The sequence below is a fragment of the Mizuhopecten yessoensis genome, unplaced genomic scaffold (assembly GCF_002113885.1).
Source record: "Mizuhopecten yessoensis strain PY_sf001 unplaced genomic scaffold, ASM211388v2 scaffold9193, whole genome shotgun sequence".
Taxonomy (NCBI): domain Eukaryota; kingdom Metazoa; phylum Mollusca; class Bivalvia; order Pectinida; family Pectinidae; genus Mizuhopecten; species Mizuhopecten yessoensis.
Window position 1 is genome coordinate 16852 of NW_018407925.1, and position 72089 is coordinate 88940.

At 37.5% G+C, this 72089-nt stretch overlaps 1 protein-coding gene across 1 annotated transcript; it reads right to left on the reverse strand.

The window, feature by feature from the left end:
• Positions 1-3688: 3688 nt before the first annotated feature.
• On the reverse strand, positions 3689-22693 carry LOC110457529 (extensin-like). Its single transcript, XM_021508853.1, has 3 exons — positions 22646-22693; positions 22346-22406; positions 3689-5370 (listed from the first exon to the last, which is right to left on the reverse strand). Exons 1-3 carry the CDS (start codon positions 22691-22693, stop codon positions 3689-3691), a joined length of 1791 nt encoding a protein of 596 aa, XP_021364528.1.
• Positions 22694-72089: the final 49396 nt, after the last annotated feature.

Sequence of the window (72089 nt, forward strand, 5' to 3'; positions counted from 1 at the left end):
TACATTGTGGACATATACAACGTAGCTGAATCATAGACTGTTACATTTTGGACATATACAACGTAGCTGAATCATAGACTGTTGCATTGTGGACATATACAACGTAGCTGAATCATAGACTGTTACATTGTGGACATGTATAATGTAGCTGAATCATAGACTGTTACATTTTGGACATATACAACGTAGCTGAATCAAAGACTGTTACATTGTGGACATATACAACGTAGCTGAATCATAGACTGTTACATTGTGGAGATATACAATGTAGCTGAATCATAGACTGTTGCATTGTGGACATATACAATGTAGCTGAATCATAGACTGTTGCATTGTGAACATATACAACGTAGCTGAATCATAGACTGTTACATTGTGGACATATACAATGTAGCTGAATCATAGACTGTTACATTGTGGACATATACAACGTAGCTGAATCATAGACTATTACATAGTAGACATATACAATGTATCTATATTTTGAACTGTTAGATTGTAGGCATACTCAGAAAGTTTTGTTTTATTTTTTTAAGTGTAAAACAACAACAACAACAACAACAACAACAGTAACAAAAAAAACATACAATGAAATCAGGACATAACACATGACCACTTACATAAATGAGCGCGAAGAAAAATATCAGTTGACTCGTTGTTTTTTATAAACTTTTGAAATTGTAATATATATATGGAATATAATATAACAAACAAGATTCATACACTTTCGTGTTCAGCCCTATATTCAACATAGTTTATTTTAAAGAAACAAAGAGACTGGACTATCTTCAACTCGCAATAGTCCTCCGCCAACGTATTCAGTGTAATCCTATCTAGTATATACCACAGTGAATGTTTGTAGTACACACAACTATACTTTGTAGCAAATTGAAATATACTGTGTAGCACACTTAAGCATAATTTAAAGCAGATCGAGGTATAATGTGTTGCACACTAAAGTTATGTTTGTTATTTGATGTTGTCATAGTTGAATACATCGTCACCGACTTACTACTGAACTCTCCTCGTTACAGCTCTATCACGCTGTTGTAAAGATCCCGGGAGAAAGCTAGATATTTAAGTTATATTTATTACAAGGGAATTAACCAGAAACCCAAATCAATGGGAAGCACGTCCATTATGCACGTGACTGACTGTGTCTGGCATGGCGGCGTCTTGGATCTGATGTCTCTCATTATCTTCATCACACAAACAAGATCGAAGGTTACACTCAAATTAAGAAAAATCTTATTCAAACAGACGGTGACACCATTGAAAGTGTAGCCTTGACTTTCGTTTGGAACCTCACTGCCAGGTCTATTATTCCCTAATGTAGTCCAAGTCGCAGTGTCTGGCTGGCGCAGAATATTATGCAGTAACTGAACATTTGTAACAGTATATATTCAGTATAAATTGATATAACACCCTATCTGGCTAGAAAACGCCACTCTTAGGCGCATTATATTATATATATATATAATATTCAAATAATAGATTAATGAAATCAACAAAATTGCAGATATCACTGGGTAATCTACATCACGCCCAGGCTCCAAGTCCTATGCCACATGCCTACATACCTCCGCATAGATGCGTGTGTGCATGTGTGCTAGAGGTATACTATGTTTTGCTTCTTAGGGTACAGTATCTTTTTCAAGAGTGCTGACTCACGAGAATGTTACATCACAGACACAGTGGGACCCACTGGTTTTACCAGTGTAGCCGATGTGACTTGGATTAGCGATGTGACTTGTATTAGCGATGTGACTTGTATTAGCGATGTGACTTTGTGACTTGTATTAGCGATGTGACTTGTATTAGCGATGTGAATTGTTTGACCGATGAAATTTAATCGGCAGGTGTAACTGGTGTGACTTGTGTGACCCGTGTGACCCGTGTGACTTGTGTAACCGATGTGACTCGTTTGACCCGTGTGACTGTCGTGACTTGTGTGACCCGTGTGACCCGTGTGACTTGTCTAACCGATGTGACTCGTTTGACCCGTGTGACTGGCGTGATTCGTTTGACCCGTGTGACTGGTGTGACTTGTGTGACCCGTGTGACTTGTGTAACCGATGTGACTCGTTTGACCCGTGTGACTGGCGTGATTCGTTTGACCCGTGTGACTGGTGTGACCCGTGTGACCGGTGTGACCCGTGTGACTGGTTTGACTTTGATTTGACTTAATTTTAATTATTTATCTTGAATTATTTTCTTCAAAACTGCAGCAGCTGGAGTTACGGTCACTGTGACGTCACCATACGCTCACGGTACATCGAACGAATGAGATATAACTCTCCAGCGACATGACTAAATTCAAAAGTGATAAATTATTAAAATTTTATTGAATATTTCGAAGACACAATTACGAGTTTTAATGATAAAATTTTAGTCGGAAATTGAGTGGGAAAGTAGGATACTATGTTATCGTATGTTAACAAGGATGTATCACTGCAGGGACCGTATAACTCACACGGTAACCGATACAGCAGAAACGGAAGAAACCATTAGGAAATGGCTGCTGTTGGGGATGAAGATCTACGGCTTATACAAGCAAGTATGGGCTAATTTATCATAGAACTTCAAATTAAGGCAGGTGAATTTTAAATGTCAAGAATTCGTTCTGATGATATCAATATCACTCCGAAAGTGGACTTTTCCGTATTGAACCAAACAGTTTTCGTTATCTTCACAAGATGATCATGTTATTAGCTGTTAATATGCTATCTCCTTTTTACGGTCCAATTTAGACGACACTGGGTTCATAGGAAGGTGCGCAACTCTAAATCTGTACAATTGACCAGACACGACACTGGGGTCCATAGGAAGGTGCGCAACTCTAAATCTGTACAATTGACCAGATACGACACTCGAGATGTGAATTACGATACCCAATGCAAATACAAAAGTCAACATACCAGAACAATGTCATATTTAGTGTCGACATGATCAGTAAGAAACAAAAGGAATCGAGGCCACACTAAACTCTGGGTCGACATTTCCCCTGATGGTACACATCCATTTGGATTCGCAGAATTAAAACAAAAAAACACCCAATGCGGATTGCGTGAATCGGGATAAATATTTCTAATCGTGGTGTTTGTGTTTTTTACGTCTGTTTTGTGCACCACATCCTAGTTACGTAATATAACAGGACCTGGTCTGCCGCCGCGTGCATCACATTATCGCTAACAGAAGGCTGTTCACGACAGAGACAGCGGATTAGAGCAGATCAGCAGCGAAAGGATTAATTCATTTTAAAATTTCCATTTAATTGTCCAAAATCATCTAAGCGAAAATCAAATTCTTGCGTTCGCAAATCTTAATCAATTGTTGAGAACTTGGGGATGAAAGTTTTCAGAGTATAATTAGATGTAATTAATAACATAGTGAACCCTTTGGGAGAACTCGAGTTAACAAATGAAATCGGTACGGTTCAAGTTTCATATTAGCCAGTGTGCAGTACGCGATGGGAATTAGACAAACACATCATGAGTAAGCTGATTTCATATTTTTGTAGTAATTATGGCTAGGTAACCTAATTGAGCCTCCCATAACAACTCATTGTTGACAGGAATAGAAAACTGACGCCAAAATTCTTCAGTGTGTGAGGAAGTGCATACTGAATCGCCAAAAAATATCTCGTTTTATTCATACTCGTGGACACAGTAAGATAACACGGGACGGGTCACTCTAAAGACAAAGGCACCTTAGCATTTAATATAAAGTCCGAAGAAATAATACGAGATTGTGGCAGTAGTAGTGGTGAGGTGTAGGGTGGGTGGTAGTGGCAGTAGTAGTGGTGAGGTGTAGGGTGGGTGGTAGTGGTGGAAGTGGTGGGATGAGGGTAGGGTGGGTGGTAGTGGTTGGAAGTGGTGGGGAGGTGTAGGGTGGGTGGTAGTGGTGGAAGTGGTGGGATGAGGGTAGGGTGGGTGGTAGTGGTTGGAAGTGGTGGGAATAGGGTAGGGTTGATTGTAATGGTGGAAAAGGTGGGATGAGGGTAGGGTGGGTTGTAATGGTGGAATTGGTGGGATGAGGGTAGGGTGGGTGGTAATGGTGGAATTGGTGGGATGAGGGTAGGGTGGGTGGTAGTGGGTGGAAGTGGTGGGAATAGGGTAGGGTGGGTTGTAATGGTGGACGTGGTGGGATGAGGGTGGGTGGGTGGTAGTGGTTGAAGTGGTGGGATGAGGGTAGGGTGGGTGGTAGTTGTGGGATGAGGGTGGGGAGTATGGTAGTGATAATATTGGTGGGATGAGGGTAGGGTCGGTGGTAGTGGGTGGTAGTTGTGGGATAAGGGTGGGGAGGATGGTAGTGGTGGAAGTGGTGGGATGAGGTTAGGGTGGATGGTAGCGGTGGAAGTGGTGGTAATAGAATAGGGTGGGTTGTAATGGTGGAAGTGGTGGACTGAGGGTGGGTGGATGGTAGTGATGGAAGTGGTGGGATAAGGGTATGGTGGATGGTAGTTGTGGGATGAGGATGGGGAGTATGGTAGTGATGGAAGTGGTGGGATGAGGGTGGGGAGGATGGTAGTGGTGGAAGTGATGGGATTAGGGTAGGAAGGGTGGTAGTGGGTGGAAGTGGTGGGAATAGGGTAGGGTGGATTGTAATGGTGGAAATGGTGGGATGAGGGTTGGGTGGGTTGTAATGGTGGAAGTGGTGGGATGAGGGTAGGGTGGGTTGTAGTGGGTGGAACTGGTGGGAATAGGGTAGGGTGGGTTGTGATGGTGGAAGTGGTGGGATGAGGGTGGGGAGGATGGTAGTGGTGGAAGGGGGGGGATGAGGGTGGGTGGGTTGTGATGGTGGAAGTGGTGGGATGAGGGTGGGGGGGATGGTAGTGGGTGGAAGGGGAGGGATGAGGGTGGGGAGGATGGTCGTGGTGGAAGTGGTGCGATGAGGGTAGGGTGGGTGGTAGTGGGTGGAAGTGGAGGGATGAGGGTGGGTGGGTTGTGATGGTGGAAGTGGAGGGATGAGGGCNTGGGTGGTAGTGCCTGGAAGTGGTGGGATGAGGGTAGGGTGGATGAGGGCAGGGTGGGTGGTAGTGATGGAAGTGGTGGGATGAGGGTAGGGTGTCTGGTAGTGGTGGAAGTGGTGGGATTAGGGTAGGGTGGGTGGTAGTGGGTGGAAGTGGTGGGATGAGGGTGGGGAGGATGGAAGTGGGTGGAAGTGAAGGGATGATGGTAGGGACTTTGGAAATGGTGGGATGAGGGTAGGGTGGATAAGGGTAGGGTGGGTGGAAGTGGTGTGATGAGGGTGGGGTGGGTGGAAGTGGTGGTATGAGGGTAAGGAGGGTGGAAAATGTTGGATGAGGATAGGGTGGGTGGTTTTTGATTGCTGACTTAGAGTCGACACAACACTCATTTGACCTCTTTGCTTGACAAAGGAAACAGACGTTTTCAGAAGCTCTCAAAATAACTTTCGATTCATGTTTTAAGTTAAAACACGAATTAATCAGGTTGTAGTTATCGTACTTATAATTGTCGCATCAAGCTAAAACAAGAATTAATCAAGGTATATTGCCGAGTTAAAACAACTTATTGGGTTGTCGTCGCCGAGTTCAGTTAAAACAACTTATTGGGTTGTCGTCGCCGAGTTCAGTTAAAACAACTTATTGGATTGTCGTCGCCGAGTTCAGTTAAAACAACTTATTGGGTTGTCATCGCCGAGTCCAGTTAAAACAACTTACTGGGTTGTCGTCGCCGAGTCCAGTTAAAACAATTTATCGGGTTGTCATCGCAGAGTCCAGTTAAAACAACTTATTGGGTTGTCGTCGCCGATTCCAGTTAAAACAACTTATCGGGTTGTCATCGCCGAGTCCAGTTAAAACAACTTATTGGGTTGTCGTCGCCGAGTCCAGTTAAAACAACTTATCGGGTTGTCGTCGCCGAGTCCAGTTAAAACAACTTATTGGGTTTGTCGTCGCCGATTCCAGTTAAAACAACTTATTGGGTTGTCATCGCCGAGTCCAGTTAAAACAACTTATTGTGTTGTCATCGCTGAGTCCAGTTAAAAGTTAAGGGCATGCTATTTTCATTAACTTAATTAGATATTACACAAAGCAACATCCACTTGGTATCTATTTATCCAGTGACTCTTACTCTTTGATTACACGACCTTAAGATGAAGAAATTTTGGTTACTTAAGTTTTCCCCTAATTACCACGTGGGAATCTTTATATAACCATTCAGTGTTTAGGGGCCCGATAGTGACCAAATATAGGCTCGCAGTCACGACTGTAACGCTTCATTTAGGAATTGTGTTTTTACTGGTAGATTTCCTCTCAAAACATTCAAAAGTGATATTATTTACATTTACAGGTCGGCAGGTGTCGGAATTATAAGGGGTACGCTATTTTAATTGATCGTGAGCTTTTGAAAAAGCATGCAGGATTTGCGAAGACATTCCGACATGGAAATCGCAAACAATATAGGCATTGCCTTATTTTACAGCCAGGCCATTGTTAGTCTGTTAAGTACAGTGATACACACATGCCTGCGCACGCACATCTTGGTAACGTTAAAGTGAACCAGATGTACATTCATATCTGCTCCTGATGCTGAATATAGCACAGGGAGCAAGCGCCCGGATAAATCATCAAATGAAAATAACAACAATAATGATAGGGCTTATTAGACACACCAGTTGATCCCTGGTTACCCCGACCATCTATTATAGACACCGGTCTGAGTCAGGTGGCTGTGAGTCGTAATAGACCTCCCGGAAGGATCACAGAAGGACAAGAATGTCGACTTCGTCAGATCGACCCCCGCGCCAGGTCATTTGAAGGCCACGAAGACTGCCCTTGGATGTTGTGGTATGGTATGCCGGCAAAAAGGACGTCACAACATGATTGGTCCCCGATTACTCGGAGTATGACGGAGTATGACGGAAAGACAGTTACCAATAAGAAATATTAACGTAGTTCTTAATATAATATGAAAAAGCAAAGCCTTAAAAGAGCGAAGCTTTTGTTGATCTCTGATATTTACTGATTCAGAATGAGATAATACTGCTTTCAGAATGAGGTAAGATAAAATTTATTTAAAGTCGGCTAGTTGAGGGATAACAATAAAACATAAACTCTAATGATATAACAATAGGGGGAACGGGGCAAATTCGACCCTGTTTTTAAAGTCCGTTTTGGGAAGTATGGCAGCACGTCGGTTTTTGAACATTATGTAATTTTCCCTGTCGGATGATCTGATGGCCGAACGAGCCCCGCCATTGGATAAGTTCGGACAGGCATTCGGGTAAATTCGGCCCCATTGGAATCAGCTTAATTATGACGTTATAAAGCATGCAACGTCAGATTTTACCGCCAATTTTACGACTTTTTATGTGTTACATGGGCTGAACAAGGCACGGTATCATTGGCCGAAACTGTCCGGGCCCATATTTATATTTCAATAAATTCTTATCGTACAACAATATGGTAGTGAGCGTTTGACCGTAAAAAAAATAGCAATTCCGTTTACAGAAAGTTCGCATAACTAGAAGCGAGATCATGATTTTCTTTCTACCCTGTCAAAAGTAATTTTCTCCTGTTTAGTAACTTTAAATTAGAGTTTTCCTCGCTATTTTTTTTGTGTGAATGCCCAGCTAACTAAACTGCTAAGATCTTTAAAGTTGTAAATAATAGCTCAAATAAATATTTCAGGGGTGGCCGAACTTGCCCCGGTCTCCCGTATGTAGATTTTTTGTATCGTTGATGATTGTTAAAAATGTATTCGCAATATATTTTTTGCATCAATGACGCCATTTTCAAAGCTAAAGTAGATATTTGTTCTTGTGCGTAACGTATATGATGGGTCGGTGGCGCAATGGATAGCGCGCTCGTCTTCACCAAGATGGCCGGATTCAATCCCGGTTACCTGCCCGACCATGCGTTGTGAAAATGTGATACGTTGCTGAAAAATGGCGTTAAACTCGGGTTCGTTGTCTGGACAAGTATTGTTGATTTCGACATAAATGAATTATCCAATATTTCTTTTATGCGTGGTGATGCATACATGAATTATGTAAAGACTATAACCAGACTTTCAAAAATGTTAACTATTTCGTTCATATACACAACAAATCGAATCAGAAGCTGATGAAATTTAAGACTGTACACGTTGACCTATTGGTTTAATGCGGCTCTTTTTGAAAATATCTCCCGGTAGAAATTTTAACAGAACATGGTTGATGACAAAATGGATCTTCAGAAAACAAAAAAAACTGAAATTAAAAAGTCATGAAGAACCGACAAAGAGATAAATGCAACGGCTAGCAGTTCCAAGATTTTACGGTTATTTTTCATCCTTCCGGAAATAACCGATGAAGGCCAATGGAGTGTGACGTGCTTGTGACGTCATAGTATGATAATCTCTGAACGACGTTTCATGCCTGCTACATATGTAGTATCAAAATTTATTTTTTATTTAATTTATTTTCACTCAGAATGTATATAAGATTTTACCTAAATAAATAAGTAATAAAACATGGGTATTGTTTTCACTATACAAAGATGTTCATGTATGGGTTGAAACACATTTGTCTTTGCTTCAAGGATACACTTCCTGTTTCCCCACTGGACGTCTACTTCCGGACGAAAATTGTTAAAGGCAAGGTGAAGAAAGGGGAAGCAACTCTGTTTACGCACGCATGTGTTACCATTAAAGAGCTTCGCTCGGGCGCCCGAGAGCTACGCTCTTAATATGACTCAGGCATGGCCTGGAGAGAGCGAAGCTCGTACATTTGTTTCGATAGTATAGTATAATTTTTGAATCATGACATTACCCATTTTAATACATTCAAAATTTACCTGTAATTGTTTTTTTTTATAATATACTTGAATTTGTTGCTGGGCAAAATCATTCATTTTGAAAACAAGCATTACCTGAAACGAGAGAAGCGTCTAAATGCTGTTGTTTTTTAATCTTATTTTCTAAATAACACTATTTAAAATAATATCTATATATTCGTTTTATAGCGATAAAGTAATAAATGTAAAATTAATAATAAGTAAAGAAAAACATTCGAATGAATTATACAGTTCAAGAGAAAACACAAATGCATTTGGTACTGTTGCATTTAATTGCCCCGTCTATGGCCTCAGCGTAATGTTGCGGAAAGAGTGAGGCCCAGTAGAGGGACTTCATATTTGAAGATGTCTTGTTTATCAAATATAACTGTTATTATCTGTTATTATAAAAGTTAAGTATGTCGGTGATTAAATTCCAATTTTATTTTCCGACATGAAATACTTTGCCTGATCCCTCTAAATCGTGTAAAAAGAGAATCACAATAGCCCAAACATATACTTCCGGTTTGGGTGGAGAGAAGAAAAGACTAAAAATTTGAAAAAAGCTTCAGTTTCTATAATTTTTAATGTCATGAATTTACATAACCATAGAAAAAAATTATCAAATAAAGAGATATTTTTGAGAATGTGTAGTAAAGCCAAACAGCATTGTAAAAATAGGACCGCGGTAGCTCTATACTAGCTACTTCCGTGACGAAGGACGTTACAATGACTTCAATTGTTCGTACATGTTACCGGAAAAGAGCTTCGCTTCTTGCGACTTCGGCGCAGGAAGAGCTGCGCTCTTATTACAGATATTTGTGTTGGTAGCTTGATTAAGAAGCCAAACAACGGGAAATGTGTAAATATTGAAACATACATAATTCCTAATAAATTATGGTTTAGTAAGAACAGGAATTACTAGTATTCAATCTAGCCAAAAAATCCTTATGTGGAAGATCTCGAAATTTATGAAGCTGTTTAGAGAGTATGTATATAGGAGTTCACTTCCTATTTAACATCAGACAGAAATTATTAATAAAATCGAGGCCCAAATATATGAACAGCTTATGTTTCCCCGTGTTGTTCAGTATCTAGCATACACTTGTATATTTATGCGCCATAAAATTGTACGTAGTGACCGCAGAATATGGCTGTATATTAAACAGACATACCAACATATCAAATACATCCTTATATATAACTTACAAAACATATACAGTTGCCTTTTTTGTCAATCGCATGAAAAGTGTGAAAGGTTATCGATATAAATGATCTAAGCGGCAGAATCAGAGGTTATCATTATGCATGATCGAAACGGCTGTATAAATATGTTGGTACGTCTGAGGATGTAGTGAAATATAGCCCATTGGGTTACTCAGTACACAGCTGTTCTCTAGCCTGACACACATATATATTGTAAGCTCGGAAGCAAATCAAACATATATAAGCCAATTCAATTACGTCAAACAAATCGGAGTCCCTCACGCCACGTGGCGTAACCTGATCTAACTACAGGCGTGTAATGCAGTGGTTTTCTCAAACCATCATATGGTTTAAAGCATATTCAATCAATTGGTAGCGATTTATTTTCAGTAATTTTTTTTTTTTATGAAAAGTGAAATGTGTAATCAGTGTTATTGTTTTTTTCATCCCATTTTTTTACCAGTAAAAATGTATTGAGCATGAAATGCATGTTTCAAAAAGTTATCGTGTATGTACAACATGTACAAGTGCAATTCATCTAAAAAGGGGCCCAAACAGATGTCTTTGGTAGTCTGCTATAAAAACCAGCCCGTGTAAGTAATCACAGTTTCGAAAATCAGCATCAGCAGTTACATTTACATATTATTTAATATTCGGCGACTTCATCAGTGATAATCATCAGAATCACCACTTTCAGCTGACGACTATTGTTATTCATTTGTGTTAAGATAATGATGCAATACTAAAAATTAGCAGTTATTCGAAAGCGCAAAATTTGGATAACAACCACAAAATATTAAGACACTATATTCCTGCATGTTATAGAAAGTTGAAGAGCTAAACCTGTTGAGCTGAGAAATCGTCGTCGTTGAGCTGATATATAAGATTGGCTAATACCAGTTTACAGTATATAATTGAAGCTTACAAAAAAAACCCCCAGCTTTCTAGTCTTTCGAATATTATTTTTTGTCAGGAGAAGACGATTGCATACAGTTACGATTTTTCTTTGCATGAATGAGTACATACGCATGCATGTCTGTCTCAATTGTCATACAGCCTCACTTTCAGTCTAAATTGTCATACAGCCTCACTTTCAGTCTAAATTGTCATAAGCCTCACTTTCACACCTCAACGAATAGATATATATGTGATAAGGTGTAAGACACCTTCGGCAGCCCCTATATTGTTTTATTGACTGATTTAACCACATTTTATTGCATAAATGAAGCAAACGGATTAGGCACAAGTTATATCAACATTACAAAGGCCTTCTCCACAATAAAGTTTACATACATTGAGAAATAGCATAATTTGATCACAATGAATACATTTTTTTGTTATACAATATATGAAATAATACAACAGATACAAATATGATGAGTAAATATCCTATCACATTAACTAACCCTTTGGTTAGATTTTATGTACTTTTGCACATTTCTAAGAATTGAAGTGTTTACTTCTACCGACAGATTTTCATTTCCTATGAGCAGTAAATTTATATCAATGACAACATCCAGATTTAATTCATCTATATTTGAAAGAAGAGTACGTCTTTGTATATTTTAACGAGGACATATGAAAAAGAAGTGGTAGGCATTCTCAAGGATATCCACAAATTCATTCAGAGTTCTCAGTCAGATTTACTCTAAAAAGGTCATAATTTAACGGACTACATTTGTATCTCAACTTTGTTTTCAATACATTGAGTTTTCTTTCTTCAAAACTTTAAAAAGATGGTGCTTTTTGATTAATTGGATGTGAAATAGCGGATTTAAAAGTAAAAAGCGAAGGAGAAGATCTTGTTTCCACGTCTAACCCGTTCCAAGAAAGTAATGTTGACGGTAAAAAAGAAGAGCGTGTACAAGAAAGTCTATGATTTGGAACGACAAAATCATCTCTGTTTCTAAGTGGATAGAGATTGTTAAAAGCAACCGTAGATGGTAAGAGATCGTTAAGAAAATAAGGAGTAGTACTGTTTTTCGTCTTAAAAAACAACTGCAGTTTTCTCCATTTTCTTCGGTCTGATAACTATTCCAACCCTGTTTCAATGTATAAAGCAGTGTTGTTTACATATGACAGAAGACCAGTAATGATACGTGATGCTCCTCTTTGAGTAATTCCTTAAGCGCGGATTATGATTTGTTTGCTTGCAAAGCTGTGTCATTCAAATAGATCATAAATCCCATTCAAAAACAGTTCAATACTTATATTTACGTTTTCTCTGCCTCTTATGTTCTTTTTTAACTTATAATTTATATTTAAAATTAAAAATGCCCGCCTTATCGACAGTCCACACAATTTCGTTCAATAGTTTGAACAACGTATTGTCGCGTGCTGATTGGCAAACAAAGTAGTACTTTGAAATTTTAATAAACACTTAATTTTATTCCACAATTCAGTATCAATACAATTGCGTATGATATGTCTATAGGGTGATTTATGTTTATCAATAGAACTCTGAGCTAAAAGTAATATTTGAAATTGTTTCGATTTTCCCCCGGAACAAATTTCGCGCATGGACAAATACAGTGAACACCGTAAATCCGACCTTGCCCTCCACGAGGGAATTATTTTTGTAAGTTAATTCGAACTTTTCTCTTTGCTCATTTTTTGAAGAATCCATGCGTGAATGTATTTGTTGATTGTATGGGAACCTGACAACAGTCGGTAGATTCTCTAACAACTTCGTTATTTGACATGTCGTCAGAAACTGAGGAATGGTGGATGCGAGACGCGTGAAAGATAGCGTTTGAAGTGAGTGATCTTGCGACGGAGCACAGGTTCATTACAAATGTCTGAAATGTTTATGTGTGCTGTGACTCATATCAGTAGGTCTGTAACATATGTGTCAGTAGGTCTATATAATATGTGTTTTTCAGACATTTGTAACGAACCCCTGTTGATCAGTGCAGTGTAACAGATGATATTTCTGATAAATTGCATGAGCGTTAAAATTGTTTCCATTGCCGGCATTGGTGATTTCAACCGATGTGCATTTTGTACGATATTGCAGACATTGGTCTTGTTTTCGTTGTAACAAAAATGTTTTTTTTATTTTATTTTTTATTTTGCACATAAATTTACAATGGCATTGTCAAATCTCACAATGCCCAGCGATATTTCAGCAGCTGTCATGTTTATTTATATTGGATATTGTAGTTCCGGTCAGTGTTGTATTAATACGCTAAGAATTGTGTCTCGTGATGCATGGTAATTAAAGTCCTATCAACGACACAGCTTTCAAAGAGGCTATATAGTGACAATGCCATGCAAATGTAAATATAATTCGTTAAGAGTTCACCCTTCACACAATTCACAGGCGTGCTCACACACAGGTAAAATAAAAGTGGTATACATTTTCAACAAAGTATTCCTATTAAGAATATATTTTAACTTCCTGAGTACATTTATCTTTTTCATTACAGAATTATAAACATAATTGACATGATCAGACCCTCTTAAATTGACCCAAGTGTTTATGCGTTTCAGTAAAATTTAAAATTTCACCACCAAAGATAAGATCAAGTTGACCACTTAGATTTACGGACTAGTTATAAACAAAACCTCGGTTTTACCAGGGTTAAAACTTACTAGCCACTGCTTTGCCCATGAATCGAGCGACAGTAAGTCTTGATTTAACTCGGTTTCAATATCAACACAAAGTGTGGAGGATTTAAAAATAGTGGTATCGTCGGCAAAAAAGACGAGATGTAGAACGTAAAACTTCAGCAATATCATTCATATATATTAAAAAAGTAAAGGGCCAAGAATGAAACCCTGCGGTACTCCTGCATTGATAAAACCAATGGAAGCGAGTCAGCAATAAAAAAATCTCTGGTTTCTATGACGAAGATAATCTTTAAACCATCCTAAAAGGTTTCCAGTAATTCCATAAGATTTCAATTTTGCCAATAGCCCCAAGTGCCAAACCCTATCAAAAGCTTTTGATATGTCACATAAATATTAAACATGTATGTTCTTTTTTCTCAAGTACCATGCACATATTGTGATAAATTTCAATTAATTGATAAACATTAGAATGGTCTGGCATAAAGCCAGACTGGTGTTCATAGAAGAGAGAATTCCTCATAAAATAAGTATGAACATGTTTAAAAAAAAAACTCTCAAATACTTTGCCTACAGAAGATAATAATGATATCGGTCGGTAATTTGATGGAGAATGCCTATCACCCTTTTTGAAAAGGGGCATAACGTTTGCTGATTTCCACTTAGCTGGATAAGTACAAGTATATAGCGACATATTAAACGATAATGTTAATGGTTTACAATCAGTAGGAGATGTGTATTGTAACAAATGGTGACTGTTGTCGTCGCAACCAGAAGCTTTTCCTAGTTTCAAAATCTGGAGGATGTCACTGACCTCTGTGACGTCTATTCTATCACACACACACTCTCAGTCCTGTTCGGAATAATGGGAACTTCGGTATTGTTATTGTCAACTTCAGTAATTGAACAGAAATATTGATAAACCGTTTTTGGTTGTTTGAACAATTACTTGTGTTGCTTCAATAAAAATGTGAAACCTCAATTGTTTAAACATGCGAATAGTTATCTCCCTTCGCAAAATCATACGCAAATGCAATGCTAATCTTGTCAAATTACTGCAGCTTCACATTCCATAAATATGGTTTTGTGTTTTGTTTCTACATAATTTGACTGTATTGAACTATCATCGCACCTCATCATGTTGTATGATGGTCCTTCAATGACAGACTTCAGTATGTAGACTTGCACAAGCTCCAGAACCTGGGGCAAACTATCAGAATGGACTTCACAAGTTCAAATTATTGAAAAAACACACGTTGATTGAATTATAAGGTTTGAATCTTGCTTTGGTCGATTTTATGGGATGATGAATTGAGTTAGTCTTTAAACAAATTCAACATGAACTGCTTAGTTCATTAAATTTGTTTCAAGACCAACTCAATCGACCAAAGCAAGATTCAATCCTTAAATAAATGTAGTATTTATATAATGACACTCCGTCAAATAAAGTCACTAAATAATGACGCCAAATTGTAAAATGCCGCAAACTAATGAAACAAAAAACGTCACAGAACATCACCAAAAGTCTAATATCCCATAGCAATTTATTGTACCCAATAGCCTATGGCAATTTATTGTACCCGATAGCCTATGGCAAATTATTGTACCCAATAGCCTATGGCAATTTATTGTATCCGATAGCCTATGGCAATTTATTGTACCCAATAGCCTATGGCGATTTATTGTACCCGATAGCCTATGGCAATTTATTGTACCCAATAGCCTATGGCAATTTATTGTACCCAATAGCCTATGGCAATTTATTGTACCCGATAGCCTATGGCAAATTTGTGTACCCAATAGCCTATGGCAATTTATTGAACCCAATAGCCTATGGCAATTTATTGTACCCAATAGCCTATGGCAATTTATTGTACCCAATAGCCAATGGCAATTTATTGTACCCGATAGCCTATGGCAATTTATTGTACCCAATAGCCAATGGCAATTTATTGTACCCGATAGCCTATGGCAAATTATTGTACCAATAGCCTATGGCAATTTATTGTACCCAATAGCCTATGGCAATTTATTGTACCCAATAGCCTATGGCAATTTATTGTACCCGATAGCCTATGGCAATTTATTGTACCCAATAGCCTATGGCAATTTATTGTACCCAATAGCCTATGGCAATTTATTGTACCCAATAGCCTATGGCAATTTATTGTACCCAATAGCCTATGGCAATTTATTGTACCCAATAGCCTATGGCAATTTATTGTACCCAATAGCCTATGGCAATTTATTGTACCCAATAGCCTATGGCAATTTATTGTACCCAATAGCCTATGGCAATTTATTGTACCCAATAGCCTATGGCAATTTATTGTACCCAATAGCCTATGGCAATTTATTGTACCCGATAGCCTATGGCAATTTACTGTACCCAATAGTCTATTGCAGTTTATTGTACCCAATAGCCTATGGCAATTTAATGTACCCAATATCCAATGCTAACGTCACGGATCCAGTGCCGGAGAGAAAGAGGGGATACCGACCCTTTACAATATGTATTTTAAAATGCAAGTTGTCTAAATCAACGAATTTGTGACAGTAAATTTTAGTGCTTCTCATGTATGGTGATTTTATCTTTATTATGTCTACGCCGCTAACGATGTAGCTGCGATAGCGCTCCTGAATCATCTCCCACATATCTTACACAGTGAACATAATCAGGGGTCTAGTATAGCATCATGTGTCCCCTTACTCAGTGAACATAATCAGGGGTATAGTATAGCATCATGTGTCCCCTTAGTCAGTGAACATAATCAGGGGTCTAGTATATCAACATATGTCCCCTTACTCAGGAAACATAATCAGGGGTCTAGTATAGCATCATATGCCCCCTTACTCAGTGAACATAATCATGGGTCTAGTATAGCATCATGTGTCCTCTTACTCAGTGAACATAATCAGGGGTCTGGTATAGCATCATGTGTCCCCTTACTCAGTGAACATAATCAGGGGTCTAGTATATCAACATGTGTCCCCTTACTCAGGAAACATAATCAGGGGTCTAGTATAGCATCATGTGCCCCCTTACTCAGTGAACATAATCATGGGTCTAGTATAGCATCATGTGTCCCCTTACTCAGTGAACATAATCAGGGGTCTAGTATAGCATCATGTGTCCCCTTACTCAGTGAACACAATCAGGGGTCTAGTATAGCATCATGTGTCCCCTTACTCAGTGAACACAATCAGGGGTCTAGTATAGCATCATGTGTCCCCTTACTCAGTGAACACAATCAGGGGTCTAGTATAGCATCATGTGTCCCCTTACTCAGTGAACACAATCAGGGGTCTAGTATAGCATCATGTGTCCCCTTACTCAGTGAACACAATCAGGGGTCTAGTATAGCATCATGTGTCCCCTTACTCAGTGAACACAATCAGGGGTCTAGTATAGCATCATGTGTCCCCTTACTCAGTGAACACAATCAGGGGTCTAGTATAGCATCATGTGTCCCCTTACTCAGTGAACACAATCAGGGGTCTAGTATAGCATCATGTGTCCCCTTACTCAGTGAACACAATCAGGGGTCTAGTATAGCATCATGTGTCCCCTTACTCAGTGAACACAATCAGGGGTCTAGTATAGCATCATGTGTCCCCTTACTCAGTGAACACAATCAGGGGTCTAGTATAGCATCATGTGTCCCCTTACTCAGTGAACACAATCAGGGGTCTAGTATAGCATCATGTGTCCCCTTACTCAGTGAACACAATCAGGGGTCTAGTATAGCATCATGTGTCCCCTTACTCAGTGAACACAATCAGGGGTCTAGTATAGCATCATGTGTCCCCTTACTCAGTGAACACAATCAGGGGTCTAGTATAGCATCATGTGTCCCCTTACTCAGTGAACACAATCAGGGGTCTAGTATAGCATCATGTGTCCCCTTACTCAGTGAACACAATCAGGGGTCTAGTATAGCATCATGTGTCCCCTTACTCAGTGAACACAATCAGGGGTCTAGTATAGCATCATGTGTCCCCTTACTCAGTGAACACAATCAGGGGTCTAGTATAGCATCATGTGTCCCCTTACTCAGTGAACACAATCAGGGGTCTAGTATAGCATCATGTGTCCCCTTACTCAGTGAACACAATCAGGGGTCTAGTATAGCATCATGTGTCCCCTTACTCAGTGAACACAATCAGGGGTCTAGTATAGCATCATGTGTCCCCTTACTCAGTGAACACAATCAGGGGTCTAGTATAGCATCATGTGTCCCCTTACTCAGTGAACACAATCAGGGGTCTAGTATAGCATCATGTGTCCCCTTACTCAGTGAACACAATCAGGGGTCTAGTATAGCATCATGTGTCCCCTTACTCAGTGAACACAATCAGGGGTCTAGTATAGCATCATGTGTCCCCTTACTCAGTGAACACAATCAGGGGTCTAGTATAGCATCATGTGTCCCCTTACTCAGTGAACACAATCAGGGGTCTAGTATAGCATCATGTGTCCCCTTACTCAGTGAACACAATCAGGGGTCTAGTATAGCATCATGTGTCCCCTTACTCAGTGAACACAATCAGGGGTCTAGTATAGCATCATGTGTCCCCTTACTCAGTGAACACAATCAGGGGTCTAGTATAGCATCATGTGTCCCCTTACTCAGTGAACACAATCAGGGGTCTAGTATAGCATCATGTGTCCCCTTACTCAGTGAACACAATCAGGGGTCTAGTATAGCATCATGTGTCCCCTTACTCAGTGAACACAATCAGGGGTCTAGTATAGCATCATGTGTCCCCTTACTCAGTGAACACAATCAGGGGTCTAGTATAGCATCATGTGTCCCCTTACTCAGTGAACACAATCAGGGGTCTAGTATAGCATCATGTGTCCCCTTACTCAGTGAACACAATCAGGGGTCTAGTATAGCATCATGTGTCCCCTTACTCAGTGAACACAATCAGGGGTCTAGTATAGCATCATGTGTCCCCTTACTCAGTGAACACAATCAGGGGTCTAGTATAGCATCATGTGTCCCCTTACTCAGTGAACACAATCAGGGGTCTAGTATAGCATCATGTGTCCCCTTACTCAGTGAACACAATCAGGGGTCTAGTATAGCATCATGTGTCCCCTTACTCAGTGAACACAATCAGGGGTCTAGTATAGCATCATGTGTCCCCTTACTCAGTGAACACAATCAGGGGTCTAGTATAGCATCATGTGTCCCCTTACTCAGTGAACACAATCAGGGGTCTAGTATAGCATCATGTGTCCCCTTACTCAGTGAACACAATCAGGGGTCTAGTATAGCATCATGTGTCCCCTTACTCAGTGAACACAATCAGGGGTCTAGTATAGCATCATGTGTCCCCTTACTCAGTGAACACAATCAGGGGTCTAGTATAGCATCATGTGTCCCCTTACTCAGTGAACACAATCAGGGGTCTAGTATAGCATCATGTGTCCCCTTACTCAGTGAACACAATCAGGGGTCTAGTATAGCATCATGTGTCCCTTACTCAGTGAACATAATCAGGGTTCTAGTATAGCATCATGTGTCCCTTACTCAGTGAACACAATCAGGGGTCTAGTATAGCATCATGTGTCCTTTACTCAGTGAACACAATCAGGGGTCTAGTCTAGTATCATACTGCGACACTTCTTTAGTCGGAACCTGTTATATTCTACTGGTCGTCTGGCAGTAAATTTACAAGAGAGAAATATATCATTCGGTAATCATAGCTGCCAAGATGTCGACTTCCGAACAATGTCGATCTAGAATTGTTGCTAAATTACACAGTATTCAACAATATGTATAAATACATAGTAGATAATAAATAAACAAGTCCTTGCGAAGGAAAATATAGAATAAAATAATAAAAATGTAAGATCTTCTGCTTGGCCTTTCTGCCCCCAAGGGCTTCTTCAGGCGGACATATATATATATATATATAGGGTTCGAGCGGGGCGGTTACCATGCGATCACTTCGTTTCCATAGCGACATTTCAACACATTTCAACACAGTTCTGATTATTTCCTACCAAACTCCAATATGCATTGTTATACGAGCTGTTGCTTTTGGAGGCAGATATTATCTGTCATACATTACTCTCTCTCTCTCTCTCTCTCTCTCTCTCTCTCTTTCTCTCTCTTACTATTGTACATATATGCTTGTTATTTTCTGGGAAAGGGCTTAATATAAGCTTAATAACTTGTGCCCAATCCATTATCTTGGCAATAAAATATGTTTAAACTAAGGTTACAACGAACGTTAATTTGTATGTCAGCATGTACAGAGACATAGACAAAACAGACACATGCCAATGGTAGCAACTCGAAAACAAGCTGAAATCTTTAACAAATGCCACCCTCTCGACACACACACAGTTATATATATCATAAAGATGAGCCATGTATTGTTTGACTGTTAAAGCTGACGCTGGTATTAATGACTTGTACATTAGATATGTCCTGGTCCGTGTAGGTAACCACAAGATCGGAAGTCCCATTAGAGCTGTTATACTCGGTAAGTGTCAGTTGATGTGACGACGAGATTGGAAGCATTTGATACGGCGAAAGAGACGGTAGATGTGGCTCCCAGTAGCCTCATTACTGCGTATGTATAGTGTTACCCGAGGCGTTACGCGGTTACCTTCGATATTTCTAATCGAAAGGTTAATTAAACGACGCTATGTGATATTTTTCCCTCTGAAAAATGACCTCTTCCCGACAGTCGTAAGATGTGAGTGTGGTATATAAATAATGTAAATTATTAGACGATATTTACAAAAGAAAATAGGCGAAAACAGTTACTAAGATTCTGGGCATTGTAATACAAGTAGAACAGTTGCGTAACAAATAAAATGTCTCTAAGGCATTTCCATGATCAATTGTAACTAAACTAGTTTAAAGGTAAAATCAACACTTTATAAATTCTCGTTTGATATAAAATTATTCCAACTACATTAAATGGATTTTTTTCGTGTTTCCTCGCTTAAGATAAGATACCGAATCTTCACGGCGAAGGGCTCCCATTTGATGTATTCGTTCTTTGTTGCGCTATGATGAAATCAGTTATCGGTAAAGCCGTATTGTATACACCTTTGTAGTGTAATATCTTTAATGTATAATTTGAGTAGTCAATATTCTGTAATACTTTCCGATAGGCATTTAAATAGATCTCGTGAATTTCCAGACGTTCAGTTTGATAACAGATGATAACTTGACGGTCAATTAGTGTCACATGTATATAACAGTAACAGAATGTTATGCGTGGTTTTGCGCACACGTGTACAGTTTCGGACGTAAGCAGCCACTGTCTTCATTATTCCACACATAAGTAGGTGTGGAGGTGCGCATTAAAGCTTATCTATCCAATCGATAATTCGGTGTCCTGATTAATTTCTGAACGTCGTCTAGTCCAAGTGTCGTGTGACCGCTGTTGATGAAATCCCTAACATACGTCCACTTGTTCATTTTGTAGTGTGTTATACGGCCGTTGAGCTATGTAAAGCACCAAATCGCATATAAAACATTATTATCCACTATATAGAGAGAAACGCCGGAAGGAACTATCCTTCCTTCAATCTCTTTGATACTCGAAATGTCAGTATTGATCGGCAAGAAATATACGTGTATAGACTGGCACTGTGTCACCGCCTGCTAGCGCTTAGACGTAAGAACATCTATTGGAGACACACTTGTTCTGAGACGTAAGAACATCTATTGGAGACACACTAGTTCTGAGACGTAAGAACTGCTATTGGAGACACACTAGTTCTACGACGTAAGAACAACTATTGGAGACACACCAGCTCTAAGACGTAAGAACAGCTATTGGAGACACACTAGCTATGAGACGTAATAACAGCTATTGGAGACACACCAGCTCTGAGACGTAATAACATCTATTGGAGACATACTGGCTCTGAGACGAAATAACAGCTATTGGAGACACACAAGTTTTGAGACGTAATAACAGCTATAGGAGATACACAAGTTCTGAGACGTAATAACAGCTATTGGAGACACACCAGCTCTGAGACGTAATAACAGCTATTGGAGACATACCGGCTCTGAGACGTAATAACAGCTATTGGATACACACCAGCTCTGAGACGTAATAACAGCTATAGGAGATACACCAGCTCTGAGACGTAAGAACAGCTATTGGATACACACTAGTTCTGAGACGAAATAACAGCTATTGGAGACACACAAGTTTTGAGACGTAATAACAGCTATAGGAGATACACAAGTTCTGAGACGTAATAACAGCTATTGGAGACACACCAGCTCTGAGACGTAATAACAGCTATTGGAGACACACTAGCTCTGAGACGTAAGAACAGCTATTGGATACACACTAGTTCTGAGACGTAAGAACAGCTATTGGAGACACACTTGTGTATAAAAAGGTACGAGTGTCCCAAATTCTTAAACAGATCTTCATATCTACCAATTATAGTTTTCTTATAACTTTTCTTATCAACAGAGATGCGAGTATCTAGTGAACGCTCAATTTCATCACATCAGATTTGATTAACTGAGTTAGTTAGTTTGTTCTATTTGATAATGTTGAAAATGGGCCTTATAGAGATAATTAAGTGAAAGGTTCAAAGTCCTTCTAAACTTGTCATTGCTTTAACAGTTCATTTGAATGTAGATATTGTTTCTACTGTCAAAGCTATGAAGAGGTGACGGGAGTCAAGCCAAAGGGTAAAAACACAGGCAATGATGCTATTCTGTTGTCTGATTAAATAACAATAACTTCTAAAATGTTTTCCTTTTGTTTTATCCATAACCAAATATTTACCTGTGCCATTAGCAAGCTGCATATACACAAACAGACGATACCAGAGGACAACATTGAGAACCTGTTAAGAAACAGTTTGAAAGTCCATCCGAAATGTGTGGAACGTGATATATCGGACACCTACCAGTACCAAACGGTACCAAGTGCTTTAGACCTTGACCGACTAACACTGACAGGCAAATCCCGACAACAACATGTTAGACTGTCTTGTGACCTGAATGAAATATCAATTTAATAACATTCCTATACAAGGCGGAATACGATGAAAAAAAGGGGAGAAAACAACAAGAAACGCATTACCATCCACAGAAACATGGGCACGATGTTTTGTTCTTCCTCATCGGCCATCCTCCTCCTTTAATATAAAATGTTGAAGCATGAAAATCAAAACAATTGCCGACGAACGTCACAAAATGTCCGAAACAGTTTTGGATTTGCAATGCCACTCGAGGAAATACAATCTGGTGTTCACAGAGAAAACTGAAAGGCATTGGCAGAGAAAAGTATGCGTAAAGCTGTCATATCAGGATAGTAAAATCGAGTTTGGCAATGGACACAGAAACAGATATATAGTGGACAGATTTATCTGTTCCATTTGTGATGTGCAGAAGAACGATGAAGAAAGTTTTACACAATTTTTAAAAGACTTAAAAAACCTGATGACAAACCCACCACGAAGGTTGTGCGACATAAATTAATGACAGGCTGAGCTGTATGACGACAGTTACCTTAACGACAGGCTGTATGACAACGGTTACCTTAACGACAGGCTGTATGACGACGGTTACCTTAACTACAGTCTGTATGACGACGGTTACCTTAACGATAGTCTGTATGACGACGGTTATCTTAACGATAGTCTGTATGACGACGGTTACCTTAACGACAGGCTGTATGACGACGGTTACCTTAACGATAGTCTGTATGACGACGGTTACCTAAACGACAGGCTGTATGACGACGGTTACCTTGTCAATGAGAAACATCGACGACAACAGCTGGACATTCGGTAACTGTGCATAGGGACGCGAGGTAAGAGACAACCAGTTCCTTGCAATGAACTTTTCCTTGTATCAAACATTGTAGTCAAGGGTCGACAAATTTTAGAGAAACGAATTTATGACTGTCTTTGAAAAACAAAACAATTTTGGATAACTGAAAATGATGATATGGGTGAACTTGATGGTTATCGTAAATATATTTTCCCTCGCAGAAGATGCAGAGGAGTTGGAAATTGGTATTTTTTACAAGAAATATTTTAAGAACAGGTTATCTGTAATTACAAAATACTCACGCATAATATCGATGGAATTACGCCTGACTGATAAAAATATTTACATTGCTTTTTGTTGTTAGTGTTTTAAAGGATGATGAGAAAGGAAAGCTTTATTTATTTCATAGATTGCATGACTCCTCCACTTCCTAAAGGACGTTTGGTAAAGTATTTTATCATGTGATATTGAAGTGAGAACGGGCATAAGGGCTGACAATATTATTCACGACAAAAAAGATCATGATACAACTATATATATATATATATATACGGTGTCGTCTCACCTAGCATACATTTCGTATTTTCCTATATACCGGTAAGGTGTTGAGTGTATGCTAGGTGAGAATTTGTGTCAGTTAGAGAACAATAGGGTTTGATTACAGGTAAACTATAGTCTATACTTTAAAAAATCTGACCTGAGATACATGAGAATCAAATAACTTAAGTTGCAAATCAACAGGNCATATTGTTGTCTACGTTTTCTTTTTTCAAAGATGACGACTTTCGTTTTCTGTACATTAATAGTTAACTTCCAACTTCTACAATAGTTTTGAAACACACTCAGGGCATGTTGTAACCCCTCCGGTGTCTCAGCCATTAACACAGTATCATCCGCATACAGTATTACAAATAGTTTAAGATACATTCCAATGTTAATTTGACAAAGTCTTTCTACATCATTAAGATATTCAACATCATTTTGGTTTAAAAAATCGTCAAGATCATTCAGGTATAGGGAAAACAAAAAAGGGGATACATTTTCCCCCTGTTTTAATCCGACATTGCAAACGAAAAATTCCGAAATTTCATTTCCGATTTTAACACATGACTTGGTGTTAAAATATAAGTTTCGGATAACCTTAAATACTTTTCCATTTATGTTACTGTTTAACATCTTTTGCCATAATCCCGCTCGCCAAACTGTGTCGAACGCTCTTCGAAAATCAACAAATGTACAGTACAGCCTTTTTCCCTTGTGCAAAATATGTGTTTATTAAAGAGTGTAACATAAAATATTTTCAGTCTTTTAGTTAATCTATTATTGATGATATGATTAAACACTTTCCCCAAGCAAGACACTAGAGTTATAGCTCCATAATTGTCCGGGTCGCAAGTTTCTCCTTTATTTATATAAATAGGCTTAATTATTCCAACTGTCCAAGAGTCTGGGACTAATCCGGTGTTTAGTATACTATTAAATAACATTGTATATAACGGCATAAAGTTAGTTAATGTACGCTTGATATGCTCATTTAAAAAGTCATCATTTCCACATGCTTTTTTATGTTTTAAATTATTTACCGCATGTTTAATCTCTTCCTCTGAAATATCTTCGTCTAGCATTTGGTAAAAAGTATTATTTTCTTGTTCGGGAATATATATGTTATCATCATCCCGGTTATCATTTGAATTGTTCAGCTTTTTGAAAAACTCAAAAAGTTCATTTATTGGTATATGTCAGCTTTATTAGATTTAGCTTTACCAGATAATTTATTTAATAAATTCCATAATGTTTTGGGATTACTATTTGCAGATTCCCTGATATCCCTTTCCATTTGATGCTGATATTCCTTAAAACACCTATTCATTTCTTTTCTATATTATTTACTCTTCTTTCTCTTTTTTGTTTATTTGATTTTTCACTAATTTATACTTACTCTTGGCCAAGTGAAACTCATTTCTCAGTTTTCTACATTTCCCAGTATACCATGGTTTATTAGTTGTACATTTATTACTCTTGCACATGTCTGGATATCTTTTACCGAACGCCTTATTAGCTGACCTTGTGAAGAGGTTACCTATTGACTTACAATGTCGTTAAGTTCGGTTTTATTAATTTGGTCCACGGGTGTATCATGGAGTTGTTTTAATGTATCACGAATTTTGTTTACACCATCTTCATTATTGGTTTGTATTACGTCTACAAATATATTAATTTTCTCACAGTTCTATTTGACATAAGACATGCTATTAGAGCTGGGGTTACCGTGGCTGTTATTTTCATTATTAATTCCATGTAAGACGAGTTCAATACTACAATGGACATCTGATATTAATGGGTTGAAATCAAAAATCATTGCAAGTAACCTTACCAACATTTTTATCATCACCTACTCTTCCATTTGCTATATAAAAATTGTTTAATTTACAAAAATCAAGGAGCTTGTATCCAAAATTATTGATCTTAGATTTACATTCACTAAACCTTTGTAGTGGTACATTATTCAACCTTAATGATTCAAAATCATACATAAACGAATAAAGATCATCATTTCTATTGATTTTAAATATTTCTGCAAGACTATTGTCAGGTTCCACAAAATCTTGCCGTAGCTCTGTTTTAGCATTAAAATTGCCTATTAGTGAAACTTTGGTATCATCTTGACAAAAAAGTAACATTTCTTTTTCAATATCAGAACATGCGTCTGGAGAAGAGTAGAGTTTTCTGGGGGTATATATACACACCCCATAAGTACATCATGACTATCTAAATCTCGAGTTCTGGGGGTATATATACACACCCCATAGGTACATCATGACTATCTAAATCTCGAGTTTTCTGGGGGTATATATACACCCCCCATCAGTACATCATGACTATCTAAATCTCGAGTTTTCTGGGGGTATATATACACACCCCATAAGTACATCATGACTATCTAAATCTCGAGTTTTCTGGGGGTATATATACACACCCCATAAGTACATCATGACTATCTAAATCTCGAGTTTTCTGGGGGTATATATACACACCCCATAAGTACATCATGACTATCTAAATCTCGAGTTTTCTGGGGGTTTATATACACACCCCATAAGTACATCATGACTATCTAAATCTCGAGTTTTCTGGGGGTTTATATACACACCCCATAAGTACATCATGACTATCTAAATCTCGAGTTTTCTGGGGGTTTATATACACACCCCATAAGTACATCATGACTATCTAAATCTCGAGTTTTCTGGGGGTTTATATACACACCCCATAAGTACATCATGACTATCTAAATCTCGAGTTTTCTGGGGGTTTATATACACACCCCATAAGTACATCATGACTATCTAAATCTCGAGTTTTCTGGGGGTTTATATACACACCCCATAAGTACATCATGACTATCTAAATCTCGAGTTTTCTGGGGGTTTATATACACACCCCATAAGTACATCATGACTATCTAAATCTCGAGTTTTCTGGGGGTTTATATACACACCCCATAAGTACATCATGACTATCTAAATCTCGAGTTTTCTGGGGGTTTATATACACACCCCATAAGTACATCATGACTATCTAAATCTCGAGTTTTCTGGGGGTTTATATACACACCCCATAAGTACATCATGACTATCTAAATCTCGAGTTTTCTGGGGGTTTATATACACACCCCATAAGTACATCATGACTATCTAAATCTCGAGTTTTCTGGGGGTTTATATACACACCCCATAAGTACATCATGACTATCTAAATCTCGAGTTTTCTGGGGGTTTATATACACACCCCATAAGTACATCATGACTATCTAAATCTCGAGTTTTCTGGGGGTTTATATACACACCCCATAAGTACATCATGACTATCTAAATCTCGAGTTTTCTGGGGGTATATATACACACCCCATAAGTACATCATGACTATCTAAATCTCGAGTTTTCTGGGGGTATATATACACACCCCATAAGTACATCATGACTATCTAAATCTCGAGTTTTCTGGGGGTATATATACACACCCCATAGGTACATCATGATCAAGTCGTAATACATGTTTCTGTATAATTACCCATTGTACCCACTCCGAATCACTTTTGCAAAATTTTAAGTGGTGATGTAATGTTTTTTTTTTTTTTATAAATAATGACAATCCCACCCGATTTTATTTTCATATTTTTTCTATGTTTCGCTTCATACATGTACCCATCAGGTAGGTCTAATATATCAAATTCATTCGTTTTACTTTCAACGCATATCAAGATATCATTGGTCTGTATTAATTGTTCGAATTCTGGTAGAATTAGTTTGGATTTAATTCCACATACATTAATGTACGAAAGCTTTAGTTCCGGTGCAGTACAAGTCGGGTGACCTCCTGTGGTGTACCCCTAGCGGCGCTGGTGTCCGTTAGAGTCCGGTCCCCTATCGTGTCTGTGTTGAGTACTCGGGGGCGCGGGCGCACCGTTCCACTCTCCGTGGGGCGGAGGACGGCTGGTGTGGAGGAAAAGACTGCGGTCGCTGGATATGACCGTCAATTTATCAACTTCGCCTCTTTGAAAATGGGAAACTGGGCACGGCGTCGTTCATTTATTTCAGCTGGAAACTGTTCATTTACATGAAGCGTCGAGAACCTTTTCACGATCCTTTCGGTGGGTGAATACGGCCACGATTGAACGCGGTTTCCCGGCTCATACCGGTACATAGAGAATTAGCACAGTACTTATCTTTGCTGTTAAATTCTATTTATTCATGATATTTCAATTCATATATTAAACTCTTCATCATAACAAAGTATCCATTTTTGTTAAACTTCATGAAAATATTAATATTCATTTTTCACTTTAAATAACAGACTTCATCATTTTCCGAGTCATTTGAAGGGTTTCAAGAAATACTTATTAACTTTGAATATGATTGTAAACAGTGAAATTTAGATGTTAATTTAGACAAAACAAGAATCATATTTTCATAAAGGAGGAAGAATGTTTAACTATGAAATATGGTATATGTATAAAGGTAGCATAGTAGAATGTGAAGACAGATTCCCTTATGTGGGTGTAATATTAAGCTTAAGTATTAAATTCAATAACATACACATCTACTTTTGTATCTTTGTATTATTCTAAAAGTGCTCAATTTTTTAAATTATTTATGTAACGCATGCTCCATCTTTTTGATACCCTACTGGTTATGGAAGTAAAATCTGGAGTCCATGTAGTGCACTGTATGTAGAAAAAGGTTCATCTGAACTCTTGCAAGAAATTACTAAATGTGAATACTAAATAAACGGTATGCTTGTGGGATAATAACCGCCATCGTAGAATTTACGAAATTTAGTTCCGGTATTTTATCTACCATGTCAGATCATTCTCCCTTGACTTTTAATTTATAAATCATTTTTATTAATGAGAGGGGTTTACCTGGAAATCATAACCATACTAGCTTGGTGTGTCTGTTTGTTAACGCAATTCAACATACCCTTTACTAATCGTTTATCAGAAATACTAGAGTGGCAGGTGCTCAATACGCATGATGTTGGACATTGTGTTGACAGATTTTGTTCTCTTTTTAATAAAATAACTTTACTAATATGTGATGTGCATTATTTTAAATCTTTTCAAAGTGACACGGACAACTGTGGAAAAACAGGGTAATACAATAAAACGGAAAAAATCCAAAACATTTTACATGTATCAATATTTAAGTAAGTGAAAATCAAAGTGATCAAAGTTTCCACCGACAGATTTTTCAAACGTTTAAGGACAGAAGTAGTCAAGGAAACATCTATCAATACGAATGTAATTGATACGAAAAAACCCAAAGTAACCGGAGGCAATCCACGTGGTCGAGCTCCACCCCGTTTCAAATCGATCGAGAAATAGAACCCCGGCTGTCTTGGTGAAAGGTGTGTGCACTATCCGCTGCCCCACCCGACCATATTCGTTGAATTGAATATGATTTTAATAAAGAGGTCAGGCCATACGTATTCAAATTTTTAAAAGCTGTGAGGAAAATAAATACTTATTAATCACTCGTTGACTGTAAAGATACTCTATTACCATATTCCTATTAAAATTGATTCATACAAAAAGAAATATAACACAGAAAAAAATAAAGTTGATCAAATAACTGATAACCAAACTGAGGATAAGAAACCATATCCTAGAGACTGAAAGTGGCAACGCTTAAACAATCCTCGGCAACTTAGTCTGTGTAAGAATTGTTACTTTTACACTAGCTTTTCGAAAGAATATAAACTACATCATTAAGCGACATGCAAACTTCAAAACTATGTAATCATCTAATGCACCGAAACTTGGTGCGATTGGGTCTTTTCATTAAAAGGTGTTTAGTATTGAGGATGGTGGGCGTTCTCCATGCCTAAGTATCAATGGGGTCTTCCCTGAACACAAACTCTGCTTAAAACCACATGTGTACGTAGGTGGTCAGTTGTGATGATAGTGAGTTATAGTCTATTGCAGAAATGGTGTACAGGTAAATTGCAAATGTAAATCAACTTCTGATAACAGAATCAGGTAATCAATAACTGCTAATAATTGCAAAACAATAATTAATATTTAGAGGTCCGATCCCAAGCTGTTAAATGGGTAATGTATAAAACAGCAGCACATTTTGGAGAATTTTCATATTTCGCTCTGTACTTGGAAACATGAACTTCTTTACTCAGCGAAATTTGTGTGAATTCTCTTATAGTTATTGTCATATAAACCTTGTACTTATTTTCAGATTTGTGTGAACAGTGTTTAACTTGTGTGACTTCAGTTTGATATTATTATCTGTTATTGCGTGCTTTTAAACATCAACTACAAGATGGCAAACGCTCAGATCAACGTTAAGTTCATCACGAACAGAAGAGGCGGACAGAACGTTTCCCATGATGGATTCATCTACAGACAAACACGTAGAAACGGCGACAGAACATTCTGGAGATGTTCAACCTCAGGTTGTTCATAACAGCCTTTGTCGATTTTGAGGTAGCCGCAAACAACGCCATCCGCAGTGTTGTCCCTGGTATCAACATAAAAGGCTGTTTTTTTCCATTACACTCAATGCATTTGGCGAAAGGCCCAGTCAACTGGACTCCAGACACTGTACCATGAGAACGACGACGTCAAACTACTTGTCCGCCGAGCTGCTGTTCTTCCACTCATCCCCTTAGACCGCATAGAAGACGTCTGGTTCCAAACCCTTGAAGATGCTGATGATGCTGACATACCACATCCCGTGCTGCTTTTTACAGACTACGTCACAGAGCATTGGGTAGAAGGAGACCGACCTTCTCAACAGAAGGACCTAGGACTACCAACCATCTGGGAGCTTGGCATGGAAAACTGAAGAAAAGAGTACTGCATGCCAACCCCAACATCTACATCATCATCAAGATGTTTAAATACATACAGAACGTGAATGACATCAACCGGATCCAGAGAGATGCAGGAGGCACAACTCAACCCCGAAAGAAGAGATACGCCAACATCGACAGACGCCTGGCCACCCTGAAAGACCGTTATCAGACTGGAACTATCGACCTGATGACCTACGCCGATTCAGCATCACAGCTTCTGCATCTTGGATAGAATGTTTTGTGCTAGAGACTGTAGTGATATACATGTATATAGAGAATGTGATTTGTGCTAGAAACTTCAGCTTCATTTAGTGGTTTAGTTTATATTTATATTTAATAATTAACTTTAAGTGCTGTATTAAATGTGTATTACTGTTATATGTATGAATAGAAACCTTATTTTATTGCTGACATTAGTATCAATGTGGCTTAAATTAAGGAATTTTATTTTTCAAATAATGTAATGTTATTTTTATATTTTATATAATGTAAATATTAATATTTAATGATTATTTTCTATTACTTAGTGTTGTATTAAATGTGTATTACAGTTATATGTATGAATAAAAACTTTTTATCCATTTTATTATTGACTTAAGTATCATGTCAACAAAATGAGTTGACATTCTTAGTTGAAACGGGCTATAACTAAACTTCAAAGGATTTCCTATATAAAAACGTTCCTTTCAATTCTCTCCAGAGTTGGTGTTCGGCGAATGAGCCTTATCAATATAATCGTTATGTATAGATTTTTTTAGTGTTGTGTTTATTTGCAGTTTAATCCATGTCATAATGTTGAATTTAAATGAATTAATAGATTTTTAAGTACAAAAAAGACGGGAGACTTTATTGTTATTTTGAATATTACCTTAAAAGCGTTTGATAACTTTCGTAGAGCAGTCAACTGGTCTTTGGTGTAACGTTATAATCCAGGGAGTGCTGGGTAAAATGTTAAATATTATTCAGTAGATATATTGTACCGTAAAACCACGTGTAACACATAATAGATCGTATTATGAGGATTTCGATCTCCCGGGGGGAAGTGTTATCGTCAATCTTATATCCAATGTATGGTATATAATTAAATTTATTCTTAAAAATAAGGGTAATTATTCCGTTTAATAAATATCTTCCTTCTGATGTATGCAACAGACGATATGGTCCTAACTGCAGAATGGTCAGTTAAGTAACAACTAATAAGCCATGGGGGTTGTCCGTTGCAGCTATCCCCATCTTCTCGAAAACGGCTACGAAGAATCATAAGAATTTGACTAATTTATCAATAAATTGAACAAGATATTGATGTTTTGATAGATGCAAAGAGTGTGAAGAGGCTTGTTCTCAGACAAATGATACCAGATCAGACCCAACGTTTGGGCCAGATAAATGAGACCATCTCAATAAAGGACCACATTAAGTACACATAGGATTTACAACAAGCCGTAATACATAGTACTAATTTTCCCTTTTAGACACAAATCTGCGAGCGGCACTAACCTATAAAACTGTCTACAGGTAACAAAGGTGGGGTCGACATTTGGCCCCCACTTTGATTTCTTTTATACTTTTGCCATATGTAGATACATAAAACGATCAATAACTGCATAAATTATTATTCATAATTACTACTGAAAACCGTAGTGGACCTCCTCGCATAACACCAGGTTGAGTGATGGGGTACCCTAACAAAATGATAGATAAATGTCACAGGCGAATGCTATTTTGAACATGAATTATGATAGTGTACAGTGTATAGTGTATAGTGTATAGTGTATAGTGTATAGTGTACAGTGTAAACAATTACTGTTATTTTGATAATATGTCATATTGGTATATATGAAGTAAGCTTAGTGATACTTTTATTTTGAAAAACAAAATTTAAAATATAATCAACATTGTGAACTTGCCTATATACAGTGGTAGTCTATATTTCAAACTTCTTTAAAAACTTTCAATATATGTATTTTGTCTATTGAATCATTTTTATGCAATATAAAAACCGATAAAGTACTTTATAAGCATGCCAAACATGATCAATGCCCAATTTCACATAATCTTGAAGATTTTATTATCAATGTTTATTATGGCAAAAACCGATACATTTTCTGTTTTTGTATCATACCAAAACACTTATTATATTACGCATGTTTAAAAGTTATGTACAGCAGTTATAACACATTAAAATGTATTCTGCCAAAGTAATCTTTCTTCTGGAGAACTACTTAAGGTTGAGATTGTGTTATAGACAACGATATGAAATTATATAAAAGTAATCAAATAATCTTAATAGTAAAACTATTATACACTTTAGTATACCCCCTGCAACAAAATTAGGGGGTATACTGGAATCAGCTTGTCTGTCTGTCTGTCTGTCTGTCTGTCAGTAGAAAAAAGATTGTATTGTAATGCTTTGCCTTATTTAGCCTTTAGCTTACATTCTGGGTTATATAGGGGTGGGGGTATTAGTTAGTCTTTGGCTTAAAGCTCTAGTTATTATTTTATTTGGCCTACTGCCCATTCATTAAACAAAATATGGAGGAATATTACATTATTTTATATCGTTAACTCTAAACAAATTAAGCAAGGAAAGGTATCCTTGTCCGACTCCCCATACAAAAAATGTTTTCAGCACATTTTATTTTTGTGAACATGAGCGAAGATCAAGGTCATCAACGTTTACAAAATTTAAATCAATTCACATGAACAACCTACTCGCCAAATATCAAGACCAAAGGACTTTTGGTCATGAAGAAACACAAGTTAAAGGAAAAATGGAAAGAAAGTTATGTATTTTGTTTTTGAATCAAAAGTGTTATATGACAAATTTAACGGTTGTCAGTTTTCTTGAATTTCCTGATGTTGAAAGATATTATTGGTAGCCAACTTTTAAGCAATTATGAAATATAGACTGGTTTTAGAACTATGCAAATTAACGTGTCGAAAATGGAAATGTTCTCATTAGTAATGAAATTTCACACTCTTTTCTGCTTAAATCTTCAATAAAAAGAACAATTCTTTCTTGAAATAGTTTAATATTCAGTATCAAAATGAAAGTATGAATATGTTGCACACGATGATGATATAATTTTATAGTTATTATTTTATCTAAATGCTCTAGGAAGAATGGTGTTACCGCACCTTTAACACCCACACAGGTGTCAATGAGGTCCCATTTATCCTCAAAATGAATTCTGAAACTAACTGTTCCTTAATTAAGCTTCCTATACCCATACCTTTTTGTAGTTATCTTTTTTTAAAATTCAAAGCGGGGGCCGACGCTAATGTTAAATCTATATAGGCGTTGACCCCACCTTTACATAAGTGTCACTACACTTGTTTTTGTTTCCTTTTCTGTTCTATTAAACATGTACTTCGATGTATTGTCAAACAAAATTTGTATAAAACAAAGTTTAAACCAACCTATATAATGTGCCAATTTGACAAATATAAATAGTGTTTAGCTTGTAATAAGAGCGTTCGGCGCTCGAGCGAAGCTCTTTAATGGTAACACATACGTGCGTAAACAGAGTTGCTTCCCCTTTCTACACCTTGCCTTTATTTTTTTTCGTCCGGAAGTAGACGTCCAGTGGGGAAACAGGAAGTGTATCTTTGAATTAAAGACAACTGTGTTTCAACCCATACATGAACATCTTCATATAGTGAAAACAATCTTCATGTTTTATTACTTGTTTATTGAGATAAAAACTAATATACATTCTGAATCAAAAAGTCTATCACATAAAGTCTGATACCAACAGGCATGAAACTTCGTTCGGAGATTATCATACTATGACGTCACAAAAACGTCACAATCCATCGGCCTTCATCGGTTATTTCCGAAAGGATGAAAAATAACCGGAAAATTTGATGTCCGTTGCATTTATCTCTTTGTCGGCGCTTCAAGATTTTTTTACTTTGTCACTGGCACAAAATGTAAAAATGGGGATATTTTCTGGAGATCCTATTGTCATCAACCAGGTTCAGTTAATATTTCTATCGGGAGAGATCTTCAAAAAGAGCCGGCATTAAACCAATAGGTCAACGTGTACATTTATGTAAATAGACTTAACATAATTTGTTTATGCATCACCACTGAAGAAACAATGGTGACGAAATTAACAAAACATTCCAGACAACCAACCCGAGTTCAATGCCCTTTTTCAGCAACGTATTACTTTTTCGCAACGAGTATCGATTTATAACTAGTTACAGCTGGCATCATTACCTGTCAAACCTCGGTGACAATTACAAAATTTGATATTCAATACGGTGTTTCAGGATGGAACAGTGATTGAGACTACATGTCGATATAACGACGATCTCTCAGTTACATTAAAGTATTACAGTGTTTTCTTTTTAAAATTTTAGTTTTTAACTAACTTCTCTATACATTCACTTAGACACATTGTCAAATATGTAATATGCACCTTTTTCTATAGCAATTACCAAACAGTTTTTTCCCAAACTTATCTCAATCATTCCTTCTGTGCCCTGACGGAAGCACGCAGAGAATTTAATTCTTAATGTGGGAGGAAGCTGGAGTACCCGCGTAGTCGGGAAGGTGACCGGGTTTGAATCCGGTCATTTTGGTGAAGACGAGCGCGCTATCCACTGCGCCATCCGACCCATCATATACGTTACGCACAAGAAGAAATATCTATTTATGCTTTGACTGGAAGGATAATGGCGTCATTGATGTTAAAAATATATTGTTAATACATTTTTATCAATCATCAATGATACAAGAATCTACATACGGTAAACCGGGACAGGTTCGGCCACCCCTGGTATTTATTTATTTTTAGCTAATATTTACATCTTTAAGGATCTTAACAGTTTAGTTGGCTGAGCATTGAACGAAAAAATGGCGAGGAAAACTCTAATAAAAAAAATGCTTAACAGGAGAAAAAAAAATTTGAGGGGGTAGAAAAAAAATCATGATCTCGCTTCTAGTTATGCGAACTTTTTGAAACGGAATTGCTACTTTTTTTACAGTCAAACGTGTGACATACTGACAGCTTCAAATGATATACATAAACGTCAATCACTCACTACCATATTGCTGTACGATAAGGATTCGTTGAAATATCAAGGCCCGGACAGGTTCGACCAATAATACCGTGGCAAGGTCGGTCCATGTACTTAACTCATAAAACGTCATAATGAGGCTGATTCCAATGGGGGCCGAACTTACCCGAATGCTTGTCTGAACTTACCCCATGGCGCGGCTCGTTCGGCCATCCGATCTTCCGACAGGATAGTTATCATAAATACGAGCGACGTTCAGTTTCTACTAATGGACACGCAATACGCAATAATGTGTCGCTGTGTATGCAAACGAGGATATTCAGTATATTTTGTCAGTGCACAGCTCCCATACGAACAGGCAATAACATACACACATACTGTAGTAAAGGGGACTGCAAAAGCAATTAAAGAACAATGCACATGTCGACACCCTCCGACAGGAGTTGAACAAGTTATTCGTTTTGAATAGATTCATTGCTAAAATAATGGTAGAGACACACATTGAAATACGCTCCTATAATAAAGCACCGTGTGCATCAACAGTAACTGTCAAAACAGATACATGCAGAGATGTGCAGCATAAAAGGCACATCTACCGTCACATTGAGAACTGTTCAAGGTGAATGAACAAATTTAAGGACGGTAAAGTCGACATCAAAGAGGACACAAGGTCAGGCCGGCCAGTTGTTGTAGCATCTAAGAAGAACATTGCTGCTGTGAAAGCAATAAGTAAGGATGGCGGTCGTTATACTGTTTCAGTGATAGCTCATATGGTTGGCATTTCAGAAAGCAGTAAACATCACATTCTGACCAGTATACATCACATTCTGACCAGTATACATCACATTCTAACCAGTGTACATCACATTCTGACCAGCGTACATCACATTCTGACCAGTGTACATCCCATCACATCCTGACCAGTATACATCACATTCTTACCAGTATACATCACATTCTGACCCGTATACATCACATTCTGACCAGTTTACATCACATTCTGACCAGTATAGATCACATTCTGACCAGTATACATCGGTCAGGCCGGCCAGTTGTTGTAGCATCTAAGAAGAACATTGCTGCTGTGAAAGCAATCCGCAAGGATGGCGGTCGTGATACTGTTTCAGTGATAGCTCATATGGTCGGCATTTCAGAAAGCAGTAAACATCACATTCTGACCAGTATACTTCACACTCTGACCAGTGTACATCACATTGTGACCAAATTCTGACCAGTATACATCACATTATGACCAGTGTACATCACATTCTGTCCAGTGTACATCACATTCTGACCAGCGTACATCACATTCTGACCAGTGTACACCACATCCTGACCAGTATGCATCACATTCTGACCCGTATACATCACATTCTGGCCAGTGTACATCTCATTCTGACCAGTATAGATCACATTCTGACCAGTATACATCGGTCAGGCCGGCCAGTTGTTGTAGCATCTAAGAAGAACATTGCTGCTGTGAAAGCAATCCGCAAGGATGGCGGTCGTGATACTGTTTCAGTGATAGCTCATATGGTTGGCATTTCAGAAAGCAGTAAACATCCCATTCTGACCAGTATACATCACAGTCTGACCAGTATACATCACATTCCGACCAGTGAACATCACATTCTGACCTGTATACATCACATTCTGACCAGTATATATCACATTCTGACCAGTGTACATCTCATTCTGACCAGTATAGATCACATTCTGACCAGTATACATCACAGTCTGACCAGTATACATCACATTCCGACCAGTGAACATCACATTCTGACCTGTATACATCACATTCTGACCAGTGTCCATCACATTCTGACCAGTGTACAACACATTCTGACCAGTGTACATCACATACTGACCAGTATACATCACATTATGACCAGTGTACATCACATTCTGTCCCGTATACATCACATTCTGACCAGTGTACATCACATTCTGACCAAATTCTGACCAGTATACATCACATTCTGACCAAGTGCTTAACATTAAAGAAGCTGTGTGCCCGATGGACTCCTGTTTTGCTGATGTCTGAACGAAAAGGCCAAACGTTTGAAATGTACTTAAATATATTAAAAAAGTACGGTAATTGCGACTCCAGGAGGATTACATGTACAATAGAAATATCAAACTATATACATCATACATGTTATTCCTGACATTAGAGATATAATTCATTGAATGGCCCTGGTATTAAAGTAGTAAGCTAAGCCTGAGAAATAATTATATATTTGAATGCAAAAAAAGTAAACATTAAAACGTTTAGCCTAAACATTGCTCATCTGTGGTCTGAGACGTTATCATGGCCTTAGTTCGTAAAGTTTGGGTACATCGCACAAAATGTACAAGTTCAATTGAGATTGCACAAAATATACAAGTTCAACTGAGATTGCGCAAAATATACAAGTTCAACTGAGATTGCACAAAATATACAAGTTAACTGAGATTGCGCAAAATATGCAAGTTCAACTGAGATTGCTCAAAATATACAAGTTAACTGAGATTGCGCAAAAGCAAGATTAATAACCTTCGCCGAAAACCTGGTTACAATGACGCCATATGCACAGCACAATCACATCACTTTCTTTGATAACAAACACAATGACATTATGTGTTACAGCTGCAATGCTGACTGTAAAGAAAAAATAAATATTTATTACAATTAGTGTAACAAGTCGCAAAGCTCGAGTTAATAAATGATTTTATACCCCGTGGTATGAAAGATTCCTATATTATTACACTACACGCGTCGTAACAATGCATGTATGGACACCTGGTACCGAGGTTAGTTAACACCTTGCACAGAAGTAATACTGCGGGTAGCCGTTTATGTAACAAATACCAGTTTTGCAAAGCATATCTAAACGTAACAAATGGGCGTTTTATATTATCTTGCATGTTTTGATATGGGATTCTAGTTGTATATTACAATAACAAATGACCTTGTCGTGTCACGGTGGATGCGCACATTTGTTCTAAATATGTTACATGACTTTATGGAAATCCGTTTCCATTTCAGGCCCGTTAAGCTAACGGATCGTTACATCCCAGCCTAGGATTCTACATTCTCATCACCAAGGACACACTGCATTCTGATTACGAAGGGCAGGACACAGTATAGGGGTCTATTTCCTGTCGGAAGAAAGGTTACATCCGTAAAGCCATCAATCCAAAACACAGCGAAAGACCAACTGCCCACGTCTTACACAGCTAGCGGGGGGATACTTTACACGACTTTGCCGCAGTTGATGTACGATTTAGCGAAAATGTGGCAAAGTGGAAACGATCACAGAAAGGAAATGAAGACAGAAAAGGAATACGATAGAATAGCAGAAACGAAAACTGAAATTAAGCGATGATTATCGAAATCAAACGATCACATATAGGAAACGATGAAGGAACATTGAAATGATTTAAACTCAGTATAGTTACAAAAGGGGTGACAGAAAGAAAACTATACAATGTGGAAAGGAAAGACGACAGAAGGGAATCGATGAATGAATTGAAATTAAACTGCGATACAAAAGAGATAAAGGAAAGTGTAACAAAGAAACGGATGAATGAAAGTAAACGATTATAGGACGAAAAGGTATTGCAGAAATAAAAGAGTACTGAAAGGAAAAGATACCTGAAATGAGACTTTGACAGAAACGACATGTAGTGGTCACCCACTGACCTAAATACGACGTCCGGTATAGTATTTAACTTGGAGATGGAGACTAACAGACATATATATAACATTCGTTAACATCATGTTACACCACAAGTCTGCTGGAGGTGACATGATATCTATACACGAACTCTTTATATTAGACCGGAAATTTATCACAGATGACACACTGACCTCTTTACGAGGTCGATATATTATTATAAGAACGAAATTTTACTGAAGATAACACTCAGACGTCTAAATGAGGTAGGGAATTTTTGTAATACCAGAAGATCATTGAAGGTGACACACTGACCTCAAAAGAGACGTGTTATTTTTGTTACACCGGAAGTTTACTGAGTAGTATGACATGCTAGCGTCAGTAGGAGGTCGGCTATTTTTATTGTACCCGAAGCTTACTGATGGCGACACTTCAGTCTGAGGTCTAATACCATCAGGGGCCATACCATTGCACCACCGTGCATATCTCCAAGTGAATCTGATTCTATCAATGTGTGATTTTTCCGTGATAATTAGCGGAAGCGGATGTGACAAGCTGGTCCCCACCTCTGTCTGCTATGGGTGTACTAACGCCGATAGGTCTATATTTAGTGTCCGTAGCACAGTTACCTAAACTAATTGTTTGATTCAAACTAATTGGTATTTTATATATTGGCCTCTACAATGTTTATTAAGGTTTCATACTTCGGTAACTGCACGTAGTCTCATTCCTCTTCCCCCCTATACAAACGTCTCCTTGTCACCTTGCCCCCTATCTCTTTCAAGACTGCTCGTCAACCTTCTCTTCCCCCTATGCAAGGTGCTCATTTCCTCCTTACCAATCCCCATATACAACCCTTTCTTTAGCAAATACATTTTTCCCTCTGTAGGACACATTTCTCTGCTATACCTCGCTGCATCATCCTAATAAAACGTCTCGTGTAACGTTAGTCTTTCCTAATAAACAAACGTCACGTTATTTTCTTAGTCCCGCCCCCTCATACACATCACAGTCACCTTGATCATCCCCTATGCACAGTTGCCATCGCCTCCTTACTCCTTCATACCGTTTACCTTTTGTGTCGCTCGTGTAAGTTAAAACAGTGATCAATTATTTCCAAATGACAATGAGAAGATTAAAAAAAGCTTCCTATGTAAATCACTTTGTATGTGTCGTCCTTGACCTCATGTCATTCCTAATTAGCACGGGTGACCTTCAGTCATGATTGTAACTGACGTCATTGGCCTTGTGTAATACCCTGGTCAATCATTGTCCTATATCATCTCTAACTTTAATTTTTCATTTGCTCTCACTCCCTTTCAGAGGAATTATGTCTGATTTGACATTTGCTTCAAAACTATCAATTCCCCACTTACATTTGTTTCACATATAATCCCGTTTCACCCTTACCCATTTCACATTTGCCCAGGCTTTCACTATGATCTCTGTTTTCCTTTTGTTCCTGTTTCCCAGTTGTTCCTGTTTCACGTTTGTTCCTTTTTCACATTTATATAGGTTGTCCTTATTGTATTGTAAGTAGAATATTTGTTTCACATTGTGTTATTCATATAGGCTTTTTAATTTGATGTCCAAATCAGTTTTTTCGATGATAGATTTTACTGACAAAGCATCATGAAGACATGTGCTGCTTCTGAGATATCTTTGTTCTGAGACTACGTACACTGTAAACACACCAGCTATAGCTGACTGTCTGGAACTAAAGGAGGGCCTGATAATTTATATCATTGTGTTTAGCTGTGGGGGTTTCATTTTTAAATTCTGTCTAAATGTATCAGTTCAAATTAGTATCAATACAAAGTAATGGCGAGCAATCCGCCAGCCACTTATCTACAGAGTGTTGTAGAGTTGATGTAATTACAGATTAAACCTCGCAGTCTGTTAGCTTTTGTCGATAAGACCTTAACGTCTCTGTAATTCTGCGTCGTGTGTTCTGCTTATAAAACTCGTAATAAAAAACAATTTACCGAGAGCAAACATTGTAAATATTCTGTTTTTAGCAGGACTAAAAGTAGGAACGACAACGGTGAGTGGATCCGGCTAAAGGCGGAACAAGATAATGGAATTTAGTTAATATTTACAATGATTACATAACGTCAGTCTTTTTTTCACATCAATAGAACGACTAGTTCGTTACGTTGTATCTTCAGGCTAAAGAAATTTTCTCTTAAAAACATTTCGGATAATGCACTGAGCTGGAAATTGGATTTCCTAATATGCATTAAAGTCTAAATTGGATTATATTTTTGCATTAACAATTATTTAGCTGTAGTAGTGGAACTATTTAAAAGGAGGCGATTCTACGACTATAGCTAACGTACTGCATATTTCATCATTTCCGTTACAGAACCTTTCCAAAAAATCAAAATGAGGTTCTGTAATTGGATAAAAGAAAGACTAATATTGTCGCACCAAATTACTAAGGTAAGTGGTGGCATCTCCTAGCGCCAAAATATATATGAGTGCGGTTTTTAATTCAATAAATGTCTATATTCACTACAAACCTATATCTCTCTTTTATTTTCACTCGCATCTCATACTTTATCTTTCGGAAATAAAATACTACATAGCCCTATTGTTTCTCGTCCGTCAAATGGATAAATTGTAGCCAGCATACTGGTTTACGCAGAGCAACCACTTGCAGCTTTAACAACACTCATCCTACTAGTAAACACAGCGCAAACCCTCGGAGCTTAAAACTTTGAGAAGCGTCAAAACAACACTCATCCTTCTGGTAAACACAGCGCAAACCCTCGGAGCTTAAAAACTTTGAGAAGCGTCAAAACAACACTGATTCTTCTGGTAAACGCTGCGCAAACCCTTGGAGTTGGACATTTTTAACGGCATCACTGCGACTCTGATCCAAAAGCGTTCATGATCTAATGACAGCAAAAGGTATTTCTTTTTGAAATTTTCACATAGTGGGCGTGCAGCAGACAACAAATTTAAAGACCTGAGATCATTGTTATTTTGACGCCTCTCCTTCTGTGTCCTAAATTCATAGGCGATTAGGAATATCGCTTTACAGAGACTTTAACACTGTATTACTGATAAATATGAAATAATAACTTTACTGTTAGTAAATGTATTGGATTGCATGTTTTCCAATGTAAGAGCCAGTATGAACGCCATTCGGTAAGCATACCTGTGGGGATTCATGGGCATTGGTAATTATAATGTCTTCTTGATACATGGATGGTCATTTTCTTTGATGCCTAAAAGTTGCTGTTTTCTCTATTTATTTTCTTAAATACAGACAATCCCTGTAGGAATATAACATTTCTTTTCTCTTTTAAACCACGATGTAAGATATCAAAGCACGATGTAAGATATCAAAGCACGATGTAAGATATCAAACCACGATGTAAGATATCAAAGCACGATGTAAGATATCAAAGCACGATGTAAGATATCAAAGCACGATGTAAGATATCAAAGCACGATGTAAGATATCAAAGCACGATGAAAGCACGATGTAAGATATCAAAGCACGATGTAAGATATCAAACCACGATGTAAGATATCAAAGCACAATGTAAGATATCAAACCACGATGTAAGATATCAAACCACGATGCAAGATATCAAAGCACGATCAATAGATATACTTTATATTTTAACTCATAAACTGTCATATACATACCTAATTTTAAAACTGACTTGACCAGCACAGTATGATTGATATATACCTCATACCTCTCAGATGAAGCTTCCAGATTGTGAAATATATTACCTACACAGCTCCGCGATTTTGAGATATATCTGTCTCCCAATCTGTGATCGCCTTTTGTCCTATTTTTTTCCATTAGGGTACAAAGTCTTATAAATAATATGATTCCGGGTACCTGAGGCCCGACTTATTTTCACAACTCACTGTTTTCAGAAAAAACAAGAAGACAAATATAAAATCAAAGTAAGACACAACACACAACATAAGCTTATTTCCCGGCGTGACGTTAACATCTAATCAAGCACTGGCGTGTACAAATCAGATTTCAACATCGTATATATATGTCATACATCCGGGCTTCAAAAAGTGGATTTAAAAGAAAATTTAAATCTTAAACTAATAATCATTCATGATGAAAGCTAAGAATGTAGCGTTGATCAGTGATACTACTGTACGGTACACTGATCACCAGTAACACGGGAGGTCACCAGGGTCAAACACTCCTATAACGTACCTACCTAAATAATTTATATACACTGTAGATGTACAAGGTTAACAACAAGGCCATTTGCATGTAGCATTTTGCTACTAACATATGTAAGTAAACGTAATAACAATTATTATTGGGGTAGTCCTTCAACTATGTTTCCAGTAAATAAATGGTCAGTTGTAACTGTGACTGCGTGCAAATATGCTACATGTACCATACAGTGCCATTACTAAAAACATTCTTACTTCTAGGGGTCTGAACAACTCCTAAATACCCCTTTTCACACTTAGAGTATCGCGGTGCAAGCGGGAAGATTTATCATTTTTTTAATGTTGAATCATATCATTCTGTTGACAGCAGATTTATGTTGTCGTTCGTCAGTTTTCCAGCAAACCTGGTACTGTTGCTTTTCTAGTTTAAGCAGAAAGCTTCAGTGGTGTATGGCATTATATGTGTTTAGATAACACGCAGAAACAGATGTTTGAAGGTCTATAAAAACAGACATCGCAGAGGAGCAGTTCGAAACTATCTGGGGACATTGTGTGTAAAAAACAAACCGTAGTTTCGTATACATTGCAGCTGCCTCGTGCTATTGATTGAGTATCGCAAAAATGCATTCACCCGCATTATCAAGCACTGTTTCAATTAGCAACTAAACACACAGGTGTCGTAGATAAAACACTTCTAATGTAGATTTATTACTAATACCACTCTGGTAAACACACGCACACAACTCCAGCCAGTAACTGATGTGATCGGGGTTTGTGTGGTGGTTTATTATTAAGTGGTGAGAAACCTAGCACGGTCGTGTCGATTGTGTAGTGTTCAACACATCAACAAAAAATAACAAACATAAAATTAGATTCAGACCAAGAAATCGTGTCGTAAATTAAAAATATAGAGTATGATATCACGTTACGAACCAACCCAGACAGTTCGAGACGAACGGCACGTTAGTAAAATCTTCTGACTGAATAAGAAGATTCCTGCACTTTTTCCATATGCAGTTAGTTGAAGGATGTTTAGAAGTAGTGCTGGAGAGAGACTTTTAACTATTGGGTCATTACATATCATATATAACGTTTATGACAGTATGTTCTTTGCTCAGGGATATTAAAATAATATTTTGGTAAGCAATATTTTATTTTTGCTTAAGCAATATTATTTTTACATATGAAAAACAAAACAAGAGAAAATCCAAATCCAAATTTAATTTTGACATAGAAGTTTCTTACAAACGTGTTGAAGTATGTGCTGAGGTCCTAAAGACTACCTCATTGAGGCTAAGTCCTAAAGACTACCTCCTTGAGGCTGAGGTCCGAAAGACTACCTCCTTGAGACTAAAGTCCTAAAGACTACCTCCTTGAGGCTAAAGTCCTCAAGACTACCTCCTTGAGGCTAAAGTCCTAAAGACTACCTCCTTGAGGCTGAGGTCCTAAAGACTACCTCCTTGAGGCTGAAGTCCTAAAGACTACCTCCTTGAGGCTAAAGTCCTAAAGACTAACTCCTTGAGGCTGAAGTTCTAAAGACTACCTCCTTGAGGCTAAAGTTCTAAAGACAACCTCCTTGAGGCTAAAGTCCTAAAGACTACCTCCTTGAGGCTGAAGTCCTAGAGACTTCCTCCTTGAGGCTGAAGTCCTAGAGACTTCCTCCTTGAGGCTAAAGTCCTAAAGACAACCTCCTTGAAGCTAAAGTCCTAAAGACTACCTCCTTGAGGCTGAAGTTCTAAAGACTACCTCCTTGAGGCTAAAGTCCTCAAGACTACCTCCTTGAGGCTGAAGTCCTAGAGACTTCCTCCTTGAGGCTGAAGTCCTAAAGACTACCTCCTTGAGGCTAAAGTTCTAAAGACTACCTCCTTGAGGCTAAAGTCCTAAAGACTACCTCCTTGAGTGCATGGTCAATTTGGTATGCTATTGCTTTTTTTCATATGTAAAAACACAATTGCTTACCCAAAAATTATTGTCGCATACTCTATAATATTTTTGCTTATGAAAAAAATCAACTTCTTAAACTACCTAAATATAACAAACATTTTCCGAATCAAAGTATCGTTGAGGAATGTAAATTGTGCCACACACCTAGATTCAGCGATAACTCGTGAATCCTGTAAGTCAGTTCTATGGCGACGTGTAACATTTGATACCTCAAAAAGACATGTCTATTTACTTTGAAGATAGCTTACAAATAATATAGAGGTATCTCATATAACCATGAATATATCAAATATCTTAATTACATATCTGAAGATATCTTTATGTCATTAAAAGATATCTTTATTGAATTTAAAAAAAACCTCTATTGCCAAATTAATTAAGATAGCTTTAATACATTTAGAGATATCTCTATTAGGATGAAAGATATCTTTATTTCTTTTTGAAAACATTATATCTCTATTTCATTTAAATATATCTCTTTTCGAAATAAAGATATCTCGATTTCGTTTAGACGCTAATACTTCTGCGACAAATATTAAGATGGCTTGCCATTATGGTCTACTGTAAACGAGGACATTCTTGTGAAGCTATATCTTCAGACTATTTCCCAGTAAGATATGGACTATCATAGAGACGCTGATATTGAGTATATGAGAGCCAGAAGGCTGCTAGTGTGATGCAGTGAATACACTAACAATTGTATGTTTTTGCGGGTAAAAACTACGGCAAGGTTGCGTTAAGATGCGGGCAGAGTATGTACGAAGCGTCCGTCACTAAAACGACCATGGAGGTAATTTGTGGCAAACCAAAGATTTTTATTAGATTATCCAGATTCTCCTGGTGTTTATATTTATAACCGAGAATAAAATCAAGTGACCTCTGGGAATCGAGACATGCGTAAACAACACACAGGTCTCGCGTTGTAGGTGTCAGACAAGAGCAGACAACACTCCCGCCTACGGTAATAGAAAACGCTTCAATTAATACAAGTATAGCTACTACTAGTTTCCGGTAGTAGACACCATACTTCTGTTAATAGTGCACTCTCTTTTGTTGTAGACATTTCAACGGCTTCAGTAAACAGACAATATATCAAATTTCGGTAGTGGACAACATGTTGACCCAGTGCGATTAGCGCATGCGTACATTTGTATATCCCTTTAAGGTTTCTTTAAATATTTGGAGTCTCTTTTTATTTATTTTTTCACTGAAATTAAGATACATTTGGATTTCATCCTTGCTGTGTATCGATAAAACTTAAAGCCCTTCCAATAACGAAAAAACTACAAAATATATGTCACTAAATCCGACAAAACCAGAGCCTGATGTCCAAAACTAGGGACAGTGTCTCCCTTATTGGGCTGTGAACCCGCTACATACACAGCACCGGAAGTAGGAACTACATTTATCGGTTGAAGTAAGACGCTTACTTTAAAAGAACTTTGTACATAAACAAGTCTTTAAATCCGCTCAGAAAAGGTGGAAATGTATTCGGGGGAAATCTTGAAAATCTTGGATTGAATTTATTATCAAGCACTTTGGTAATTGTTAACTCAGACTTGCTTTTATCTTTTTCACAAATTTACCTGTTAGACTGAAAAACAAGACTGACGCAATGCTTATTCAAATTGATTAGAGGGTTGACCGTTTTTAAAATTGTCACTAATGAGCAATAGATACGGACTTGGAAGATCGTTTCGAAATATATTCTTTATTGAAAGTACGTATAATTAAACAGAGGACCTTTCTGACTCTGTAAGGCAATAACGTTAACTAAATGATGTATTTTATTGTTTACATTAACAAAGTAACGCTGCTGACCAGTAGCTGTAGAATCAATATGCTGAGCCCCAAATTTTTTTTTAATTTCATGTCAATACCTAAGTTCATTTAAAATGCTTGTCGTTTCGACTCCTTAAGCTTTTATGATTAAGCGAATCAATTTTTTGCAAGAAAATCCGAGTAACTAAAGATATTAGAATGTTGCGATAATTATCAAATTTTATTTGCAAATGAAATGAACTTATTTTATCCTATCTCCTTGCTTAATTATGAATGAATAAGAACGCTACATTTAATTGTCATGATAAGATTTTTCAAACGAAGCAATTATGATATTGTAATCTGGAGATAAAATTCCAGTTCCTAGAATGACGATGTGTAAGATATGATGATAGTAAAGCACGCGCACGGCTCACTATCTGCGGTGTCATCAAACAGGTGACTAATTCAGGAGCCGGCGGCGGTCCTCGGTATCCGGCTCGGCATCTACATTAAGTCGGGTTAAACTCCATCTGCCGCCTTTAGGGGAATAGAGTGCATAATCATGCAACGGGTAGGTGGGTAGGAGGAGGACGAGAAACAGGTAAGAACTGTAAATCTGTCAAGGATTTTGCAGTATTTTGCCTCATTTGATCAGAAAGCTTCAATAGTGCTTTAAATAGCCTTTTTATTTTTTTATTTTATCGGCAATTTTTGTACGCACCATCTGTCAGAGCATTCGTTCGTGTAATCACAGAAATTATCCGTCACTTGAAAACTAAGATTAGTTCAAGAGCGTTTTGAACCATCGCACCTTTTCTGTAGACCATTCGAGTGGAACGAGTTGAGAATAGCTAACTTAAACGTTCGATATCCTTATTGCTCATCCATCTTAATGTTTAAGATCCATCTTTTCACAAATAAAGGTATTCATTTCCCTGTACTTCTAACTACTGAGCACGTGATAACAACACAAAGCCTCGGTTCATTAATGTGTTGATTGTGATCCATGTAAAACCGTGTATTCTGCCACGTTTGCGATGTAACGACACCTTTCATTGGTTATATGTTATAACCATGTATTATTATTTGACGATAGACACTGTGCTCACGTGCGTGAACTTTTTTCCAAAATATCGTGGAATCTGTAAATCTGTCAAATCTTGATTACAGTCTTGAAAGACTCAAAACTATAATAACTAGATTAATTAGTAACAGTCAAACTGGTTTTATTCCAGGTAGATATATTGGAGAAAATACACGTTTAATTTATGATTTAATGCATTATACTGAAGAAAATGACATACCTGGTCTTCTATTGTTAATTGATTTTGAAAAAGCTTTTGACTCTGTGTCTTGGAATTTTATTACAAAAACTTTAAATTTCTTCAATTTTGGACCATCACTTATTAACTGGATCAACCTTTTTCAAAAAAATATACGCTCTGCAGTTAACATAGGAGGGAACTTATCCATTTTTTTCACTATCGAGCGTGGATGCCGTCAGGGGGACCCTGTTTCTTCATATATTTTTATCTTATGTGCTGAAATTTTATCGATTCTGTTAAGAAATAATTCTGATATCAGCGGTATTGTTGTAAATAACAGAGAAATTCTTTTATCACAGTTTGCTGATGATACGTCTGTTATCCTTGACGGTTCAGAAAAATCTTTAAATGTAACGCTACAACAACTTAACTATTATGCCAGAATTTCAGGTCTTAAAATGAATTTCACCAAGACCCAGGTAATCTGGATAGGCAGTGAAAAATATAGTAATAATAAATATACAACAGAGCACAATCTTTTGTGGGGAAGTACACGTTTTAATTTGCTAGGCATTGAATATGATGTTGATTTACATAGAGTAGTTAAATTAAACTTTGATAAGAAACTTGTTAAACTTAAATCTCTCATAAGTTCGTGGAATAGAAGAAATCTCACTCCAATAGGTAAGATAACCATTATTAAAACATTGCTAATTTCACAATTTAATCATCTTTTTATAGCTCTTCCAAACCCACATGACTCTTATATAAAAAAAGTAAATAACATATTATACAAATTTTTGTGGTGCGGAAAAACTGATAAAGTTAAACGTGATGTTATAATTAAGTCATACGAACATGGTGGTTTGAAAATGATTCATTTAAAATCTTTCATAACAGCACTAAAGGCAACGTGGGTACGGAGGATCTATAAAGAAGATGCTAGTTGGACTTTAATTCCTGAAAACTACATGGATAAGTTCTCTTTAGCTAATTGTGGAATTCATAAATTAAAAATTACATGTGAAGAATGTAAAAATAAATTTTGGAAACACGTTTTAGAAGCATGGTATCAAACAATAGTGTCGTCCAATTTATATAGTGAAAAAATATGTGAAAATCCTTTGTGGTATAATCACAATATCCAAACAAACAATAAGACTGTTTTCTGTAAAGAGTGGTATAGAAAAGGAGTGCTTTTTATATATGATGTAATTAAAGAAGATGGTTCTTTTTATAATTTTGTAGAATTTCAACATAGATATGATATAAGGTCCAATTTTTTAACTTTTCATAGTATAATTAGTGCTATAAAACAGTTTATAAATAGTAAACAAGAAATCTTTGCTTTAGAAAAGAGTATTTGTTTACCTAATATACCTTTAAATCTTAATATTATATTAAGGAGGACTAAAGGGGCACAGGATATTTATGCTGTTTTATGCCGAAATGATACAAAACCCACGTCACAAAGGAAATGGTCTACGGTTTTTAACATTCAGGACAAATTATGGATAAAGATTTATGCATGTCCTTTTAAAACTACTGAAAGTACTAAATTAAGATGGCTTCAATACCGAATTAACCATAGAATCTTAACTACAAACACACTCCTACAAAAAATGGGAATAAAACAAAATTCAACTTGTACTTTTTGTAAAAGATTTCCAGAAACAATTGAACATCTATTTTGGGATTGTGGTAAAGTATGTGAAATTTTGAGAGAACTAAAACAATTGCTTGCAACCAGTAATATTGATTTGAATTTTGACAAACAGGAATTTATATTTGGACAATTCAGTTCAAAGGATGCTGATTTGATAGTGGATAATCTTATCCTATTATTGATTAAACAATACATTTTTAAAATGAAATGCCTAGAAATAGAACTCAATATAACAAGTTTAAAGAATCACATTCTTTTTGAACTTAAATCTCATAAGATATTGATAATTAAGCATAAAAACTGCAAAAATAATATAGTCTTGCTTAATAAAGTAGAAAAATGGCTTCTCTTATAAAATAATGTGAACAATTATCATTATACTATAAAGAAAAGTTTACAATCCCCCCCCCTGTGAGTGTGTATGTGTATATGTGTACAGTATATAATTAGTCTCTTGTAAAGAGGTGTCCGTTGTGAAGGGAATTGTAATCAATGTAATGTATGCTTGTTGCTTTGTGTGTAAATGTGTTGTTTATAAAAAAGAAAAATTGAATAAAAAAAAAAAATAAAAAAAAAAAATCTTGATTACATGTGTTGACGAGCGATGTCGATAGATTGTTGGATTCGATTGATTGAAATAACCATTCGGTATAGAGTATGACGTCCGTGGTAATTGTGTGTCGTCAGTTGACTAAATGGCCACTGAAAATAAAATAATCCTGCCCAAATTTATTTCAGGTTAAAACATCAATTATTACAACTGCCCACATGGCCAGAAACAATAAAGACGTACACCTTGATGTGACACGAAGACATCTATATGCATCACGTGACACATGTTAACCCGAGGAAATAAACAGCCTGATATAAATAGTAATAGTATATAGATCACGTTGCTCATAACAGGTGTATGGTAACTGAAGTAGATACAAAAAAGACTGTCTTAACAATTTGCGTGGTAGAATAGATATTATTAACATATTAGTGTAAAAACTCAAGATTCGAAAATGCTAAAAAGGAATCAGCTCATGCCTCAAGCAGCTTCAGTTAATCATTTTTTCCAACATTCTTCCACACTCATTATATATTCCACCATAATACACTCACAAACGTTGATTATTTCCTAATGAGCTGCGTTCAACTACGACTGATTATCCTATTCAGTGGGGACCTACATATGGATCTATAATCACCTCTATATAATCTAGTGGTGACCTCTATATAATCTAGTGGTATATATAATCTATGGTGACCTCTATATAGTGGTATATATAATCTATGGTGACCTCTATATAGTGGTATATATAATCTATGGTGACCTCTATATAGTGGTATATATAATCTATGGTGACCTCTATATAGTGGTATATATAATCTATGGTGACCTCTATATAGTGGTATATATAATCTATGGTGACCTCTATATAGTGGTATATATAATCTATGGTGACCTCTATATAGTGGTATATATAATCTATGGTGACCTCTATATAGTGGTATATATAATCTATGGTGACCTCTATATAGTGGTATATATAATCTATGGTGACCTCTATATAGTGGTATATATAATCTATGGTGACCTCTATATGCTCCAGTGGTATATTATCCAGTGGTGACCTCTATCTTTATATAATCTAGTGGTGATCTCTATACCATCCAGTTGTGACCTCTATACAATCCAGTGATGACCTCTATATAATCTAGGGGTGACCTCTATATAATCTGGCGGTGACCTCTAAATATTCCAGTGGTAACCTCGATATATAATCCAGTGGTGAGCTCTATATAATCTAATGGTGACCTCTATATACTCTAGTGGTGACCTTTATATAATCTAATGGTAACCTATATATAATCTAGTGGTGACGTCTATATAATCGAGTGGTGACGTCTATATAATCTAGTGGTGTCCTCTATACAATCCAGTGGTGCCCTCTATATAATCCAGTGGTTTATATAATCTAGTGGTGATCTCTATACCATCCAGTTGTGACCTCTATATACTCCAGTTGTGACCTCTATATAATCTAGCGTTGACCGCTATACAATCCAGCGGTGCCCTCTATATAATCTTGTGGTCACCTCTAAATACTCCAGTGGTAGCCTCGATATATAATGCAGGGGGAACCTCTATATAATCTAGTCTATATAATCTAGTGGTGATCTCTATACAATCCAGTGGTGATCACTATATAATCTTACTACAGTGGTAACCTCTATATATAGTCCAGTGGTGACCTCTATACAATCCAGTGATGACCTCTATATAATCTAGAACCTCTATATACTCCAGTCGTATAGATAATCTAGTGATAACCTCTATATACCCAGGTGGTATATACAATCCATTGGGGACCTCTATATAAACTAATGGTGAGCCCTATACAATCCAGTGGTGATCTCTATATAATCTAGTGGTATATATAATCTATGGTGACCTCTATATAGTGGTATATATAATCTATGGTGACCTCTATATAGTGGTATATATAATCTATGGTGACCTCTATATAGTGGTATATATAATCTAGTGATACCCTATATATACTCAAGTGGTATATACAATCCAATTGTGACCTCTATATAATCTTTAGTAACCTCTATATGATCTAGTGGTGACCTCTATAGAATCTAGTTGTGACATCTATATACTCCAGTGGTCACTTCGATATAATCCAATGGTGACCTCTATATAATCCACTGGTGACCTCTATATAATCTGGCGGTGACCTCTAAATATTCCAGTGGTAACCGCTATATATAATCCAGTGGTAACCTCTATATAATCTAGAGGTGATCTCTATACAATCCAGTTGTGACCTCTCTATACTCCAGTGGTGACCTCTATGTAACCTCTATATACTCCAGTTGTGACCTCTATACAATCCAGTTGTGACCTCTCTATACTCCAGTGGTGACCTCTATATGCTCCAGTGGTATATTATCCAGTGGTGACCTCTATCTAATCTGGTGGTGACCTCTAAATATTCCAGTGGAAACCTCTATATATAATCCAGTTGTGATATCTATATGATATGATGGTAACCTCTATATAATCTAGCGGCGACCTCTATACAATCTAGTGGTGACCTATATATACTCCAGTGGTATATAGTGGGGACCTACATATGGATCTATAATCGCCTCTATATAATCTAGTGCTGACCTCTTTATACTCGGTGACCTCTATATAATCTAGAACCTCTATATACTCCAGTCGTATAGATAATCTAGTGATAACCTCTATATAATCAGGTGGTATATCCAATCCAGTGGTGACCTCTATCTAATCTAGCGGTGACCGCTGTACAATCCAGCGGTGACCTCTATCTAATCTAATGGTAACCCCTATATAATCTAGTGGTGATCTCTATATAATCTAGTGGTGGCCTCTATATACTCCAGTGGAGACCTTTATATACTCCAGTGGTAAATATAATCTAGTGGTAACCTCTATGTAATTAATTGGTAACCTCTATATACACCAGTGGTATAAATAATCTAGTGTTGAACTCTATAAAACCAAGTTGTGACCTCTATATAATCTAGAACCTCTATATACTCCAGTCGTATATATATTCTAGTGATAACCTCTATATACTCAGGTGGTATATACAATCCAATAGTGACCTCTATATAATCTAGAACCTCTATATACTCCAGTCGTATATGTAATCTAGTGATAACCTCTATATAATCAGGTGGTATATCCAATCCAGTGGTGACCTCTATCTAATCTAGCGGTGACCGCTTTACAATCCAGCGGTGACCTCTATCTAATCTAGCGGTGACCGCTTTACAATCCAGCGGTGACCTCTATATAATCTAGGGGTGACCTCTATATAATCTGGTGGTGACCTCTAAATATTCCAGTGGCAACCTCTACATATAACCCAGTGGTGACCTCTATATACTTAAGTGGTGAACTCTATATAATCTAGTGGTATATATAATCTATGGTGACCTCTATATAGTGGTATATATAATCTATGGTGACCTCTATATAGTGGTATATATAATCTATGGTGACCTCTATATAGTGGTATATATAATCTATGGTGACCTCTATATAGTGGTATATATAATCTATGGTGACCTCTATATGCTCCAGTGGTATATTATCCAGTGGTGACCTCTATCTAATCTGGGGGTGACCTCTAAATATTCCAGTGGTAACCTCTATAAATAATCCAGTGGTGACCTCTAGATAATCTAATGGTAACCTCTTTATAATCTAGTGGTGACCTATATATACTCCAGTGGTATATATAATCTAGTAGTAACCTCTATATACTCCAGTCGTATATATAATATAGTGATATCCTCTATATACTCAGGTGGTATATACAATCCATTGGGGACCTCTATATAAACTAATGGTGAGCCCTATACAATCCAGTGGTGAACTCTATATACTCCAGTGGTGCCCTCTATATACTCCAGTGGAGACCTTTATATACTCCAGTGGTATATATACTCTAGTGGTGACCTTTATATAATCTAATGGTAACCTATATATAATCTAGTGGTGACCTTTATAATCTAGTTGTGACGTCTATATATTCTAGTGGTGACCTCTATAATATAATCCAGAGGTGACCTCTATATAATCTGGCGGTGACCTCTAAATATTCCAGTGGCAACCTCTACATATAACCCAGTGGTGACCTCTATATGCTCCAGTGGTATATTATCCAGTGGTGACCTCTATCTAATCTGGTGGTGACCTCTAAATATTCCAGTGGCAACCTCTACATATAACCCAGTGGTGACCTCTATATCCTCCAGTGGCATATATAATCCAATGGGGACCTCTATATACTCCAGTTGTGACCTCTATACAATCCAGTTGTGACATCTATATACTCCAGTGGTATATAGTGGGGACCTACATATGGATCTATAATCACCTCTATATAATCTAGTGTTGACCTCTATATACTCCAGCTATATACTCCAGTGGTAAATATAATCTAGTGGTAACCTCTATGTAATTAATTGGTAACCTCTATATACTCCAGTCGTATATATATTCTAGTGATAACCTCTATATACGCAGGTGGTATATACAATCCAGGGGTGACCTTTATATAATCTAATGGTAACCTCTATATATTCCAGTGGTATATATAATCTAGTGATACCCTATATATACTCAAGTGGTATATACAATCCAATGTTGACCTCTATATAATCTAGAACCTCTATATACTCCAGTAGTATATATAATCTAGTGGTAACCTCTATATAATCTAGCGGCGACCTCTATACAATCTAGTGGTGACCTATATATACTCCAGTGGTATAACTAATCTAGTGGTGACCTCTTTATAATCTAGTGGCGACCTCTATATAATATTAGTGGTGACCTCTATATAATCCACTGGTGACCTCTATATAATCCACTGGTGACCTCTATATAATCTAGAACCTCTATATACTCCAGTCGTATATATAATATAGTGATATCCTCTATATACTCAGGTGGTATATACAATCCAGTGGTGACCTCTATATAATCTAGTGGTGATCTCTATACAATCCAGTGGTGACCTCTATATACTCCAGTGGTGACCTTTATATACTCCAGTGGTATATATAATCTAGTGGTGACCTCTATATAATCTAGTGGTGACCTCTATATAATCTAGTGGTGACCTCTATATAATCTAGTGGTGACCTCTATATAATCTAGTGGTGACCTCTATATACTCCAGTGGTGACCTCTATATACTCCAGTGGTAACCTCTATATAATCCAGTGGTATATATAATCTAGTGGTGACCTCTATATACTCCAGTGGTCACCTCGATATAATCCAATGGTGACCTCTATATACTCCAGTGGTATATATAATGAAGGGGTGACCTCTATATACTCCCGTGTTCACCTCGATTTAATCCAATGGTGACCTCTATATACTCCAGTGGTCACCTCTTTATAATTCAGTGGTGAACTCTATATACTCCAGTGGTGACCTCTATATACTCCAGTGGTGACCTTTATATAATCCAGAGGTGACCTCTATATAATCTAGTGGTGACCTATATATACTTCAGTGGTATTTGTAATCAAGTGGTGACCTCTATACAATCCAGTGGTGACCTCTATATAATCTAGCGGTGACCGCTTTACAATCCAGCGGTGACCTCTATATAATCTTGTGGTGACCTCTAAATACTCCAGTGGTAACCTCTATATATAATCCAGTGGTGACCTCTATATAACCTTATGGTGACTTATATAATCTAGTGGTGACCTTTATAATCTAGTTGTGACGTCTATATAATCTAGTGGTGACCTCTATATAATCTAATGGTGACCTCTATATACTCCAGTTGTGACCTCTATAGTGACCTCTATATAACCTTATATAATCTAGTGGTGACCTATATATACTTCAGTGGTATTTATAATCAAGTGGTGACCTCTATACAATCCAGTGGTGACCGCTATACAATCCAGTGGTGACCTCTTTATAATCTAGCGGTGACCGCTATACAATCCAGCGGTGACCTCTATATAATCTTGTGGTGACCTCTAAATACTCCAGTGGTAACCTCTATATATAATCCAGTGGTGACCTCTATATAATCTTTAGTAACCTCTATATAATCTAGTGGTGACCTCTATACAATCTAGTGGTGGCCTCTTTATAATCCAGTGGTGACCTCTATATACTCCAGTTGTGACCTCTATACAATCTAGTGGTGACCTATATATACTTCAGTGGTATTTATAATCAAGTGGTGACCTCTATACAATCCAGTGGTGACCGCTATACAATCCAGTGGTGACCTCTTTATAATCTAGCGGTGACCGCTATACAATCCAGCGGTGACCTCTAAATAATCTTGTGGTGACCTCTAAATACTCCAGTGGTAACCTCTATATATAATCCAGTGGTGACCTCTATATAATCTAATGGTAACCTCTATATAATCTAGCGGTGACCTCTATACAATCTAGTGGTGGCCTCTATATAATCTAGTGGTGACCTCTTTATACTCCGGTTGTGACCTCTATATAATCCAGTGGTGACCTCTATATACTACAGTGGTGACCTCTTTATAATTCAGTGGTTACCTAGATATTGATCTATAGTCACCTCTATATAATCTATTGGTGACCTCTATATACTCCAGCGGTATATATAATCTAGTGGTGACCTCTATATACTCCAGTGGTATATTATCCAGTGCTGACCTCTTTACAATCCAGTGGTGACCTCTATACAATCCAGTGGTGATCTCTATATAATTTAGTGGTGACCTCTATATACTCCAGTGGTATATTATCCAGTGCTGACCTCTTTACAATCCAGTGGTGACCTCTATACAATCCAGTGGTGATCTCTATATAATCTAGTGGTGATCTCTATATCCTCCAGTGGTAACCTCTATATACTCCAGTGGTAACATCTATATACTCCAGTGGTGACCTCTATATATATACTCCAGTGGTATATATAATCCAGTGGTGACCTCTTAATAATCTAATGGTAACCTCTTTATAATCTAGTGGTGACCTCTTTATAATCTAGTGGCGACCTCTATATAATAATAGTGGTGACCTCTATATACTCCAGTGGTGATCTTTATATAATCAAGTGGTAACCTCTATATACTCCAGTGGTATATATAATCTAATGTTGACTTCTATATACTCCTGTAGTATATTATCAAGTAGTGACCTCTATACAATCCAGTTGTGACCTCTATACAATCCAGTGGTGATCACTATATAATCTAGAAGTGACCTCTATACAATCCAGTGGTGACCTCTATATAATCTAGTGGTATATATAATCTATGGTGACCTCTATATGCTCCAGTGGTATATTATCCAGTGGTGACCTCTATACAATCCAGTGGTGACCTCTATATAATCTAGTGGTGATCTCTATATAATCTAGTGGTGACCTCTATATACTCCAGTGGTGACCTCTTTATACTCCAGTGGTAACCTCTATATATTCCAGTGGTATATATAATCTAGAGGTGACCTCTACATACTCCAGTGGTATATATAATCTAGTGGTGACCTCTATATACTCCAGTGGTATATATAATCCAGTGGTGACCTCTAAATAATCTAGTGGTAACCTCTTTATAATCTAGTGGTAACCTCTATATAATCTAGTGGTGACATCTATATAATCTAGTGGTGACCTCTATATACTCCAGTGGTGACCTCTATATACTTAAGTGGTGAACTCTATATAATCTAGTGGTGACCTTTATATAATCCAGTGGTGACTTCTATATAATCCAGTGGTGACCTCTATATACTCCAGTGGTGACCCCTTTATAATCTAGTGGTGACCTCTATATAATCTAGTGGTGACCTCTATATAATCCACTGGTGACCTCTATATAATCCAGTGGTGACCTTTGTATAATCCAGTGGTGACTTCTATATAATCCAGTGGTGACCTCTATATACTCCAGTGGTGACCTCTATATAATCTAGTGGTGACCTCTATATAATCTAGTGGTGACCTCTATATAATCCACTGGTAACCTCTATATAATATAGTGGTGATCTCTTTATAATCAGTGGTGACCTCTATATAATCCAATGGTGACCTCTATATAATCCAGTGGTGACCACTATATAATTCATTGGTGACCTCTTTATACTCCAGTGGTGACCTCTATATAATCTAGTGGTGACCTCTATATATTCCAGTGGTAACCTCTATATAATTCATTGGTGACCTCTTTATACTCCAGTGGTGACCTCTATATACTCCAGTGGTGACCTCTATATACTTCAGTGGTGACCTCTATATACTCCAGTGGTGACCTCTATATACTCCAGTTGTGACCTCTATATACTCCAGTGATGAACTTTTTACATACTACGTACAATAGTGACATTTGCACGATTAATTTGTGACATATTTAATCCAATGGTATGTTGACACGACAAAACGGAACAGAGGCGCTCACATGTGGAGGTATTTACTAGGTGGCAAAGCACCAGTAAACAGCTCATGAAAACTTCATATTGTGTTGATTACAATAATTGATATACATACATAAACTCGGCACCGACAGTCATCTTTCGTAATTTTGTTAAAACTTTTGACGATCACTTGGTGTACTAATTTGGTGTCCGGTTCACCAGGATCATACTGGGAGGCTTTCTTTCTCGTCATTAACACGCGATCAGCGTAAACATCGATCAAACACATATCAACGGTGTTTGTAACAAACATTTCCTGGTTCTTTAAAATTCGACACAACACAAATATCTTCATTAATGATTTTACACAAGGAACTAAATTTGTTAGAAAATGATTTTCATTAGTCGATAATTTTTAAGTGTTTTCAATCTGCTGGATGCTTAATTTCAATTTTGTCTTGTGAAAAGATTTAATGTTTTAAATTCCCAAGGAGTTTAACCAACTAAATTGATTTTTAAAAAGATTTTCTGTTGTTATTATTCTTCGAAACACATTGTAAAACTGTGAGATTCCGTAACAATTGCTGGTAACTTTGATCTTGTGCCGAAATATTTACAACGTGTCAGTATAATAATAATAACAACGTTAACTTAGGACTATTTCCTTCCCCGTATCAACCCTCGACCTATATCAGCTCTCGGGACCCCGGCCCCTCGGGGTGATATGAAGCTTTCGATACGGGGTAAGATATGAAAATAGACATATGATAACCTCTAATCAATACCGTCTGAGATAGGTAACAATCGGTTATCCTTAAAGACGGGATATCCGTTTTGAAAATCCTACTATAAACAAAACACCCGTAGAATTAAAACTTGGATAAAAATAGCTGTAATAACCTTTACATACATTAGTAGTGTGTTTAAAGAGAACCATCAATGTTTACGACTTTGTACTGTCTTTGATATGGAGTATGGTGGGCCTAGGACCGGGAATGTTTGCGTGCTCGGATACCATATCCACGTCCGTCTCCTGAGGTAGTCGTGTTTCAGCACAGGAATATATCCTACATATCAGACGCACCATGTGCGATTTGCTTCATACCTGTATCTCTGCTTTAATTACGACTATTGCACCGTCTGCTTTATTGCTCCTGGTACTGAGAAAAAAAGTCTGAGCTATGTTAGAGATAAAATTCTCCACGAGTTTCGAGTGCTCTGATTTGGAAATAACCAATCAATACGATCTCAATGCCGTGTGACTGGATCACGAGGAGCTACAAGGGGAGATAATCGATGAAGCATGTCGAGATAGTCTGTGTTCGTTAGGGGATATTGTTGACATCAGGAATATTGTTCGCGTGCTGAGCAGTTTATGAGAAACGTAGGTTCTATCAAGCAAAATGCAATCAACAAACAAAACAGAAAAATAAAAATTACGCACCAAAATTTATCATACAACTATACACTTTGTATGATTAAATTCAATTGTCGATATTGGGAATCAAACTCTTTGTATCAGTGTGTGTAACAATATTTTCCAGCAATTGTCGATTGTAGTGTCTGCATCGCGAGTCGTAAAATATATGTTTTGTTTTGTTTCTCTTAAAAATAATGTAGCGCGCCATCGAATGTGTAAAGATTAAGCAACGATAGTACAATATCAGTGACAATTATTATAAACGTATAGTAAGTAGAACATCGTTTATCCGGTAAACTAGTTTTTCGTTTTATCGCTATAATGGTATTTTATTTTTCAGGTATAGTAGTATTCTGTTTTGCTGGATTGGTGGTATTACGTTTTCCCGGTATAATAGTTTGCCGTTTCACTAGCACATTGGTGTTTCGGTTTGACGGTAACATAGATTGACTTTTGGCTGGTATATAACGGTGTTACGTTTTCCCGGTACAATAGTCTGTCGTTTCACTAATACATTGGTGTTTCGTTTTGACGGTAACATACATTGACTTTTGGCTGGTATATAACGGTGTCACGTTTTAAATTGACTTTTGGCTGGTATATAACGGTGTTACGTTTTGACGGTAGCATACATTGACTTTTGGCTGGTATATAACGGTACTTTGCTTTGTCAGTATACTGGTATTCCTTTATAATTGGTAAGGTCACCAGCGGGTGTTCGTGAATCTAAATAAACGTTCATTTATACGACAGCAATTGCGATGCGAGTCGCAGTGCCCGTACTATCTTATAAACCCACAGTGATCGTGAAATTGTTCTCTGTCATCCTGCTGTAGTAGAGACCCGAACGCAGGAACATATAACGGTCTATCTACAAGGCCAGCGAGGACACAAATTACCATGTAATGGATATACCTAATGTGCGTGCGCACCGTTGGCTTCCGGTAATTTGGTTAATTTGAATGACAATTGCGCGTAGTTGACGACAAATTTGTGTTAATGTCATATACTGTGCCGTACACTTGTAATGTGTTGTCTTAGGAACATTTGTCGGTGACAGATTGGGATGTTGAAGAGCCGGATGATCCTAACACGACAAAAAACAGTGCGATTATGCACAGCTAACGTGTCTTACAGAGTGGGTAGTTCCTGAATTAAATAAAATAGCGATCGTGTCTGGAGGCTGCAGACGACAGCCGGCCCATTCTTGTATGTAAACAAAGTTTTTATACAACCGTCAACTTTTACAATTCCCACCAAATCGGACTTTTTACAATCATTATAGCAGCATCACATAATGCGTATTTTAGCTACTTTATCAGGAAAAAAAACGGACAATAAAAGGTCCCCGCTTTATAACGCCGGGAAAGCGATGACAATGTCAGACTGGATATAATTCAGTTTGATTTTTAGAAACTCGAACGCCTATTTCCGGTTCACGCAGTACCGAACATTTGACCGCTACTCATTACCAGGATTAACTTAAAGCTGATCGTCTTCCATTGAATATGTAGTAGTAACCATCATTCTTTAGTGGAAGAATTCCACTTTGTTTTTACTTGTCGAAACTAAGCAATTTGTTATATATATTAATGTATTTCTAAAACCGCCCAGTTCTATTTGGAATGATTCGAACAGGGTGGTGATGACAGGGAAATGACGACAGGGTGGTGATGACAGGGTGGTGATGACAGGGAAATGACTACAGGGTGGTGATGACAGCTAAATGACGACAGGGTGGTGATGACAATGAAATAACGACACAGTGGAGATGACAGATGGTGACGACTTTGACGACAGGGTGGTAATGACAGGAAAATGACTACAGGGAAATAACGACTGAGTGGTGATGAGAGGGTGGTGATTACATGGTGGTGATGACAGGGAAATGACGACAGGTTGGTGATGACAGGGTGGTGATGACAGTGAAATGACGACAGAGTGGTGATGACAGGGTGGTGATGACAGAGTTGTGATGACAAGGTGGAGATGACGACAGGTTGGTGATGACAGTGTGTTGATGACAGTGAAATGACGACAGAGTGGTGACGACAGGTTGGTGATGACAGAATTATGATGACAGGGTGGAGATGACAGAGGGTGGTGATGACATGTGGTGATGACAGGGTGCTATTGACAGGGTGGTGATGACAGGATAGTGATGACATGATGGTGATGAAATGGTGATGATGACAGGGTGGTGATAACAGTGAATTGACGACAGGGTTTTGATGACAGTGTGGTAATTACAGGGTGATGATGACAGGGAAATGATGACAGGGTGGTGATGACAGGGAAATGACGACAGGGAAATGCCGACAGGGCGGTGATGACAGGATGTGATGACAGGGTGGTGATGACAGAGTGGTGATTACAGGGTGGTGATGACAGGAAAATGACGACAGGTTGGTAATGACAGGGTGGTGATGACAGGGAAATGACGACAGGGTGGTGATGACAGGGTGGTGATGACAGAGTTGTGATGACAAGGTGGAGATGACAGATGGTGATGACAGGTGGTGATGACAGGGAAATGACGATAGGTTGGTGACGACAGGTTGGTGATGACAGAATTATGATGAGAGGGTGGAGATGACAGAGGGTGGTGATGACATGTGGTGATGACAGGGTGCTATTGACAGGATGGTGATGACAGGATAGTGATGACATGATGGTGATGACATGGTGATGATGACAGGGTGGTGATAACAGTGAAATGACGACAGGGTTTTGATGACAGTGTGGTAATTACAGGGTGATGATGACAGGGAAATGATGACAGCGTGGTGATGACAGGGAAATGACGACAGGGAAATGCCGACAGGGCGGTGATGACAGGATGGTGATGACAGGGTGGTGATGACAGGGTTGTGATGACAAGTGGTGATGACAGGGAATTGACGACAGAGTGGTGATTACAGGGTTATGATTACAAGGTGGTGATGACAGGGAAATGATGACAGGGTGATGATAACAGGGTGGTGATGACAGGGTTGTGCTGACAAGTGGTGATGACAGGGGATGTACGACATGGTGGTGATCACTAGGTTGTGATGACAGGGTGGTGATTACAGGGTGACGATGAAAGGGTGGTGATGACAGGAGGTGATGACAGGGTGGTGATGACAGGGAATTGACGACAGAGTGGTGATTACAGGGTTATGATTATAGGGTGGTGATGACAGGGAAATGATGACAGGGTTGTGATGACAGGGAAATAAGGACAGGGAAATGACGACGACAGGGTGTTGATGATAGGGGGTGATGGCAGGTGGTGATGACAGGAAAATGACGGTAAGTTTGGCATGTCACTTAATGATGTAGTTTACAAAAAAACATTAAAAAAAAAGGATTTCCTGATAAAAACAAAAATGTATCTCGTCTTCTAGTGTGTTACAGTTCCCACAAACACGACGTGAGTATGTTTAGCTCTGCCAGTTTCAATCCCTAGGTAATAGTTACCTAGGTTATAGTTACTTATTCTCAGTTTTAATGTCAACGTGGTTACTACATGTAACTAAGGCTGAAATGAAGGAACTAACTAAGGCTGAAATGAAGGAACTAATTTATTTAATGTTCAACCTTTACCCAGAAACATAACATGAGCAGGCTCACTCGGATGAGTCGTTTAGAGGAACTGTCACCAAAACGGTATGCACAACTGAGTAGACTTCTTACAAGCTCAATACTTCATGTTGTTATTCTGATGATAGACCCTTGTATTAAGAAACTAATCTTTCGTGAGCATTAAGTGAGTCGGCCTCCTAGAGGCACATCAAACAGATCAAGCTGACCATCAAGATGCTCAAAAGAATCAACACACGGGAGTAAATGACAGTTATCTGTTAACAACTGACTCTGACTTTCTTTTGAACGCTCGCACGGATTCCTTTGTATGGTGCAATTCCGTGCAATCGGTCCTTACAACAGCGTACTTAGCTCCATCAACAACTAATCTCAAAGTGACTCCACTATCCAGAAATGTCACTGAGACAAAATTTTATTAAAATAAGAAAAGATAAGATGAAAAATCAAAATAAAGAAAAAAATATGAAATAGAAAACGTCAAAAACACATCATATGTGAAACCAATATTCTAAACACGTTTCATGCTTTGGTAATGAGAAGCAAAGAGACTCGGCACGTATTAGGAACAACACTGTTTCTATATCAAATCCATTTTATTTCTTAATTAATTTTTATCAAATTGGTTTTGTTAAACCCGTAAACCAATTTTACAGAATACAAAGCCTGCCAAGTGCACGTGCTACAGTCAAGATTTCAGGTCTGTTTCCGTGTGCCGTCGGCTTCTTTATGTTCCCCACGCGCGTGTTCTAACTAAGGAAACAGCTCGTCGATAACTCTCAGAATTGTTCACAATATATTTATGTATTTTCACTCTTTCAGTCGTACGTAATGGATATTTCATAAACAACTGTTTAAATGAAATGTTTCTGTTTCATACAGGAATCATAAGAGATTCAAATAAACCATTTAAAGTAATGCCATTTCATTAAACGTCAATCTATACCATGTTGACATATAGCTACTGTGGTTAAGAAATGTTATGTGCATACTGTTTGGAATCAACGTCGATTGCGTTATTAAAATAGTGGAAAAGACATCGGACTTCTTTAGAATATATTGACTACCGAATGCGTACATTAACATGTTTTCTGACATTCTTGACGATTTTAGATGCTAGTAATAAGACATATATGGAAGTTTTTGTAGTTGTACACGGAAAACATTTCGATAACTATCTTGTATAATATGATGATTTTTTTTACAGCAAGTAAGAAAATTAATTTTAATTCCTATTTCTTTGATATCTTTTACACGTTTCACACCCTGGGAGTGGTATTAACGGAAAGTTGATAATGTTCCCCTGGCTCCTGACTTCACGGTGGAATAATAAGCGGGATAAAACAGCTTCATCAGTGGAAAAAGACGATATCCCATTTCAAAGAGCAAGGCAACATCTTAGCACACTTAACAGATGTTGGAAAGCTTCGTGGTGACTTGGAGGGCTTGATATAGTGTTTGAAGTTACAGGTAACGATACAGAGGTATTAGAAACACACGAACATCAACTGTCAAAACTGACACGTGAGTCTTCTCTACGGAACTTTGACCATGTCAGGTCTTGGAAATATTGTCCTTGTATCAACGATGGAAGTATTGCCCCCTGCACCAACGGTGAGCTTTTGCCCCTTGTACATTTGTACCAACGATGAAACAACTGTCCATTGTACCAACGGCGGGACTATTGTCCATTGTACCAACGGCGGGACTATTGTCCACTGTACCAACGGCGGGACTATTGTCCATTGTACCAACGATGAAACTATTGTCCCTTGTACCAACGATGGAACTATTGTCCCTAGTAACAACGGTGGAACTATTGTCCCTTGTACCAACGGTTGGACTATTGTCCCTTGTACCAACGATGGAACTATTGTCCCTAGTACCAAAGGTGGGACTATTGTCCCTAGTACCAACGATGGAATTATTGTCCCTTGTACAAACGGTGGGACTATTGTCCCTAGTACCAATCATAATTTAACAATCATTTGTTGGATTTGCAGAGTTAATTGATTCAAATAATTCAGATTGATTGATTGCAACAGCAGCAGCTACCAAGTCATCATCTTCAGGTACTATTTTGTTGTTGTTACTTGAATTAGCAGATACCAATCTAGAGAAAAAAGATGTAATTTGAGTACTATTCAAGCATTCATTCAACTGAAAAACTCGTCTGCCTTCAGTATCCCTCATCGATTTCATTTCTGATTCAACATCATCTGGACTACATTTGTTCTTGCTTTTCTCTCCTTCATTAATTTTTTTAATCAGGAAGTTTTTGATCCTTGCAGGAAATCTCTTTACTTGTCTGTCTCTTTTTAATCCCCAACCCATAGCTAGTACACAATTTCAACTTATTCAAACTGCAGAACTAAATTCCTATTTTAATTGGGGGGTTTAAATCTGACTTAAGAGGAGGCTGAAACTTTGGGTGACGATAGTATGCTTTTGTGCCTTGTTGAAACTTCAACTGACACCATAAATACCATTGGTGGGAATAGTCGCGCAGACGCGTTTAGATATATTCGTTCCTACTGCTACCCAACTGTCATCTCAAATTACCCTACAATGTCAACAATATAACGGAACTTATTTGAACATAATCCTTGGCTAAATAATAATTATTTAAGTGCAGACGTCATAAGTGTCGGGTCAAAATATCATCGTATTTTTATTGTTTTACTCGAAATGTATTCTGGTCGGATTTGAAGCAAGGTTGTAACTTTGACAAACGATTTCGGGGATGACACCGTTAAAGGAAGGCCTCCCTAGCAATAACGCAAAACTACGCAGAGGAAGGCCTCCCTAGCAACAACGCAAAACTACGCAGATGAAGACCTCCCTAGCACCAACTCAAAACTACGCAGAGGAAGACCTCCCTAGCAACAACGCAAAACTACGCAGAGGAAGGCCTCTAAGGAAGAATCAGAATTAAATTTTAAAACAAACAGCGATAGTCAGTCAAACATTAAATTGAAGACTCTATCGCTAGCGATAATGAAAAAGAGAAGATAATTATTTGCCGAGACAACAGGAGAGTAATATGGAGTTAGGATGAAAAGCCATTATGATATGACAGTTGCATATTCCTATCTGTATTACAAAACACAAAACGATAATAATTATTTGAAGAGTTCACATCAATATCATTACTGGCAGGAAAACTGAAGAGAGATGTCAATCTGCACGAAAAGATACGAAGCACGTACTCTGTAGTTTAAATAATAGACTCGTTCAATACGATACAACATAAAGGAGCGCTGGCTGAATATTGAGAAGGACAAGCATGGACAAAGGTAGGGCGAAGGAAACCCTTGTTGACAAGCATGGACAAAGGAAGAGCGAAGGAAACCTTTGTTGAGAAGCATGGACAAAGGTAGAGCGAAGGAAACCCTTGTTGAGAAGCATGGACAAAGTTAGAGCGAAGGAAACCCTTGTTGAGAAGCATGGACAAAGGTAGAGCGAAGGAAACCCTTGTTGAGAAGCATGGACAAAGTTAGAGCGAAGGAAACCCTTGTTGACAAGAATGGACAAAGGTAGAGCGAAGGAAACCCTTGTTGAGAAGCATGGACAAAGGTAGAGCGAAGGAAACCCTTGTTGACAAGCATGGACAAAGGTAGAGCGAAGAAAACCGTTGTTGACAAGCATGGACAAATGTTCAAACCTGTTCCATCCCGATTTGCAGTATGACGGAGATCGACTCTATAAAAAGAGCAATGTTATATTCGATATCAGTCATACCAATGAAATAATTAGCATATGTAGATGAGAATATCGTTTTAAAATGGACGAAATTGGATAGTGTAGAGATAGGTCCAAGGATGAACAAGGTAAAAGCGCACGGCCGTTTTCGGTAGTGGACGTGAACAACTCTTCCGAAAAACTTAAAAGAATCAAGGGAAGCGACCCTGTGTTTACAGACTACAGAAAAGGAAGTGATTTAATAAATCAAGTAAACGAACATACAACAGTCGTGAAAATACTAGTCAACCAAAGCCAGTTCAAAGGACTGTAAAAAGTACAAAGACCTTCAATTCTAGTTCCATACATTTTTTGTATAAAGCAGACCATCCATACACAAATTCGAAAGGTTCTTAAAGTAATCATGTCTCAAATTTTAAAGGAAACTTTCCGAAAGTACTATAAGTATACCGCAGAAAACTTCAAATACGTTTGATTAAGGTACACAAATGTGAATAGCGTTATAGATGTATTACTATAACTGATTTAAAACTTAAACAGACAGACCTCTGGGTTGTCAGAATTTCGGAACTGTTTACCAAGTTTATGAGGTTTGTACAAAACAGCAGAACTTGTACCTCGGGATATGATATTTCCACAAGCGACGAATCAAAGGAAAGTTCTACACGTAATCAAGGAACACGCACTGGTTGAGGTAACATTTATGCAACTTTTTTAAAGAAAGTATAAACACCCTGTAAGATAAAGCTCACGGATACCTTTTTACTTCGATAAATAGATGAAAAAAGATCAAAGATTGGGACCGAAATTCGTAGTTAAGGTATCATACCTAATGATGGTAAAATGGCTGGATATTATAGCATGACAGCTCCTTAGGACATTGGTCCGAATATTTGCTTTGTTTAGGAAAGGAACACCAAAACACGAAAACAAATAAAACCTTACAGGATATGGACGTCAATTTTCAAATCTTACTACAATTGACTCTTAGACATGCATTGAGCGTTTCTGGATAGTTTTCTTCCCGAGTAAAAAACATGTTCCAGCTAGCCCTACAAGGCTAATGAATGAAACTGGCTAAGATAGATGAAAAATAGTGTTGAAGAAAATTATACTAAATGAAGGAACTCAGAGTCCAAAACATGAATCATTGGGGAATGCATTTCCATTGATGCAAAGCAAGACCACCAACTATTACGGAAATATATTAATTCGATGCGAAAGATAAGATAAGTATAGAATATCCAATTTCTAAAACAGATACCGAGGGTCCATAACTGCAGTAACAATTCAGAATAAAGCGGACGTTTTTGCGGTTTTGCCATTCACAGCAGGACCAAGCGGAGAATAAGTCTTGAACGAAACATCTAATTACAAAGAAATCAAGATAGTATAAAGGAAGAAAGTTTGAGAAAGATATATTAAAAGGTTGAACAAAAGTAAATTGCAGGATGGAGCACCCAACAAATTGAAGGAACAAGATAATTCTTTATGTAAATCACCTATACGAGTTGTCAATAACACATTACAGTCCTTTCCATTAATTCAGAAAAATATCGAAAATTTCCGTTCATTTCAAAAAGTGATCCATCAGATCTGGGAAACAGGAGACAAGCCAGTCTGACAAGTTCTTTATGTAACATTGGTAATTGTAATGTAGGATTGTGATCAATATTGAAGACGGCTATTAGTAAAAGAAATATGGCTTCTTATCTCGGATGTCAACTGTGCTCTGTCACTTAGAGCAAAAAATGAATATACGTTAACACAATTGCAAGAAACTAAATGTAGTGTACATGGACTTTATTCAGGTATTTGATAAGGTTTCACACAGACCGATATGAATGGAACTCTGAAAACATGGATTTAATGTGCCGCTAATATGTTGGATAGGTAGTTATCGTCAGAGGGACATGCGATCATCCATGGAACACATCAAGTGTGCTGGGCCCAATACATTTCTTATAATACACACACAATATATCAGACAGCACATCTTCGCCATCGCTTCTGTTTCTGATGACACTATAATATACCGAACGATCTCTAACGATGTCGATGAAAGAGCACATTCTCAGTACTTCTAACGATTTTTTTAAAGGAATGTCTGCAATTTGACAATTTAAACATAGTTGTTAATAGTATATTTATATAACTACAAAACGGACGAGGAGAGAACCGTAATACCCTATAATATATATACTATACGGACAAACGACGAGGAAGTTATCGAACCAAATCACTGCAAAGAAAAGGTGAGGTAGTGGACCAAAACACGAGCTTTACATTAACATTAACATTGCTCTTACTTAATTTATAATAGGCGGCTACATCTAAGGGTCAACACAAAACTAATGATATCGTTAGGACGGAAAACGTTCAAAGATATAAAAGCTGTTTCTATTAATTTGCAATATTATTTAAGTTCCTTCTCTAGAACAAAGCGGCTTGTGCAGATATACGAGATAAACATTTTCAACTTTAGGAATGGGGCATATGGTTCAAATGGCGGAAGGTGACGCGGTCAAATGGCGGAAGGTGACGCGGTCAAATGGCGGAAGGTGACGCGGTCAAATGGCGCAAAAGGAAGCTGTCATAGTTAAGTTACCGTCAAAGAATTTTGAATTTGCATCCATGGAATAAGAAGTTTGCCAGCATCCATTTATTATTTAATCAAACACCATTGATTCCGAATGTGTTCCATGTTTCTAGATATTGAAAGAACCAAACAATGGCTGTCATCGAATAGTTATCGCGCTGAAGCATGAACGGCGCCATATTTGAAACAGGTATCAATCCGCCGAGGCTTTTTTCATTGCGTATACGCTAATGTAAACGCAGTCAGAGTTTAATAAGCTGGAGAAGAGAGAGATATAAATATTGGTGTTTATATAGAAGCAGTTACATCTTGTTAAATTATTAAATTACGAAATATGAAAGGTTATTATGCGTTTATACTGCACTGTTGTAATAACTGAATACTAAGCCTTAATAACCCGGTGTTATATCATACATATGTACCAACATGCTTCTAACTATTCCCAATGAGGACTGACATCAGTGTATACGTATTCGTCTCCTATATCCCAGTAAGCCTACTTCCTGTTATATGTTTATCCGATACTACGTACATCATATGTACACCTGTATTACTCCGTGTTTACGTTTTCCTGTCATAGATTTTACAATTTACCCAATTATGCTTACTTCATGTTATATATTTTACCCAATTATGCTTACTTCATGTTATATATTTTACCCAATATATATTCCTTGTCATACTTATATTTTACCCGTTTACTTCCTACTCTTTGTCATATATTTTACCTCGAAAATCCTACTTCCTGTTATATATTTTTCACCCAAAAATGTAACTTCCTATTACATATTTTACCCAATACATCAAAGTTCCGGTCCAATGTATCCCTTACTTTATTTACTTCATCAAAATATATAAAAATATGTAAGAAATAGAAAATTTAATGATTTTCCCGTTCAATACGATATATCTATTTCACTTGCATAAACGACATGTGATAACATCCAAAACACCAGTGTGTGGCAAAATGTGTGTTCGTAGCAGTCGCGAGGAGTAATAACTAGTAGTCGAAGGGGCGGGGCCAAGATTGACGCTTTAACCTAGCTAGAAGACGGTTGTCATTTTATCCATAATAGTCAAACAAGTACATTGTACAATGTCGAAAGAAATATTTGCAAACATCGCTGCATTTTGACATAAGGTCTAAATGATATTTTATGCAAATCATCTTATGTCCCGGCTTCTCTCTCTCTCAGAAGATGACGTTACAGTGTATTACCAAATCGTTGACATTTAGGCCTAAACGTGCGGTTAAAACTGAACATTTGCATGCTGTGGGACAATTGCTGAGTGACAATAGTGCAAAATGTAAGGATATTGAGCGTGAACAGAATATTCTGAACGACAATATTAATGCCATCAACAATTTATATAATTACTTTTTTTTTTTTTTTTACTTTTTTTTTAATTATATTTTCAAAATTTTATGACATAAACATATGTATAAATATACATACAATGTACATGAGCGTCTAGAATCGCCTTTAAATAAAGTACATACTGTTCAAAATATTCTATCAAGTGTCAGTATTCGTCTTACATTATATATTAACAAATAGTAAAGATTCACATTCTGATATAAAAAATGAACTTCCGGATATTCTTGTCCGTACTCTATTCTAATTAAAATTGTATTATAATCCAGTGTCTGATTTCCGGTTAGAGTCACGAT